This window comes from Polypterus senegalus, chromosome 18 (genome assembly GCF_016835505.1).
Source record: "Polypterus senegalus isolate Bchr_013 chromosome 18, ASM1683550v1, whole genome shotgun sequence".
NCBI lineage: Eukaryota > Metazoa > Chordata > Cladistia > Polypteriformes > Polypteridae > Polypterus > Polypterus senegalus.
In genome coordinates, this window is record NC_053171.1 from 628,425 (window position 1) to 689,372 (window position 60,948).

Genomic DNA, 60,948 nt, shown 5'->3' on the forward strand with positions numbered 1-60,948 from the left:
ATTAGTTTATTTAAAAAAAAACTATGTAATCATTTGTTCAGATTTACCTGTTCTGCTGTTTAATTTTTCAAATATATCTTCTGTTTACAGATTACAATAATAAAACATACCACAAAAAATCTTGAATAATGTCAACATAAAGTCAAATTTAAGAATTTAGTAAGATTATTTATTAATTTTTTTTCAGGATTTGATTCATTTATGCCCTTGCAGTCAGGCCAGTCTAAAACATGAAAATTTGCTGTAATCAGAAATCTGACAAAGGAGCTGGCAGTTTGTGAAGAAAACAGTTGCAGCGAGAGTTGTTCCTGCATTTGCTAAACTTTGATCTGATAAGACATAAATATCTCTTTCACATGAGGCTGCTTTTAGTTCTGATGGACAAACAGTTTTTTAATAAACTGCTGTGGCAGGAACATCGTCTTCTGTCACTTTGTGGTCAGACATTCAGCAAGTGAGCAGCACATCAAAACAACTTTAATGTAAAGGCAGTTTAGGAGGAATTTGAAAATACGGAAAAATCTGTTCTGTGTATTGTATTGTTCTGTGTCTTTTATTGTTCTGTGTATTGTATTGTATTGTTCTGTGTCTTTTATTGTTCTGTGTATTGTATTGTATTTTTCTGAGTATTTTATTGTTCTGTGTATTGTATTGTATTTACTCCTTTTTTGACACCCACTGCACGCCCAATCTACCCTTAATGGGGTCTCTCTTTGAACGGCCTTTCCTGAGGTTTCTTCCATTTTTCCCCCACAAAGGTTTCTTTTGAGAGTTTTTCTTTGTCTTCTAAGAGATTCAAGGCTGGGGGGGGTTTAAAAGGCAGGGTCTGTTAAAGCCCATTGCGGCACTCCTTGTGTGATTTTGGAATATGCAAAAATAAATTGAAATTGAAAAATTATTGTAATGCTAGCCATTTAAACAACGTGAAATTGTTGACTGGGAACTGAAGAACAGATTAGGACTGACAATGTCAAAGTACATAAAATAGAAAGCTGAGTGAGGGTCTGCTGCACCACTGAGGATTTATCAAACGTGAGAAGACACCTGCTGTATCTTAACCTCCTGTGGATTCTCAGTTTTTTGAACTAAATTCTTTTAGTGGTTTCATTCTTCAAATTGTTGAACTCCACCTGATGTGATACTTGGAGAACAAGGCAATTCTCTTCATGTTTCTCTTTATTATCTCACACACGTCTTTCAGAATCTCTTTTTATTTTTTTTCAGGCCTTCCTGTGTTGATGTCCTTAGCCCAGCATGAAGGTACGTGAGAGGAGATTTCTACTCTATAATCACACTGACCCTCTTCCTGTGGTTGTCACACTCATCATTCTTGCTTATTCCCCTCAGATTGGTGTCTTTGTCCTTAACTGACAAGTTAATTTGCTCTTTCATCAGAATCAGAAACTTCATTGTGTTGTCTTTATGGCTCCTTTCACACACAGTTTTTCAAATATTTTAATTATTAGATGATTGTAATGCGTATTTAATAATTTACGTTTCTCTGTGTATATTGTTGTTTATTCTGATTTTGTATTCAGTTTTATTCTGATGTGTTCAGTGTTGTGTTCAGCTCTGCAAGTAATTAAATGTAATTAGACATTTTATGAAGGGGTGTTTCTGGCTGAGAAGGAGATACCATCAGTATGGCACAGAGCAGGACTGAGTGCTGCAGATCACCTTCAGCAGGGCAGAACTGGACAGGCAATAGCAAAGGTCCTGCACATCATAGGTGGGCACCACTAGGGGGCAGCATGACTTAAATGTGTCTGACATTTCCCAGAAGACTAGCAGGCAGTGGTCTCAGTATGAAGATAAGAGTGTGGGAGGCTGTGGCATTGGTGACGTCATGAATAATACAACAGGACACAAGAGAGGAGGTGGGACAGCAGGATTTGGAGAGACCAGGGTCCTCATGCATAACGCTGTGTGTAGAATTTGCACTGTAACATGACGTAAGCACAAAAGCAGAAATTTGCTGACGCACAGAAAATTCCAGATGCATACTCCAACTTCCGTGTTCTTCCGCTCCATAAATCCTGATCAGCGTGAAAACTAACACACATTCACGTGCCTGCTCTCCTGCCCCGTCTCCTCCCAGAATTATGCCTCTTTGACTATGCAAATCAATATAAATAGCCCTAAAGCTCAGTGTTCTGTGAAAAGGCAATGACAAAAGCAAGAGGGAAAATAGAAGAATTTCAGCAAATACCAAGTGGAGGCAAAGGAAAACGTACAATTTGTTGGTTTATACAGTGTTACAATCAACAAAAGGAAGTTGATCGCGTGACATAGTGTTGGAGAAACAAGCTCAAGTTCACAAAGTCGCACAGTGCCCGACATAAAAAAGAAGTTGTCACATATCAAAGTTGCCGTGAAAAGGAGAGACGTAGCCCACCATCTGAGTGTCATATGGAAGCTTATTAGGGTACAGTGAGAAAAAACGGCACAGAGTAGGAAAAAAAGCACGAAATGTTAACTTCAATCTCAAAATATCCACTTTAATCACGTAGTTTATTTTGTCATTAAAGTAGAACATAAACTTCATCTTAACATCGTTTAATTTACTAGTTTCTCAAATCCCATCGTAACTAAAGTAGCATGTTAAATGCTTTGTTTTGTATTTGATCTTCAATGTGCTCTATGTGTGTGAATCACTACGTGCTTCCGTTCTTTCTCTTTCTCCGGCAGGACACAAAATCCATTATATTTGTGATATTACAGCTCTCTGAATAATTAAAATACTGAGATGTATACGTCAGTGGTTCTCAACCTGTGGGGCGGGCCCCCCTAGGGGGGCACGAAGTAACAAAAAGGGGGGCGCGAAGATGTGAAAAAAAGAAAGCAAGAACCAGAAATATGAAAAAAAAAATCTGTTGAAACCAAAACAAATTAACTTAAACTACATTCTGATACAAGAACAATAAATATAGAGTTAGATAAATGTTGATAAAAGTTAAGTAGGTATAATAAAATATGCATCTACATTTCAAAAAAATGTTAGGGGGGCACGATTAAAATTTTTATGAAAACTCGGGTCGCAAATACTTAAAGGTTGAAAAACGCTGGTATACGTGATATCTTTTTCATGATGATAGGAGTTAAAGCATGTTATTAAACAGGGGAACACAGTGCGTGATTGTGTGCAACCTTCGATGAAATTATTGCAGCAGTACTGTCTCTTTCAAACATACTGTCCTCCCATTCCTGTCCTTACTTTTCTTTCTCCAAATACCCAATCGCCACACAATCAGCTCTGTAATAGACGTTAAGCTATCTGTAAGCTTACAACGACGATTCTTCAAAACTTTTAAGGAACATTGAAATGTCTTCATAAAACGTGTTTAATTATTCTATCCATCTATCCTTCCAGTGCTGCGACCAGCCTCAGCAAATATACAGCACAAAGCAGGAACAATCCGTGAACTAGCTAGTGCTGCGGCACCATGTCCTCATATGTTTAATTATTAACAAAATAGATTATTTAAATGAAGTTAAATTTTTATATGTAAAATATAATTAACATATTTTACTGCATTTCATCTTAAAAATGATATCGTCATCATATGTAAATACGTGCTTTATAAAGTGGTGCAGGTTGTGCAATATTATAACTGTAGTGCAAGTTTACAGTGAGGTGATTGTACTTATAAGTACTAACAGTTTTACAAGGAGCAATTGCCTTTATAGTTCTCGGGATAAAACTGTTTCTGAACTGCGAGGTTCGTACAGGAAAGACTCTGAAACGTTTTGCCGTGGCTGAGGCAGCGTGTGCTTGATGCTGTATCCCGATAATTCTTTTTCCGATCAGCTTCTGCTGTGATTCACACTCAGATACAGTGATATAAATACTCCGAGTGGTGCGGTGAGAGTAATATGCAAAAAGATGATCCACTGTGGCATCTCCTAACGGGAGCAGCGGAAAGAAGAAGAAGGTGCAGTGAGAGTAACAACGCTAAAGCAGTTTTGGTATTTGGAATACTATGGCTATTCCCTGGACCATTATATTGTTACAAGTTAATTACAATCAGATGCATTACACTAATAAACAATATGCAGTTTCAGTATATTTATAAAGCCGCGTCAGGAATGTGGTTCTAAGAAATAAAGGGTAACCACATAGGAACAGTAGCACTGCTTTGACGCTGGGTGCCGTCAGTCTGCAAAACCGAGCGGAGAACTTGCATGCGACAAGGTATTCGGTACCGTGGAAAAGTGCATGGCTTTACGCTATGTGTAGGTTTTATACATCGCGATTTGAACGTGGAAACGTTCTTATGCAACATTTCTGTGCATACGCACCGTTTATACATGAGGCCCCTGGCCTTCTAATCAAACCAGGAAGGAGATGTCAGGTGGTAAAAACAACTGCACAATACCAGAAAAGAACATAAAACAATAGGTCATGCTGTCAGTCTTATAGAGCAGCCATAGAAAGAGTAGAAGCTTTGGAGACCTCGTCCTTTAACGGCAAATGAAGACTGAGGTGTGTGAGGACACCAGGAGACATTATATGGAGTTCTGGTTTGGTGTCTGTGAAGCAAATAAAAGTCTAAGTGTTATCCTTAGTTATGGCCCAAGTGCGTCAGTAGCTACTTGAAAGTAAAGTCAAGAGGACAGTGAGAGAAATACTGAAGACACAAAAGAAGAAGGAGACATCAGCGTCTATTGAGAATAAGAGAGAAATGAGAGATGATGGGAGCATTTTCTTACGGTAGTCAAAGGGTTAGAATTAGAATATGTAGTTCTGGAAAGGCACCAGTTTGTTTGATTGCCTTTATAAATTTATTCTTTGCGGTCTCCATATGAACATCCCTCCCTTGATATCTTAATAAATAATTAATAAAAGTGCATCTCTAATTAACGTTTTCCCTCCTTGAAGTTGGTCTGACTGAGGACGGCTGTCACAAGAGCCCACTTTGCTGTCCCAGTACTTTATAATCAGGTCTCCATTAAGCATTTCTCTAAAGTGTTTGTATAAATCACTTTGTCGTTTAGTGTGTTGTTCTTTCCTATTTTTGTCCTCCAAATGTTAGCAGTTATGTGATTGGACTCCTTCACTGAACTTCACAGTACGTTTATTCAAATGGTAAATGGTTTCTAATGTTTTCGTGACAGTACTCATAGTGAAAGGGGCTCAATGATGGAGTGATGGATTGTTCAGTTATCTTTGTCAGTGAAATAGTCGTCTGTGTTTCTGTCTCCTCCAATCTAGTTTGTCATTCTGATCTTTTTTTTCCTCACAGGAAACAGAAATGTGACACTGACACTGAGGAATGAGGGGACACCTGTGTACATCGGAGACAAAGTGACAATTGAGTGCAGTGTTGAGGGCAGCACCACTAACTGGCCATATCGTTTTTATAAAGTTGTTAACAGACCTGATTATCCAATTAAAGAGTCCACTGAAAGCACTTACACCATCGAGTCTGTGAGTCAGTCTGACAGTGGAGAATACGTCTGTTACATCGACAGAGCTGATGACTGTCAAGTCTCAGTACACAGCAATCCTGTGACATTGACTGTTCATGGTGAGTGTGTGACTAAGGTGGGTCAGCAGGGCACGGTGGTCTAACAATGCAGAGCACAGCAGAGGGGCTTTCTCTCCACTTGGCCACTCTGTGCCTTTAGATGAGTGGAGTTTGCTGTGCTGAACGTTTGATAGCTTTTATGAATTCATTCCATTTTTAATAGTACAGTAGATATCCACAGTTCACCTTCTATACTCTCTTCATTCATTGGTATGTCACTAAATTTATTCTAAATGTTTTGGCCTTTAAAAAATACATTTTGAGTTTTGGTGTAAATTATCTTGTTGTTTTTGCATCTTTTTTCTTCTTTTGTTTGGTCCTATTTGGTCAGTTGTGTCATTTAAATCCTGATCTTGCCCCACTGTGATATTAGGACAAAACATGAACATCCTGCAGTAAAACAATCAGAAAGCTTTCATTTTAGATAAAAATCTTTGCTGTCTGACATCTGTCATATCCAGTTAGTTTCTGGTAAAGTCACTTGTGCTGGTCACACTGTCACTGCAGAGATGAAGTGTTTGAGCAGCAGAGAGACCACCGCAGTCATGGAGGTAACAGACTTGAGCAGCTGAATCTCATCTCGTAATAAATCCACTGTGGTGGAAGAACCGATGGGACTGCAAACAGTGATGTCTCCTCTAGTTCACTGTCCACTCTGAGATGACCTCTATAAAATATTGATGAAGTGACTCCTGCTCTAGCAGGTATGGAAAAACATTGACCCAAACACAGTGAAAGGCCATTAAGTTTCACTTCAACTGTTAGTTTTCTGCTCCACCATGCAGGGCTCTCCCAAGTTGAATTTGAACTCAGCTCACTTCTTCTTGGCTCAGTCCAATCTGTGTAATTATCTGTCATCTTGTGTCACCGCTGTGACAAGGAGTGACATGTCTGGTTATTTCTCTCAGTATCTTAATGAGCTGAAATGAACCACTGCCAGCAGAAATGTCAGGATTCAAATCCTGATCTCTGTTGTCACTTATCAGTCCAGGGTGATGTCTCTGTTTTGATGCTCTGGATAACAGCTCCTCAAAATGTGAGCGTTAGAGAAATAAAAGGTTTGATTTTAATGGTGATGAAACATTTTGAACTAAACTGTGGTGAAGGTGGCACATCAACATCAAGACAGGAGACTCTCTGCCACAGCAGGCACAGGCCATTTTCTTGGGTGTCGTCTTTCTTGAATGTTTAGCTGCGTCCAGGTGACTTAGTTTGATGTGAAGCTCCTGAGGCTTCGATGAATTCTAATGTTGAACTGTTTAAGTGTCAACTTCAGATGTGTCTCTTCAGACAGGCGTTAGTGTAGTGCTGCTATCTGTGTGTGTTTTGGTTTTGCATTTAGTTTTGATGTTTCATTTTATTTTGGTTTATTGTTCATCACTTTGTGACATTAGACTGTGAAGGTTTTCTTTCCTTCCTTACTTTACTTTAACTCATGAAGACACATCGCTGCAGTAATAGTGTGTAGTATTGTTCCCTTTCTATCTTCTTATTGAAATACAGTATTATTCACCACATCTGCTCAATAACTGAGATTTTTTATTTTTCTTATCCTGGCAATTTCATAACCTGACTCTGTGATTTTGTTGTCTAATTTCTCTCTGTAATTTACAATTCAAAAGATCCTTAGAAATGTGAAGCAAACATTCATAGACAGTGACGTGTGGCAGATGACAGTTTAACTACTACACAAAGTACATTCACTGAGCAGATTATTAGGAACACCTGAACACCTGCTTATCCATACAATTAACTAATCAGCCAATCATGTGGCAGCAGCACAATGCATAAAATCAGGCAGTTAGAGGTCAGGAGCTTCAGTTAATGATCACATCAAACACCAGAATGTGGTTTCTGTGATTTGGAGACAGAGGCCCTCAGAAGAGACTCCTTTACACTTTAAATAATAAGAGAAACTCCTGCACTTCTGAGGGTGGCAGCAGCTTTCTAGTGACATTAGCTGAGCCGTCACTCAGTGCCCACCCTGCCCAACACTAAGGTGCTGCTGCGCTCCGCCTGCCCACAAATGCTGCAAAGTCAATGCTGGTAGAGTCGTTTTCATTCCAAAGCCTTGATATCGCCTTCTGATGATACTGTTAAGAATTAGTTTGTTTTAAAGAGCAAATGAAAAATCTACTCTTTTGGTGCCTTTTGACTTGATTTGTGTTTCTTTTCTTAAACATGTACAGTACGTTATCACACGGTGAGAGGTCACATGTATGTTACTAATCTGCAATATATATTAAAGATCTTTCCATTACTATTTCAAAAGACATTAAAAATATATTTAAATTAAATTTCTGAACAGAAATCTCATATTTCTCATGTCTCCCATATCCACTTACAAAGTTCTGCTATGAGAATCCTGAACTTTCAACTTTGTCTAAATTCAGTAAAGCCGACCTGTTCTTGTGCTGATCATCAAAGAATCTTCAGTAGTGCGAAGAAAATGAGAAAGGAAAGTCAGACCAAGCGTCCCACTGACAATGCTGAGTGACATCCGGGTCACAAAATGACAATGACAGTGACTGAGGGTTGTTGTTAATTTGAAATAAAGCAAAGACAAGAATTGTTATTAAAAATAGTTAGGTGGCTGCAAAGACTCACTTCAGTCAGAGTAGCTGGAAAAGACAGTTTTTCAAATGTTTTAATTATTAGATGATTTTAATGTGTATTTAATAATTTACATTTCTCTGTATATATTGTTGTTTATTCTGATTTTGTATTCAATTTTATTCTGATGTGTTCAGTGTTGTATTCAGCTCTGTAAGTAATTAAATGTAATTAGACATTTTATGAAGGGGTGTTTCTGGCTGAGAAGGAGATACCATCAGTATGGCACAGAGCAGGACTGAGTGCTGCAGATCAACTTCAGTAGGGCAGAGCTGGTCAGACAATAGAGAGGGTCCTGCACATCATAGGTGGGCACCACTAGGGAGCAGCATGACTTGAATGTGTCTGACATTTCCGAGAAGAGCAGCAGGCAGAGGCCTCAGTATGATAATAAGCGTGTGGGAGACTGTGGCCTCGGTGACGTCATGAAATGCTACCACAGGACACAAGAGGGAGGTGGGCTAGCAGGATATGGAGAGACCTGGTCTTCTAATCAAACCAGGGAAGGAGACGTCAAGTAGTAACAACAACTACACAATACGAGAACAGAACATACAACAATAGGTCATGCTGTCAGTCTTGTAGAGCAGCCATTGAGAGAGTAGAAGCTTTGGAGACCTCGTCCTTTAATGGCAAATGAAGACTGAGGTGTGTGGGACACCAGGAGACATTATACGGAGTTCTGACTTGGTGTCTGTGAAGCAAATGAAAGTCTAAGTGTTATCCTTAGTTATGGCCCAAGTGCCTCAGCAGCTACTTGAAAGTAAAGTCAAGAGGATAGTGAGAGGAATACTGAAGTCACCAAAGAAGAAGGAGACGTCAGCGTCTATGGAGTATAAGAAAGAAATGAGAGAAGATGATGGGAGCATTTTCTTATGTTAGTCACAGGGTTAAAATTGGAATATATAGATCTGGAAAGGCACCAGTTTGTTCGATTGCCTTTATAAATTTGATCTTTGTGGTCTCCATGTGAACATCCCTCCTTGATATCTTAATAAATAATTAATGAAAGTGCAGCTCTGATTATCCTTTTCCCTCCTTGAAGTTGATCTGGCTGTGGACGGCTGTCACAAGAGCCCACTCTGCTGTCCCAGTTCTTCATAATCAGGTCTCTATTAAGCATTTCTCTAAAGTGTTTGTATAAATCACTTTGTCTTTTAGTTTCTTGTTCTTTCCTATTTTTGTCCTCCAAATGTTAGCAGTTATGTGATTGGACTCCTTCACTGAACTTCACAGTACGTTTATTCAAATGGTAAATGCTTTCTAATGTTTTCGTGACAGTACTCACAGTGAAAGGGGCTCAGTGATGGAGTGATGGATTGTTCAGTTATCTCTGTCAGTGAAATAGTCGTCTGTGTTTCTGTCTACTCCAATCCAGTTTGTCATTCTGATCTTTTTTTCCTCACAGGAAACAGAAAGGTGACACTGACACTGAGGACTGAGAGGACACCTGTGTACATCGGAGACAAAGTGACAATGGAGTGCAGTGTTGAGGGCAGCGTCACTGACTGGATATATCGCTTTTACAAAGGTGGTAACGGATATTATGGTGAAATTAAAGAGGCCACTGAACGCACTTACACCATCGAGTCTGTGAGTCAGTCTGACAGTGGAGAATACTGCTGTTATGTCCGCAGAGCTGATTACCGTCAAGTCTTAGGATTCAGCAATTGTGTGACACTGACTGTTCATGGTGAGTGTGTGACTAAGGTGGGTCAGCAGGCCACGGTGGTCTAACAATGCAGAGCACAGCAGAGGGGCTTTCTCTCCACTTGGCCACTCTGTGCCTTTAGATGGGAAGAGTTTGCTGTGCTGAAAGTATGATCACTTTTATGAATTCATTCCATTTTTAAGAGTAGATATCCACGGTTCACCTCCTGAAATGGCTCTTCTCTTGTTTATTAATTTTTTCTGTTAGCTCATTCAGTTAAAGTAAAGCTAGAGACCCTGATATGTCATGTGACACCAGTAGGGGGAGCACTAGCCATGTAACTCGACTCAGACAGACACAAGAGGCACACTTATAAAAGCACACGTGATTTTTAATGTTCTTTTCTCTCTTGTGGGCAATGCCTTTCCCATTCCCACAAGTTAAACAGCCCAAAACCCCAATCACCACACAATACAATAGTTTTTCTCTCTCCTTCTCTTTCTTTTCCTCCTCCACTCTTCCTCAGCAATCTTTGTCTTCCTCCTCCCAACTCTGGCTCCCAAGTAGTATCTGTTGGCTCCTTTTTTTAGGGACCCAGAATTGCTCCTGGTGCTCATTGCCCATCTTCTGGCAGCACTTCAGGGAGTGGCAGATGAGCTGATCTCCATGGCTCAACAGCTACTCCAGCACCACCTGCTGGCACCCACAGGCCCCGATAGGGCTGTATCAAACTCCAGCTCCCATGAAGCCCTTTGGGAGTCCTAGGAATCGCTGCAACCCAGGGGGCTGCCATGTAGCGCTCCAAGGGAGGTAACGATCTGGCCACACTTGCTCCCCCAGTCCTTCTAGCATGGGGGCATCCCGGCTGGGTAAGGGCCCCGGCCATCTGCTACAGTCATTAAATTAATCCTAAATGTATTGCTCTCTAGAAATTCATTCTGACATTTTGTGTAAATTTTCATGTAGTTTTTCAGCTTTGGTCTTCTTTCTTGGAGGCACATTTGATCAGTTGTGGAATTTAAATTCTGACCTTGCACTTCTGTGAAATTTGGACAAAACATGAACATCCTGCAATTAAACAATCAGAAAGCTTTCATTTTACTTAACATCCTTACTGTCTAACAACGTCTGTCATGTCCAGTTAGTTTCTGGTAAAGTCACTTGTGCTGGTCACACTGTCACTGCAGAGATGACGTGTTTGAGCAGCATAGAGACCACCGCAGTCATGGAGGTAACAGACTTGAGCAGCTGAACTTCATGTTGTAATAAATCCACGGTGGTGGAAGAACAGATGGGACTGCAAACAGTGATGTCTCCTCTAATTCACTGTCCACTCTGAGGTGACCTCTATAAAATATTGATGAGGTGACTCCTGCTCTAGCATGTATGGAAAAAAATGGACCCAAAGTCAGTGAAAGTCCATTAAGCTCCATTATTTTCACTTTAACTGTTAATTTTCTGCTGCACCATGCAGGGCTCTCCCAAGGTGCATTTGGACTCGGCCCACTTCTTCTTGGCTCTGTCCAGTCTGCCAATAATCTGTCATCGTGTGCCACATTTGTGACAAGGAGTGGCACATCTTGTCATTTCTCTCAGTATCTCCATGAGCTGAACTGAGCCACTGCTAGCAGAAACGTCAGGATTTAAATCCTGATCCCTGTTGTCACTCATCACTCCAGTGATGTTTTTATGTCCTGGTTAACAGCAAATGTGAGCATTAGAGAAAATAAGGGTTTGATTTTAATTGTGATGAGACATTTTGAACTAAACTGTGGGGAAGATGTCACATCAACATCAAGAAAGGAGACTCTCTGCCACAGCAGGCGCAGGCCATTTTCTTGTCTGTCGTCTTTCTTGAATGTTTAGCTGCGTCCAGGTCACTTAGTTTGGTGTGAAGCTCCTGACCCTTCGATGAATTCCAATGTTGAACTGTTTAAGTGTCAACTTCAGATGTGTCTCTTCAGACAGGCGTTTGGGTGGTGCTACCATCTGTGTGTTTTTTATATTGCCCTTGTTTTCTGTTTAGCTTTGATATTGTATTTTATTTTATGATTTATTGTTCATTGATTTGTGACTTTAGACAGTGAAAGTTTTCTTTACTTGCTTACTTTACTTTAACTCATGAAGACACATCACTGTAGTAATACTGCGTAGTATCATTCCCTTTTTATCATCTTATTGAAATACAGTATTATTCACCACATCTACTCAATAACTGACACTTTTTATTTTTGTTACCCTGGCAATTTCTAGGCCTGCTTCTGTTATTTTGTTGTATAATTTCTCTCTGGAATTTACAACTCAAAAGGATCTAAGAGAAGCGAAGTTGGGACAGATGACTACACAACGACTACACAATGTACACTCACTGAACAGATTATTAGGAACACCTGCTTATCCATACAATTAACTAATCAGCCAATCATGTGGCAGCAGCACAATGCATAAAATCAGGCAGATACAGGTCAGCAGCGTCAGTTAATGATAACATCAAAGTCAAAGAGAACTTTATTGTCATCTCAACCATATACAAGTATACAGATAGGTGAAATTGCGAAGCTCAAGAATTAATTAGAAAAATGCTTACTACTGCCGATGAAACTGAACAACTTTACCACTGATCAGAGCTGTAAGAGCTGTACAGTTGTTTTAAAAAGTAGCTGCGAATATGCACCTGACTTTATACTCGTAAAACAAGGGTCAAATACTCAGTTCAAAATATTAGTTGGAGCTGCTTTGGGCATTCCATGTCAAAGTACCTAAACTAATACAGCCGTTACAGCTTACCGTATATCAAACTGGCTCATTCGCCTTGTGATCGTCTTCTCAGATACTGTACACCATATAGATCTGCAATCTGTCGTACTTTTAAACCACATAACAGAAGGTGTTCTATTGACTCAGCTGGAATGTCAAAGGATGGACGTCCAGAGCAGGGTACTACATCACCTGAACTGGAGTGTAGTAGAGTCCGTTCAACCTGTTCTTCGATAATTTCAAAAATAGTTTTATCTATATCGGAGTCTAAACGGGCCGCCAGCATTGTAATTTCTTCCGATAAATCTTCAATTCTCTCTCTGAAATACGTAATATCTTTGGCAGAATCCATTTCATCGGCAGTAGTAAGCATTTTTCTAATTAATTCTTGTGCTATTGATTCACCAATCAGTAACTAGATAGCGTGTTAGAGCCCACCCTCTCAACTTTGACGAGTGAAAGTGACAGTTTTATTTCAAGCCGTATTTCATGACGGTTTGCAGGAATGTTACGGACAAAATGAAATAAATAAATAAGCAACAAAAAACATATTTCACGACACACAAATATTTATTTATGCTCTCATTTCATGACATATTTATTTATTTAGGCTCTCATTTCATGACACATTTATTTATTTATGCTCACATTTCACAGTACTTTTATTTATTTACGCATTTATTTATTTAATTTTGTCCGAAATATTCCTCCATAAAACCCTCAGCACGCAACTGTATTCCCTGGGCAGGTAGAAAGGCCGGCACCTTACCAATAAAACCTCTGTCAGCGGGGAACAGTGTCACGCGACTGAGGCAGTGTTCGTATACCACTCTCTGTTCACATTAACACACAGTCCCGTACCCCGCGGTTCTTACCAGACAAAGAGCCGTCTCTGTCTGCTCAGAAAATGGTCAGTCCTTCTAGCTGGATGGCCGAGTCTGCAATGTTTTCCTGGAACCATGTCTCAGTAAAAATAAAGATACAACAGTCCCTCATTTCCCACTGCTTGGCCAGCTGCACCTTTAAGTAATCCAGCTTGTTGTCTAGCGATCAGACGTTAGCGAGCAGAATGGTATTGCAGGTCTGGTGGGATTAGTTTTTAGCCTTGTGCTAACAATGCCGCATTTCCCTCGATTTTGCTTCCGATTGCTGCACTTGCGTTTGCTCCAGCTCAGCTTCTCAGGCTGAGTAAGCAAAGTAAGTAAGCAAAGGCTGAGGAGCGTCTCTGTCACCTCACTGGATATTTCAGCGCAGATTCTTCAGAAATCGAGCAGGATTTGCCTCTCGTAAATGTATGATTGCGTAGCACTATCACTCAAATCTACTTCTTTTCTTATACTACTTGACAAAGATGAATAAAGATTAACACGAAACACCATGGACTCGAGAGCTCTGTAAGCCGCAGCCTACACGGAAAAAATGTGATTTCTATGATTTCCACTGTGGTGTGATTGTTGGTGGCAGATGGGCCGGTTTGTGTAATTGTGTGCATGCTGATCTCCTGATATTTTCAAGCATAACAGTCTCTAGAATTTATTTAGAAAGGTGTGAAAAAAACAAAAACCATTCAGTGAGTGTCAGCTCTGTGGACAGAAACATCTCATTGATGAGAAAGATCAGAGGAGAATAGCCAGACAGGTCTGAGCTGGCAGAACAGCTGTAGTAGCTGAGATAACCAGCCTATAAAACAGTGGAGAAGAAGAGCATCACACAAGATGTCGAACCTTCAGGTGGAGGGGCTACAACAGCAGAAGACCACCTTGGGTTCTAATTCTGTCAACCAAGAACACACAGCTGAGGCAGAAGTGGTCACCGGCTGACCTAAACTGGACAGTTGAAGACTCGAACAATGCACTCTGGTCTGATGAATCTCAATTTCTACCGAGGCACATGGCTAGAAGGGTCAGAATTGAACACCAACAGCATGAATCCAAACACCCACCCTGCCTTGTGTTAACGGTCCAGGCTGCTAGTGGTGTTATAATGGTTTGTAGTTCTTTTCTTGGCACATTTTCAGCTTGTTAATTCCAATCAATCACTACTTGTACATCCTTTAAGGCCACAATTAACCCACCTTCTCATGGCTACTCCCACCCTGATAATGCGCCACGTCACAAAGCAAAAGTCATCTCAAACTGCATTCATGAACATGACAATGAGATGAGTGTTCTTCAGTGGTCTTCTCAGTCACCAAATCTTAATCCAGTAGCAAATCTTTGTGATGAGGTGGAACAGGAGATTCACAGCCTGAATGTGCAGCTGACAAATCTGCAGAAACTGCCTGATGCACTCAGGTCAACGTGGACCAGAATCTCAAAGGACTGTTAATGACATCTTGTGGAGTCCAAACTGTGGCTGTTCTGAGAGTCCTGTTGAGTGTTAGGAGAGTGGAGTTTATTCAGTGAGTGTGTGTTGTGGTGATAAAGTGAATTTTGAACTCATCAGTGTGCGTGTATTCATAATAATATCAGGTTTATATTTATTTTATTCTGTTCTTTGACAGTTTTAACTTCCTGCTGCTGACATCACCCTGACATTGAATTTCTGAGCAGTAAAACACACGAGAGCAGTTTATGTCAGGTCTGTCTGTGGTGATATGCATTTCTTAGAATAGCAGGCCACATTCTCTTGTTATCAACTGTTACTTTCAAAGTCAAAGTTAAACATTTGCAGCACATTTATAAAAAAAAGCCAATAGTACAAGAAAACACTCATCAATTCACAACTTTCCTCTTGTCCAACTTGGAGCTGAAAGGAATGAAAACTTGTGGTGGTGCCAGTTGGACAAGACAGAAATCAGCCATTGGTGTGACGTGAGAACATCAGAGAAACACTGAGAGTAACAGACTGAGCAGAAGACACGAATGACGTTCACACAAATTAAATGAACACGTAAACTCAATGCAGAAGGCATGACAGTCAGGAGTTGAACCAGAAACCAAACCTGTAAGGCAATATCTGCACAACAAGGTGTAATTTTTACTTAGTGGAATTCACAATAAACTGAACAAAATATGTTTAACTGTGTAAGAGTGTGCTGAACACAGGGGACAAAGAGCATCTGACATATGAAAGTCACCAACTTCAATTTATAATAAAATCTTTGTTATAACTTGCTCTTTAATTTTACATTACATGTTTTTAAATTGTATTTTTCATTCGCAAGCGTAGTGTGCTGTTGAGCTCAAACACGTACAGCTGTTGATTTTGTCAGATAGTAAGAACCCAGATTTTTGATTTTCTTAGGTATAAACCTGCAGATTCTATGACTGTTTATTCAATCATCCTGTTTATTGTTTTTTTCTTTTTTTTCTTCACAGAACTCTTCAGTAAGCCCACCCTGACAGTCCACCCCAGTACCACATTGTGGGAAGGTGACACTGTGACACTGAAGTGTCAGTCTGAGAGTCAATTGCAGGAGATACAACTGACATACAAATTCTACAAAGACGATGAATCTGTGAGTCAAGGAGCTTCAGAGTCGGAGTTCAGAATTCCATCAGCTCAACCAGAGACGTCCGGCAGTTACTGGTGTGAGGTGGAGGCAGAAGGGAAGAAGACTGAGAAGAAATCAAGTGAGCGAGTGCAGGTGACCGTGAGAGGTGAGTGCAGGTGTCTCCTAACATGTGATGTGTCCGTCATCTCAGAGGTGCTAATAGTCTCAATAAACAAGTGGCACACACTAAATAGTGCAACGACTTGAAGTGATACCTCAGAGGGAAATATTTAGATGGAAGTGTCAGACAAGCCATGCAGGATAGGATGAGAAGCACAGCCATCTGGGAGAGACTCGGAGTAGAGCTGCTGATCCTCTGCATCGAGAGGAGCCAATTGAGGAGGTTTGGTAATCTGATACGGACTCCTCCCTGGGGATGTTTAATGGGCATGACCAGCTGGACAGAGACCATTGGATGACCCAGGGTTCTAGGATTATATCATGAAGAAGAGCTGGGAACGCCTTGTTATCACACATAAGCGTTTCAACAACAAAGATATTCGCGATAAGCCTTTACTGAATTACTGCACCATATCGAGAAGCATTCAGCAACACATAAACATCATAGCAGGTTACAACCCGCTTTTCAAGTTCACAATATGGAGGGCTAACATTAAGATGCTGTACTTGACAACTAGGACAACTCTGAAAGACCTGACTATAGGACTGGTGGCACAATGGCTGGTGCTTCTTTTCCAGAACTCGAGAGGCTCAGGTGTCAGTCCTGATCGGTTCACAGTCTGTGTGGAGTTTTCACCATTAATATCATTTTCATTCCTAGTTTTGCCCTAATCCTCTGATTGTTAACAGTGAGTGTGTGGCTACAGGAAGGTCACAAATGGTCACAGTAATCGTCACACTTTCTAGAGATTTGGTCAGTTTGCTTGTTGAAAGTCAATGTACCCTTTAATTGACTGGCACCCGCCCAGTCCTGAGTACTGAATTAGCCCTGATGGCGCTGAGAGGCTAAAGCTCACCATAACATTAAAACTTGACTAAGAAAATTCAGAGAATCGGTGAATGGAGGAAAGAGAGCCTCTGTGTGTGTGTGTGTGTGTGAGTGAATGTCCTGTGATGCACTGCTGTCTTGAATGATGGTCCGTCCTGCCTGGTGAGTGATGTTGCTGTAATGAGGTCCATACACCTAAATGAATTAAATAAAACAGCTGGAAAAATGGATGAGTGAATGTTAACTGCACATTTAATTGAGAAAACTGAAAAGTAAAAAAAAATGCAACAACATACACAGAATCAGAAATGATAAAATCTGCTTTTGTAGAAAGTGATTAAATGTGGTTTGCACTACAATGGAAATATGAATTGTAAATTAATCAATCTGTGTATTCTTTAGGATATCTGGCTCGTATTTATTTTTATCCTTTTCTTGAATTTAGTCACTTTTTAAATTCCTATTTTTTTCACTCTGACTCTGATTCTCTCAACATAACATCTTACAAGTGGAGCTTATTTAATGGGTCAGTGGCGACATGTGAGGTAGAGAGGAACACGTCATCTTCAGACATTACTAATGTGAGGTTTTCAGTGTTAAAGAAAAATGTTTTCAGCACATTAGCAAAAAAAAGCGAGAGTGCAAACATTTCATTAATTAACTCATTCATTCATTTCTGCTTCTCCAGCCCAGAGCTTCAGGGAGTGAACATTAATATTGGGGGGCAGAACAGAAATCAGCCCTGGAAGGGACGCCTTTTTGTTATAAATTGCACTTTCTTCTGATCAAAGTGTTTTTTTTTCTTTCATTGGTTTTACTCGCCGCAGTGAAGCTCAGACTCGTACAGCAGGCAGTTTTCTTGAGTCAAACATCAACATTAAAGATGATTTTTAATTATTTTTTTTATTGTGTAATTTTCATGATTATTTCAGTTCCTTATCCTGTTTATTGTTTTTCTCCTCTCTTAATCTCCACAGAGCTGTTCACCAAGCCCACCCTGACAGTCCACCCCAGTACCACATTGTGGCAAGAGGACAATGTGACCCTGAGGTGTCAGTCTGAGAGTCGATTTCAGGGGACACCCTTGACATACAAATTCTACAGAGACGAGGAACCTGTGAGTCAAGGACTTTCAGAATCAGAGTTCACAATTCCTTCAGCTCGACCAGAGAAGTCCGGCAGTTACTGGTGTGAGGTGGAGGAAGAAGGGAAGAAGACTGAGAAGAAAACAAGTGAGCGAGTGCAGGTAACCGTGAGAGGTGAGTGCAGGCGTCTTCCCTACTATCTGTGTGTCTGTCTCTGTCTTTCTCACTGTTTGTCCTGACTTCTACCATTTCCTGCTCTTTACAATGACATTCAGATAAGAAAAAGAATAAGCCATTCTGAATATTCTGTAGTTGTGCATGTGATGTGACCTTCATTTAAGGGTATCAGCCTCAGATCCTGGAGAGCTGTAATGGCTACAGGTTTTCATTTTAGCCATTTTCTCCATTGCTATCCAGTTACTGCTGCTAGTCAACCAGATTGTGTTGTCTTGGGTTTAATTGATTTGCATTTTAATTAATTTACCTCAGGAGTTCTGCAACTTCATAATGTGAGGACCTAAAAAAGGAAATCGGTACTCCTACTGCGACCCAAGAACAGGATTATTATCATAATAACACTGGAGCCTTAAATAGACAAATAACAGTAGCGTGTCAAGTGTGTTTATTATATGAATATTATTACAAGGATAAAGTGCAAAGAAATGTATCTATACTAATAAAAGGCAAAGCCCTCATTGACTGACTGACTGACTGACTCACTTATCACTAATTCTCCAACTTCCCATGTAGGTAGAAAGCAGAAACTTGGCAGGCTTATTCCTTACAGCTTACTTACAAAAGTTAAGCAGGTTTCATTTCGAAATTCTACATGTAACGGTCATAACGGTCGATAACGGTCAACAACGTCCACTATGTTGAACTTTCTTATTCATGGCCCCATCTTCACAAAATTTGGTAGGCGGCTTCCCTGCGCTAACCGAAACCAATGTACATAGTTATTTCAGTGGTATGACGCCACTGTCGGCCGCCATATTGAACTTTTAACGGAAACCGATGTACGTACTTATTTCGTTGGTATGACACCACTGTCGGCCGCCATATTGAACTTTCCAACGTCACTAATTATAATTACTACGTATAATGGTCATAACGGTCAACAACGTTCGCCATGTTGAACTTTCTTATTCATGGCCCCATCTTCACGAAATTTGGTAGGCGGCTTCCCTGCGATAACCAAAACCAATGTACATACTTATTTCGGTGGTAAGACGCCACTGTCAGCGGCCATATTGAACTTTCCAACGTCATTAATTCTCCAACTTCCTGTGTAGGTAGAAGGCTGAAATTTGGTACTTATTTCGGCGGTTTGATGCCACTGTCGGCCGCCATATTGAACTTTTAACGGAAACTGATGTACATACTTATTTCGTTGGTATGACACCACTGTCGGCCGCCATATTGAACTTTCCAACGTCACTAATTCTCCAACTTCCCGTGTAGGTAGAAGGCTGAAATTTGGCAGGTTTATTCCTTACAGCTAACTTACAAAAGTTAAGCAGGTTTAATTTCGATATTCTACATATAACGGTCATAACGGTCGACAACGGTCAACAAAGTCCGCCATGTTGAACTTTCTTATTCATGGCCCCATCTTCACGAAATTTGGTTGGCGGCTTCCCTGCACTAACCGAAACCGATGTACTTACTTATTTCGATGGTATGATGCCACTGTCGGCCGCCATATTGAACTTTCCAACGTCACCAATTTTTCAACTTCCCGTGTAGGTAGAAGGCTGACCCTATCTTCACGAAATTTGGTAGGTGGCTTCCCTGCGCTAATCAAAACCGATGTACGTACTTATTTCGGTTGTATGACCCCACTGTCGGCCGCCATATTGAATTTTCCAAACATCACTAATTCTACAACTTCCCGTGTAGGTAGAAGGCTGAAATTTAGCAGGCCCATTCCTTACAGCTTACTTACAAAAGTTAAGCAGGTTTCATTTCGAAATTCTACGTGTAACGGTCATAACGGTAAACAACGTTCGCCATGTTGAACTTTCTTATTCATGGCCCCATCTTCACGGAATATGGTAGGCGGCTTCCCTGCGCTAACCGAAACCAATGTACATACTTTTTTCGGTGGTATGATGCCACTGTCGGCTGCCATATTGAACTTTTCAACAGTCTTTGTTATTTATGGACATATCACCTACAGAGAGCGGATCAGCGAGCGGAAGCAGAGAGCGGATCAGCGAGCGGAAGCAGAGAGCGGAAGCAGAGAGCGGATCAGCGAGCGGAAGCAGAGAGCGGCGGCGTCTCCCACAGGCACGTAGCCCTTCGAAAGCACCCGAGCAAGTTCACCTGAGGTAAAGCCGGCAGCTGACCAGTAGAAATATCCGGCAGTAAGAAATTAAATTCGATCGCTCAGCGGGTGGTGGAAACTTAAAGCGACGGTGATTCAGCTGAACACGGAAAGCACCGAAGCACCTTTAAAAACGGCAAAGATGACTTCAACATTTAATGTAAGTTCTATCTGCTCTCTGCCCATCGAGGGCACGTTTATATGTTGTGTGTCCTGCAGTATGTACAGCTCAGGTTTCCCGGCCGACTGTGCAGATAGCTTCACCTGCCAAAAATGTTTAGTTAATTTAGAGTTGGTCGGGAAAATACGCGAATTGGAGGACCGCGTTAGGAATCTGATAGCGATTAGGCAAACCGAAAATTGGATCGACTCGGTTTGTTTAGACAATTCGGCTACATCTGATTCGCTTCAGTCTCTCCAGGTCCCACTGTAGTCAGTGCGAGGCCGAAATCAGCAGCACCAATTCAGCCACAGGGCGAGTGGGTAACAGTAAGACGGGGGTCTAAGAATCCAAAATTTAGTCCCCCAGCACCCAGGTCACCAATTCGGACCCAGAACAGGTTCTCAGCTCTCCGCAGCGCGCCTGTGGAAACTGAGAATAATAAAGTGCTCATAATTGGCGATTCCATAGTGCGGAATGTTAGAATTCCAAACTATGTTAAACCAGCAGTTAATGTTAAGTGCCTTGCAGGGGCCAAGATTTCTGGCATAAAGGCCGCATTGGACCGTGTTGCCGACGATGAAGTATCTACCTTATTGCTGCATGTCGGCACTAATGATATTTATTTACAGCAATCTGAGGTATTAAAGCGAACTTCATCTCTCTATGCACCAAAGCTAAAACAAAATGTCGGAATTTAATTGTATCTGGTCCCTTACCAAGATTATATAGAGGGATGTGATTTATAGCAGATTGCATTCCTTTCACTGCTGGCTAGAAACCTGGTGTGCAAATAAAAGCTAGCATTTGTGAACAATTGGGATGATTTTTGGGAAAGGCCTGGATTTTTCAGAAGAGATGGTCTTCATCCTAACTGGAGGGATCTTATGTATTATCCCAAAATATGGCAGCAAAACTGCCTGGTTGACTGATTAGAGCACCATCCAGGCCGCAGTCATGTGATCTTAAATCACAGGCTGTTCTTTATCCCACCTGTTATTTTCCTGAAGCTGTTACCCATAATCCCTGTTGTGGGGCATCCAGTAAATTTAGTCTTGATACAAACCATAAATTAATTGATAACCAAAAATAAGGTGTATAATTAGACCAAGGGATAAAACCAGACACTCCACCAGGGGCATCTGTAATAGAAATTTAATTCAAATTAAAACAAAAATATATCAGCAGTTCAGAAAGAACCATGCAGTTTTAAATGCTGTTTATTGAACATTCGCTCTCTTGGCACTAAAGCTGTTTTGGTAAATGATATATATTAAGTACAAAATCTGATCTGTGTCTTCTTACTGAAACCTGGCTTAGTAAATGTGACACTGTTCCCTAGCTGAGGCGTCACCAGATGGATACTCGTTCCTTCATAAGTCTAGAGATTCTGGTCGAGGAGGAGGCCTTGGAATAATTCATTGTAACAAAATGCAAATCACTCCTAAAAATTTAGGCAACTTTACATCCTTTGAGGCATTCATTTTAAATATTAAAACAGATTCCAACACAATTATAGTGCTAGTCTACAGACCACCAGGGCCATATTCATTGTTCATGACTGAATTTAGCAACCTTCTGTCTGATTTGGCTATAAATTATGATCACGTAGTTCTGATGGGGATTTTAATGTACACATTGATGTGGAAACTGACACTTTTAGCAAATGTTTTACTTATTTGTTAAATTCAGTAGGATTTTGTCAGATTGTCAAAGGTCCAACTCATAATCATAACCATACATTAGATTTAATTATAACTTACAAAGTTGAAATTCAAAATTTAAATATTACTCCATTAAATGTAGTTATTTCCGATCACTTCTTAATTACGTTTGATTTAGTTCTGCCCATGCCAGCGCTCAGATTAAAACAAAGACAGTGCGACATCTAGATTGTAATTCTGCTTCAAAATTTATAGATACCTTGAGTAAGTCGAGTGTAATTGTGGAAAACCATTTAGATCAGTTAACATCAAATGTAAACGTGGAAAACAATTTAGATCAGCTAATATCACATTATAATGTGACCTTGAGAGATGCTCTGGACACAGTGGCTCCCCTAAAACAAAAGTGATCAAAGCACATAGAAACTCTCCCTGGTTTAATGAAAATACTCGAGCTCTTAAATTAGAGTGTCGAAAACTGGAGCGCAGATGGAGAACAACAAAGCTACATGTCTTTCAAATTGCATGGACAGAGAGTGTAATAAATATAAAAGGCCCTCTTTAAAGCTCGCTCAGAATACTATTCTACATTAATAGATAGCAATAATAAAAATCCTAGGGTACTTTTTAGAGCAGTGGCTAAATTAACAAATGGGAATTCAGATCAACAGTGCAAAATACCAACAGATATTAGCAGTACAGACTTTATGAACTTCTTCAATGAGAAAATTAAAAATATAAGATCCCAGATCTCAGCATCACAGTACAAACCAAATACTAGCTTAGCAGACCCTGTTACATTGCATTCAGCACTTTAATAATTTTAATCCTGTAACTGAGCAGGAAGTCTTAACTTTAATTACTAAAATGAAGCCCACTACTTGTTCCCTAGATCCAGTGCCAACAAAACTAGTAAAAGTGCAATGGATGTTCTTGCAGCCCTATTCTAACCATTATCAATAGTTCATTACTGCATGGCACAGTACCTGATGCACTAAAAGTGTCAGTCATTAAACCTTTACTTAAAAAGTCAGACCTAGACCCACACATACTAAATAACTATAGGCCTATTTCAAATTTACCATTTCTCTCTAAAATACTAGAGAAAGTAGTCGCCAGTCAGCTTCAGTCACACCTTACGCATTACAATTTATTTGAGAAATTCCAGTCTGGCTTTCGACTGGTCATAGTACAGAAACGGCACTAACACGGGTTGTAAATGACATTCTGATATCCTCTGATGAAGGAAATTCCACTGTAATTATGTTGTTGGACTTAAGTGCAGCATTTGACACCATTGACCATTCTATTTTACTGCACAGGCTAGAAAACGATGTTGGGCTTACAGGCCCGTGCTCGCTTGGTTCAGTTCTTATTTATCAAATCGATTCCAGTATGTACAGAAATGTGCAGACAGTACTCCATCATTATACACAGAAGTTCAATATGGTGTCCGCAGGGCTCAGTACTGGGACCTTTACTGTTTTCACTTTACATGCTTCCACTGGGATCTCTCATTAGGAAACATAATGTTAATTTTCACTCGTATGCAGATGACACCCAGTTATACCTTTCATTTAAATCAAATGAAGTTTCTCCGATGTTGTCTTTAATTAGTTGTGTTAGTGAATTAAAGGAATGGATGAATGAGAACTACTTGTCTTTAAATACAGATAAAACAGAGATGTTAATTGTTGGAGGGAATGACGCTGATCACAGCAATATTTTGTCGTCATTTAACTCAGTTGGAATCCCAATTAATTTTACTGAATCAGCCCGCAATCTAGGAGTTATCTTTGACTCTAGCATGTCATTTAAAGCATATTACAAAGTCGTCCAAAACATGTTTTTCCATCTTAAAAATGTTAGGAAATTAAGGCGCTTTCTAAATAAACAGGATTGTGAGAAATTAATTCATGCATTTATCTCTAGTAGGATTGACTACTGCAATGCGGTGTTCACTGGCTGTTCAAACTGTTCTCTATACAGCCTCCAGTTAATCCAAAATGCGCTGCAAGAATTATTACAAGAACAAGAAAATATGAACACATAACCCCAGTTCTTAAATCTTTACACTGGCTCCCAGTTAAGTTTAGGGCAGATTTCAAAATCCTCCTTTTAACATATAAAGCATTAAATGGCCAAGGTCCGCTTACTTGTCTGAACTTATCATGACTTACAAACCTGAGCACATTAAGATCTCAAGATGCCGGTCTGCTTAGGATTCCAAGGATTAATAAAATAACAGTGGGAGGTCGAGCTTTTAGTTACAGGGCCCCTAAACTGTGGAATGGTCTTCCTGCTTCCATAAGAGATGCCCCTTCAGTCTCAGCCTTTAAATCCCGGCTGAAGACTCACTACTTCAGTTTAGCATATCCTGACTAGAGCTGCTGATTAACTGTACATACTGCATCTCTGTTGTTAGTCATTAGCACTATAACATAAATAACATGATAATTATATTTGAATACTAACCCTCACCTATTCTGTTTCTTTTCTCGGTACCCAAATGTGGCCATTGGTGCCACGCCCACCTGCCAAGTTGTTTGCCTGCCTATGGTAAAGTCATCCCTGATGGAGGATCACAGGAATCATGGGAAAGAGGGTCCTTTCATCGAGCAACGTTTCAGCCGTGGCATGGCCAAATGGGGAGGCAGCTAGATGGATGAGGTCTCCAGGACTCTAAAAATATCCAAACCTAATTATGTCATATCATCTACTGTTAAACCGTACTTCTAAAATTTTATTATTATGCTGTCTTAAGGATTTGTTCTGTTGTGTATATTGTATTGTATTGACCCCCTACTTTTGACACCCACTGCACGCCCAACCTACCTGGAAAGGGGTCTCTCTTTGAACTGCCTTTCCCGAGGTTTCTTCCATTTTCCTACAAGGTTTTATTGGGAGTTTTTCCTTGTCTTCTCAGAGAGTCAAGGCTGGGGGGCTGTCAAAAGGCAGGGCCTGTTAAAGCCCATTGCGGCACTTCCTGTGTGATTTTGGGCTATACAAAAATAAACTGTATTGTATTGTATCTTCAAGAAATTTGGTACATGGGTTCCCAACGCTAACTGAATCCTACTTACGTACATATATACGTCCATCGCCTGCAGCTCGGTCACCGTGTGAGGTGGCGTTGAGTCCCCCATCCCAACGCCTCCCACGTTGTCAGCTGCCTGCCTATATAAGACCGTCCGTCGCTCCGGTCTCTACATTCCCTTCCTTGCTTCGCCACGGGATTCACATCTCCCTACTGATAACTACAGCCTTCTTATTTAATCCACGGCTTATCCGCTGTTTTATTGTTTGCTTATTACAATAATAGTTATTGTATAGGTATTTTAGACTAACTTTACATTGCTCAGGTACCCGTTTCCTTTATCATTCCAACCCCAATTACCATGTCTATCAAGGTGATCACTATCGATCAAAGAACTGTCACTTACCGAGTGGTTTCCATGCCTGGAGATGGCACCTACCTTTTCCATTCTCTTTGTTACATATTGCACGGCCATATCAGGCTCACTCTTGATATCCGGAGGAACATTGTGTCTTATGTATTGAATGACTGGGACAGGTTCAAGGTGTGGACTGATGACGGTACAGGAGATAATTAGACTACACAGGAACACTATAAGAGTGAAATGCTTAAGCCCTTCACCTATGGTTATCCATGTGAATTGATGGCTGCAAACATTTCATTAATTAACTCATTCATTCATTTCTGCTTCTCCAGCCCAGAGCTTCAGGGAGTGAACATTAATATTGGGGGGTAGGACAAAAATCAGCCCTGGAAGGGACGCCAGCCCACCATAACAATGCAGATTGACGTGATACGCTGAAGGAAATTCACACAAACACATAATGGACACATAAACTCAGAACAGAAGACATGACAGTTAAGAGCTGAACCAGAGCCAAGTGGTGGAAGGCGTGTTATTTGATCTGTACAAATGAATGCAGTTTACATATTTTTATTTTATTAACTAAAATCAAATACATGCATTTTTAAATGATACTTGATTAGCACTCTGATGTGGCAAGCATAGGATATCTAAACTATGTGATTAAAATCATTAAATCCACTAAGTATTTGTTATAAATTGCACTTTCTTCTGATCAAAGTTTTTTTTTCTTTCATTGGTTTTACTCGGAGCAGTGAAGCTCAGACTCGTACAGCAGGCAGTTTTGTTGAGTCAAACATCAACATTAACGATTATTTTTAATTATTTTTTTTATTGTGTAATTTTCATGATTATTTCAGTTACTTTTCCTGTTTATTGTTTTCTCCTCTCTTAATCTCCACAGAGCTGTTCACCAAGCCCACCCTGACAGTCCACCCCAGTACCACATTGTGGCAAGAGGACAATGTGACCCTGAGGTGTCAGTCTGAGAGTCGATTTCAGGGACACCCTTGACATACAAATTCTACAGAGACGAGGAACCTGTGAGTCAAGGACTTTCAGAGTCGGAGTTCACAATTCCTTCAGCTCGACCAGAGAAGTCCGGCAGTTACTGGTGTGAGGTGGGGGAAGAAGGGAAGAAGACTGAGAAGAAAACAAGTGAGCGAGTGCAGGTGACCGTGAGAGGTGAGTGCAGGCGTCTTCTCCACTATCTGTGTGTCTGTCTCTGTCTTTCTCACTGTTTGTCCTGACTTCTACCATTTCCTGCTCTTTACAATGACATTAAGATAAGAAAAAGAATAAGCCATTCTGAATATTCTGTAGTTGTGCATGTGATGTGACCTTCATTTAAGGGTATCAGCTTCAGATCCTGGAGAGCTGTAATGGCTACAGGTTTTCATTTTAGCCATTTTCTCCATTGCTATCCAGTTACTGCTGCTAGTCAACCAGATTGTGTTGTCTTGGGTTTAATTGATTTGCATTTTAATTAATTTACCTCAGGAGTTCTGCAACTTCATAATGTGAGGACCTAAAAAAGGAAATCGGTACTCCTACTGGGACCCAAGAACAGGATTATTATCATAATAACACTGGAGCCTTAAATAGACAAATAACAGTAGCGTGTTAAGTGTGTTTATTATATGAATATTATTACAAGGAAAAAGTGCAAAGAAATGTATCTATACTAATAAAAGGCAAAGCACTCACTGACTGACTGACTGACTGACTGACTCACTGACTCATCACTAATTCTCCAACTTCCCATGTAGGTAGAAAGCTGAAACTTGGCAGGTTTGTTCCTTACAACTTACTTACAAAAGTTAAGCAGGTTTTATTTAGAAATTCTACACATAACGTTCATAACGGTCGATAACGGTCGACAACGTCCGCCATGTTGAACTTTCTTATTCATGGCCCCATCTTCACGAAATTTGGTAGGCGCTTCCCTGCGATAACCGAAACCAATGTACATACTTATTTCGGTGGTAAGACGCCACTGTCAGCGGCCATATTGAACTTTCCAACGTCATTAATTCTCCAACTTCCTGTGTAGGTAGAAGGCTGAAATTTGGTACTTATTTCGGCGGTTTGATGCCACTGTCGGCCGCCATATTGAACTTTTAACGGAAACCGATGTACATACTTATTTCGTTGGTATGACACCACTGTCGGCCGCCATATTGAACTTTCCAACGTCACTAATTCTCCAACTTCCCGTGTAGGTAGAAGGCTGAAATTTGGCAGGTTTATTCCTTACAGCTAACTTACAAAAGTTAAGCAGGTTTAATTTCGAAATTCTACATATAGCGGTCATAACGGTCGACAACGGTCAACAAAGTCCGCCATGTTGAACTTTCTTATTCATGGCCCCATCTTCACGAAATTTGGTAGGTGGCTTCCCTGCGCTAACCAAAACCGATGTACATACTAATTTCGGTGGTATGACGCCACTGTCGGCCGCCATATTGAATTTTCCAAACGTCACTAATTCTACAACTTCCCGTGTAGGTAGAAGGCTGAAATTTGGCAGGCTCATTCCTTACAGCTTACTTACAAAAGTTAAGCAGGTTTCATTTCGAAATTCTACGCGTAACGGTCATAACGGTAAACAACGTTCGCCATGTTGAACTTTCTTATTCATGGCCCCATCTTCACAAAATTTGGTAGGCGGCTTACCTGCGGTAACCGAAACCAATGTACATACTTTTTTCGATGGTATGATGCCACTGTCGGCCGCCATATTGAACTTTTCAACAGTCTTTGTTACTTATGGGCCCATCTTCAAGAAATTTGGTACACAGGTTCCCAACGCTAACTGTATCTTACTTACGTACATATATACGTCCATAGCCAGCAGCTCGGTCACCGTGTGAGGTGGCGTTGAGTCCCCCATCCCAACGCCTCCCACGTTGTCGGCTGCCTGCCTATATAAGACCGTCCGTCGCTCTGGTCTCTACATTCCCTTCCTTGCTTCGCCACGGGATTCACGTCTCTCTACTGATAACTACAGCCTTCTTGTTTAATCCACGGCTCCTCTGCTGTTTTATTGTTTGCTTATTACAATTATAGTTATTGTATAGGTATTTTAGACTTACTTTACATTGCTCAGGTACCCATTTCCTTTATCATTCCAACCCCAATTACCATGTCTATCAAGGTGATCACTATCGATCAAAGAACTGTTACTTACCGAGTGGTTTCCATGCCCGGAGATGGCACCTACCTTTTCCATTCTCTTTGTTACATATTGCACGGCCATATCAGGCTCACTCTTGATATCCGGAGGAACATTGTGTCTTATGTATTGAATGACTGGGACAGGTTCAAGGTGTGGACTGATGACGGTACAGGAGATAATAATACTACACAGGAACACTATAAGAGTGAAATGCTTAAGCTCTTCACCTATGGTTATCCATGTGAATTGATGGCTGCAAACATTTCATTAATTAACTCATTCATTCATTTCTGCTTCTCCAGCCCAGAGCGTCAGGGAGTGAACATTCATATTGGGGGGCAGGACAGAAATCAGCTCTGGAAGGGACGCCAGCCCACCATAACAATGCAGATTGACGTGATACACTGAAGGAAATTCACACAAACACATAATGGACACATAAACTCAGAACAGAAGACATGACAGTTAAGAGCTGAACCAGAGCCAAGTGGTGGAAGGCGTGTTATTTGATCTGTACAAATGAATGCAGTTTACATATTTTTATTTTATTAACTAAAATCAAATACATGCATTTTTAAATGATACTTGATTAGCACTCTGATGTGGCAAGCATAGGATATCTAAACTATGTGATTAAAATCATTAAATCCACTAAGTATTTGTTATAAATTGCACTTTCTTCTGATCAAAGTTTTTTTTCTTTCATTGGCTTTACTCGGAGCAGTGAAGCTCAGACTCGTACAGCAGGCAGTTTTGTTGAGTCAAACGTCAACATTAACGATTATTTTTAATTATTTTTTTTATTGTGTAATTTTCATGATTATTTCAGTTCCTTATCCTGTTTATTGTTTTCTCCTCTCTTAATCTCCACAGAGCTGTTCACCAAGCCCACCCTGACAGTCCACCCCAGTACCACATTGTGGCAAGAGGACAATGTGACCCTGAGGTGTCAGTCTGAGAGTCGATTTCAGGGGACACCCTTGACATACAAATTCTACAGAGACGAGGAACCTGTGAGTCAAGGACTTTCAGAGTCGGAGTTCACAATTCCTTCAGCTCGACCAGAGAAGTCCGGCAGTTACTGGTGTGAGGTGGAGGAAGAAGGGAAGAAGACTGAGAAGAAAACAAGTGAGCGAGTGCAGGTGACCGTGAGAGGTAAGTGCAGGCGTCTTCTCCACTATCTGTGTGTCTGTCTCTGTCTTTCTCACTGTTTGTCCTGAGGTCTACCATTTCCTGCTCTTTACAATGACATTAAGATAAGAAAAAGAATAAGCCATTCTGAATATTCTGTAGTTGTGCATGTCATGTGACCTTCATTTAAGGGTATCAGCCTCAGATCCTGGAGAGCTGTAATGGCTACAGGTTTTCATTTTAGCCATTTTCTCCATTGCTATCCAGTTACTGCTGCTAGTCGACCAGATTGTGTTGTCTTTGGTTTAATTGATTTGCATTTTAATTAATTTACCTCAGGAGTTCTGCAACTTCATAATGTGAGGACCTAAAAAAGGAAATCGGTACTCCTACTGGGACCCAAGAACAGGATTATTATCATAATAACACTGGAGCCTTAAATAGACAAATAACAGTAGTGTGTTAAGTGTGTTTATTATATGAATATTATTACAAGGAAAAAGTGCAAAGAAATGTATCTATACTAATAAAAGGCAAAGCACTCACTGACTGACTGACTGACTGACTGACTGACTGACTGACTGACTGACTCATCACTAATTCTCCAACTTCCAAGTAGGTAGAAAGCTGAAACTTGGCAGGTTTATTCCTTACAACTTACTTACAAAAGTTAAGCAGGTTTCATTTCGAAATTCTACACGTAACGGTCATAACGGTTGACAATGTCCGCCATGTTGAACTTTTTTATTTATGGCCCCATCTTCACGAAATTTGGTAGGCGGCTTCCCTGTGGTAACCGAAACCGATGTACTTACTTATTTCGATGGTATGACGCCACTGTCGGCCGCCATATTTAATTTTCCAAACGTCACTAATTCTACAACTTCCCGTGTAGGTAGAAGGCTGAAATTTGGCAGGCTCATTCCTTACAGCTTACTTACAAAAGTTAAGCAGATTTCATTTCAAAATATTTTGAACTGAACAACTTTACCACTGATCAGAGCTGTAAGAGCTGTACAGTTGTTTTAAAAAGTAGCTGCGAATATGCACCTGACTTTATAAAAAGCATATTTCGTGACACATTTATTTATTTATGCTCACATTTCACAGTACTTTTATTTATTTACGCATTTATTTATTTAATTTTGTCTGAAATATTCCTCCATAAAACCATCAGCACACAACTGTATTCCCTGGGCAGGTAGAAAGGCCAGCACCTTACCAATAAAACCTCTGTCAGCGGGGAACAGTGTCACGCGACTGAGGCAGTGTTCGTATACCACTCTCTGTTCACATTAACACACAGTCCTGTACCCCGCGGTTCTTACCAGACAAAGAGCCGTCTCTGTCTGCTCAGAAAATGGTCAGTCCTTCTAGCTGGATGGCCGAGTCTGCAATGTTTTCCTGGAACCATGTCTCAGTAAAAATAAAGATACAACAGTCCCTCATTTCCCACTGCTTGGCCAGCTGCACCTTTAAGTAATCCAGCTTGTTGTCTAGCGATCAGACGTTAGCGAGCAGAATGGTATTGCAGGTCTGGTGGGATTAGTTTTTAGCCTTGTGCTAACAATGCCGCATTTCCCTCGATTTTGCTTCCGATTGCTGCACTTGCGTTTGCTCCAGCTCAGCTTCTCAGGCTGAGTAAGCAAAGTAAGTAAGCAAAGGCTGAGGAGCGTCTCTGTCACCTCACTGGATATTTCAGCGCAGATTCTTCAGAAATCGAGCAGGATTTGCCTCTCGTAAATGTATGATTGCGTAGCCACTATCACTCAAATCTACTTCTTTTCTTATACTACTTGACAAAGATGAATAAAGATTAACACGAAACACCATGGACTCGAGAGCTCTGTAAGCCGCAGCCTACACGGAAAAAATGTGATTTCTATGATTTCCACTGTGGTGTGATTGTTGATGGCAGATGGGCCAGTTTGTGTAATTGTGTGCATGCTGATCTCCTGATATTTTCAAGCATAACAGTCTCTAGAATTTATTTAGAAAGGTGTGAAAAAAACAAAAACCATCCAGTGAGTGTCAGCTCTGTGGACAGAAACATCTCATTGATGAGAGAGATCAGAGGAGAATAGCCAGACAGGTCTGAGCTGGCAGAATAGCTGTAGTAGCTGAGATAACCAGCCTATAAAACAGTGGAGAAGAAGAGCATCACACAAGATGTCGAACCTTCAGGTGGAGGGGCTACAACAGCAGAAGACCACCTTGGGTTCTAATTCTGTCAACCAAGAACACACAGCTGAGGCAGAAGTGGTCACCGGCTGACCTAAACTGGACAGTTGAAGACTGGAACAATGCACTCTGGTCTGATGAATCTCAATTTCTACCGAGGCACATGGCTAGAAGGGTCAGAATTGAACACCAACAGCATGAATCCAAACACCCACCCTGCCTTGTGTTAACAGCTGTCACAGACGGCTGGGGTTCTTACCCGGCCGGGACGCCTAGAAAGACCAGAAGCTGGCATTAAAAGCTTCCGGGTCAGGAGGACACAACCGCCCTGGAGCAGGAGAGGACCACGGGAAAGGAAGAGAGACTTTCCTACTCATTGGGACCCGTGGCCACCGCCAGGGGACACTTTAAGCCTCCTGGGACCCGGGAGAACATTACTTCCGCCACACTTGGCAAGATGGCGGAGGAACCTGCCAGGGGCGCCGGAGTGCTTCCAGGGCAAAGGGCAGCACTTCCGCCACACCAGGAAGTGCTGCCGGATGATCGTCATCAGCCACCTGCAGCACATCCGGGCAGGAATAAAAGGCGCCACCTCCCAGCAATCTGGGAGCTAGAGTCGGGAGAGGGAGCAGGACAAAGCTCCCAGGAGGAGATTGGCGGCCAAGGACTGAGAAAGAGAAGTCTAATACTGGTGATTATTGCTTTGTGCATTGTGTGGTGTTTGGGACTGTGTTTATTTTGTGAATGAATAAACGTGTGATTTTTATAAAGATGTGGTCTCCGACTGGTGGTGTCGGGCAAGTCTCACAATGGCGCCCGAACAGGGACCTTCTGCCTGTTCCAAGGCAGGGGACCCCAAAAATAAATTTTTTGTGAGCTGCCCGGTACCCCAGTCGACCACTCACACGTCCTGCAGGGAGACGTGTCGCACACGCACCGCGGACGTCCCGCGAATCGCCCAGTGGTCGTCGGAGATTCTCCAGAAGGCTGTCTTCCACCCGAGGGGACTGAAGAATGCCAGCCAAGGCAAAGGAGAAGGGGATTCCCCAGCGTTTGTCGTCACCGGAGGGACTGCAGTAGCAACACCCACTGACGGGTCTGGAGGAGATTGCCTGGAATCGCGTCACTGGTTGGGGTGTGCATATCTGGTCTCTGGCGGGACGGCATCGCTAGAGGAAGGAGGATCCGCCACGTCTCCAGCAGCCGAGGCAGAGGGACGGCAGTGAGAGTTGCAGTTCCCTTGGGAGAGGCAAGATGGCTGAAGACCGGAAGTTCCGCCCCGTGACAGGCGAGGGATTGGACGGTGTGTGCCGTGTTCCCGTCAGTGATTGGTTAAAGACGGGACCGGCGAACATCCATCCTGAGCAAGGGGAGGGTCCGGTGGAACCCGGAAGAAAGCTCCAGTGTGTACAGCCGGTGAGTAGGACCGATTTAAAGGTAAGTCCTCCACTGGCTGATACTGTATTTTACCTGCAGCTCCAAAGGAATCGGAGAGGATGCTTGGTTAAGGCAGATGGTGCAGCAGGTGGAACACGACCTCCGTGTCTGTATAGACAAGCTGGAGGGGAAGGTGGTCGCGTCACATCAGACCTTACGTCATGAGGAAGTGAGGCGCGACACTGGAATCTTTGGCCGGAGGATCGTGGCGGTAGAGGCAAGTAAAATCGCTACCGTAAAGGAAAAGGGAGGCGCGAGCGAACCCATCCCAGGATCGCGTGGTTCCGGGGACTTAGTAGCTGCATCTCCAACAGTGGAAACGAAGCAAGGTGCTGATCGCTTGGAAGGGGTGGAGCCAAGACGCCGGCTGACAAGTGCCGTGGGTCTTAGTGCTCAACCGCCAGAGCCAGCATCAGTCTCGCTTCTTTCTACCAGGGCAGATGGCAAGGGTCTTTTTCCTTTTCAGTAGGAAGACCCAGGCTGTCAGAATGCCCCAGAGAAGCAGGAAGAATCGAAAGGGAAAGCCGTTTCTTCCTACAAAGGGAGACATGAGCCCGTGAGCTCACAGAGCGTGATACGTCATCCTCTGCGCGTGCAGAAGGAAGCTCCAAAGTCGGCAAGGGCGAATCCAGTATGTACCCTGATGAAGGGAGTGGATTACACTGGAGCGGGTGCGAGGTTTCGCGACCAGGGTGCTGGTAAAGGGGAGTGTTGGCCCTCTGTCAGAGATAAAACGCCAGACAGTGGCATAAGGGCAACGACTCCGCCCCTGTATTTATTCTTATTTTTATAGGACCAGGACCTGGGAGATGACAACTTATGCCCGCTTCGGCTACAGTGTACACTCGCGGAATGGCCGCTACTGAAGGACTGTTCTTCGCTGGTGGTGGGGCAGTGTCACAGGCGGCTGGGGTTCTTACCCGGGCCCGGGACGCCTAGAAAGACCAGAAGCTGGCATTAAAAGCTTCCGGGTCAGGAGGACACAACCGCCCTGGAGCAGGAGAGGACCACGGGAAAGGAAGAGAGACTTTCCTACTCATTGGGACCCGTGGCCACCGCCAGGCGCTTTAAGCCTCCTGGGACCCGGGAGAACATTACTTCCGCCACACTTGGCAAGATGGCGGAGGAACCTGCCAGGGACGCCCGGAGTGCTTCCAGGGCAAAGGGCAGCACTTCCGCCACACCAGGAAGTGCTGCCGGAAGATCGTCATCAGCCACCTGCAGCACATCCGGGCAGGAATAAAAGGCGCCACCTCCCAGCAATCTGGGAGCTAGAGTCGGGAGAGGGAGCAGGACAAAGCTCCCAGGAGGAGATTGGCGGCCAAGGACTGAGGAAGAGAAGTCTAATACTGGTGATTATTGCTTTGTGCATTGTGTGGTGTTTGGGACTGTGTTTATTTTGTGAATGAATAAACGTGTGATTTTTATAAAGATGTGGTCTCCGACTGGTGGTGTCCGGGCAAGTCTCACACAGTCCAGGCTGCTAGTGGTGTTGTAATGGTTTGTAGTTCTTTTCTTGGCACATTTTCAGCTTGTTAATTCCAATCAATCACTACTTGTACATCCTTTAAGGCCACAATTAAACCACCTTCTCATGGCTACTCCCACCCTGATAATGCGCCACGTCACAAAGCAAAAGTCATCTCAAACTGCAGTCATGAACATGACAATGAGATGAGTGTTCTTCAGTGGTCTTCCCAGTCACCAAATCTTAATCCAATAGCAAATCTTTGTGATGAGGTGGAACAGGAGATTCACAGCCTGAATGTGCAGCTGACAAATCTGCAGAAACTGCCTGATGCACTCAGGTCAACGTGGACCAGAATCTCAAAGGACTGTTAATGACATCTTGTGGAGTCCAAACTGTGGCTGTTCTGAGAGTCCTGCTGAGTGTTAGGAGAGTGGAGTTTATTCAGTGAGTGTGTGTTGTGGTGATAAAGTGAATTTTGAACTCATCAGTGTGCGTGTATTCATAATAATATCAGGTTTATATTTATTTTATTTTGTTCTTTGACAGTTTTAACTTCCTGCTGCTGACATCACCCTGACATTGAATTTCTGAGCAGTAAAACACACGAGAGCAGTTTGTCAGGTCTGTCTGTGGTGATATGCATTTCTTAGAATAGCAAGCCACATTCTCTTGTTATCAACTGTTACTTTCAAAGTCAAAGTTAAACATTTGCAGCACATTTATAAAAAAAAGCCAATAGTACAAGAAAACACTCATCAATTCACAACTTTCCTCTTGTCCAACTTGGAGCTGAAAGGAATGAAAACTTGTGGTGGTGCCAGTTGGACAAGACAGAAATCAGCCATTGGTGTGACGTGAGAACATCAGAGAAACACTGAGAGTAACAGACTGAGCAGAAGACACAGAATGATGTTCACACAAATTAAATGAACACGTAAACTCAATGCAGAAGGCACGACAGTCAGGAGTTGAACCAGAAACCAAACCTGTAAGGCAATATCTGCACAACAAGGTGTAATTTTTACTTAGTGGAATTCACAATAAACTGAACTAAATATGTTTAACTGTGTAAGAGTGTGCTGAACACAGGGGACAAAGAGCATCTGACATATGAAAGTCACCAACTTCAATTCATAATAAAATGTTTGTTATAACTTGCTCTTTTATTTTATATTACATGTTTTTAAATTGTACTTTTCATTCACAAGCCTAGTGTGCTGTTGAGCTCAAACACGTACAGCTGTTGATTTTGTCAGATAGTAAGAACCCAGATTTTTGATTTTCTTAGGTATAAACCTGCAGTTTCTATGACTGTTTATTCAATCATCCTGTTTATTGTTTTTCTTCTTTTTTTTCTTCACAGAACTCTTCAGTAAGCCCACCCTGACAGTCCACCCCAGTACCACATTGTGGGAAGGTGACACTGTGACACTGAAGTGTCAGTCTGAGAGTCAATTGCAGGAGATACAACTGACATACAAATTCTACAAAGACGAGGAATCTGTGAGTCAAGGAGCTTCAGAGTCGGAGTTCAGAATTCCATCAGCTCAACCAGAGACGTCCGGCAGTTACTGGTGTGAGGTGGAGGCAGAAGGGAAGAAGACTGAGAAGAAATCAAGTGAGCGAGTGCAGGTGACCGTGAGAGGTGAGTGCAGGTGTCTCCTAACATGTGATGTGTCCGACATCTCAGAGGTGCTAATAGTCTAATTAAACAAGTGGCACACACTAAATAGTGAAACGACTTGAAGTGATACCTCAGAGGGAAATATTTAGATGGAAGTGTCAGACAAGCCATGCAGGATAGGATGAGAAGCACAGCCACCTGGGAGAGACTCGGAGTAGAGCTGCTGATCCTCTGCATCGAGAGGAGCCAATTGAGGAGGTTTGGTAATCTGATACGGACTCCTGCCTATGGAGGTTTAATGGGCGTGACCAGCTGGACAGAGACCCTGGGATGACCCAGGGTTCTAGGATTATCTCATCAAGAAGAGCTGGGAACGCCTTGTTATCACACATAAACGTTTCAACAACAAAGATATTCGCGATAAGCCTTTACTGAATTACTGCGCCATATCGAGAAGCATTCAGCAACACATAAACATCATAGCAGGTTACAACCCGCTTTTCAAGTTCACGATATGGAGGGCTAACATTAAGATGGCAAGAAACCAACTGTCCTGCTTTCCTGCTGTACTTGACAACTAGGACAACTCTGAAAGACCTGACTAAAGGACTGGTGGCACAATGGCTGGTGCTTCTTTTCCAGAACTCGAGAGGCTCAGGTGTCAGTCCTGATCGGTTCACAGTCTGTGTGGAGTTTTCACCATTAATATCATTTTCATTCCTAGTTTTGCCCTAATCCTCTGATTGTTAACAGTGAGTGTGTGACTACAGGAAGGTCACAAATGGTCACAGTAATCGTCACACTTTCTAGAGATTTGGTCAGTTTGCTTGTTGAAAGTCAGTGTACCCTATAATTGACTGGCACCCGCCCAGTCCTGAGTACTGAATTAGCCCTGATGGCGCTGAGAGGCTAAAGTTCACCATAACATTAAAACTTGACTAAGAAAATTCAGAGAATCGGTGAATGGAGGAAAGAGAGCCTCTGTGTGTGTGTGTGTGTGTGTGTGAATGTCCTGTGATGCACTGCTGTCTTGAATGATGGTCCGTCCTGCCTCATCAGTGATGTTGCTGTAATGAGGTCCGTACACCTAACAGAATGGAATAAAACAGCTGGAAAAATGGATGAGTGAATGTTAACTGCACATTTAATTGAGAAAACTGAAAAGTAAAAAAAAATGCAACAACTTACACAGAATCAGAAATGATAAAATCTGCTTTTGTAGAAAGTAATTAAATGTGGTTTGCACTACAATGGAAATATGAATTGTAAATTAATCAATCTGTGTATTCTTTAGGATATCTGGCTGGTATTTATTTTTATCCTTTTCTTGAATTTAGTCACTCTTTAAATTGTTTTTTTTCACTCTAACTCTGATTCTCTCAACATAACATCTCACAAGTGGAGCTCATTTAATGGGTCAGTGGCGACATGCGAGGTAGAGAGGAACACGTCATCTTCAGACATTACTAATGTGAGGTTTTCAGTGTTAAAGAAAAATGTTTTCAGCACATTAGCAAAGAAAGCGAGAGTGCAAACATTTAATTAATTAACTCATTCATTCATTTCTGCTTCTCCAGCCCAGAGCTTCAGGGAGTGAACATTAATATTGGGGGGCAGGACAGAAATCAGCCCTGGAAGAGACGCCAGCCCACCATAACAATACAGATTGACGTGATACGCTGAAGGAAATTCACACAAACACATAATGGACACGTAAACTCAGAACAGAAGACATGACAGTTAAGAGCTGAACCAGAGCCAAGTGGTGGAAGGCGTGTTATTTGATCTGTACAAATGAATGCAGTTTGCATTTTTTATTTTATTAACTAAAATCAAATACATGCATTTTTAAATGATACTTGATTAGCACACTGATGTGGCAAGCATAGGATATCTAAACTATGTGATTAAAATCATTAAATCAGTAAGTTTTTGTTATGTTGCACTTTCTTCTGATCAAAGTTTTTTTTTCTTTCATTGGTTTTACTCGGAGCAGTGAAGCTCAGACTCGTACAGCAGGCAGTTTTGTTGAGTCAAACATCAACATTAAAGATGATTTTTAATTATTTTTTTTATTGTGTAATTTTCATGATTATTTCAGTTACTTATCCTGTTTATTGTTTTCTCCTCTCTTAATCTCCACAGAGCTGTTCACCAAGCCCACCCTGACAATCCACCCCAGTACCACATTGTGGCAAGAGGACAATGTGACCCTGAGGTGTCAGTCTGAGAGTCGATTTCAGGGGACACCCTTGACATACAAATTCTACAGAGACGAGGAACCTGTGAGTCAAGGACTTTCAGAGTCGGAGTTCACAATTCCTTCAGCTCGACCAGAGATGTCCGGCAGTTACTGGTGTGAGGTGGAGGAAGAAGGGAAGAAGACTGAGAAGAAAACAAGTGAGCGAGTGCAGGTGACCGTGAGAGGTGAGTGCAGGCGTCTTCTCCACTATCTGTGTGTCTGTCTCTGTCTTTCTCACTGTTTGTCCTGACTTCTACCATTTCCTGCTCTTTACAATGACATTAAGATAAGAAAAAGAATAAGCCATTCTGAATATTCTGTAGTTGTGCATGTGATGTGACCTTCATTTAAGGGTATCAGCTTCAGATCCTGGAGAGCTGTAATGGCTACAGGTTTTCATTTTAGCCATTTTCTCCATTGCTATCCAGTTACTGCTGCTAGTCGACCAGATTGTGTTGTCTTTGTTTTAATTGATTTGCATTTTAATTAATTTACCTCAGGAGTTCTGCAACTTCATAATGTGAGGACCTAAAAAAGGAAATCAGTACTCAAGAACAGGATTATTATCATAATAACACTGGAGCCTTAAATAGACAAATAACAGTAGCGTGTCAAGTGTGTTTATTATATGAATATTATTACAAGGAAAAAGTGCAAAGAAATGTATTGTTAATAAAACAAACATTATCATTCAAAACAGGGAAAAGATTCCTGAGGGTCATCACTACCACTGTCAATACTTGGTGTAAGACTTTGTAAAGTTTAGTGAATTGAATTTTTATGGTGCGGTGCTAATATATGATGATTTAGAAAAGAATTGTATGAAACACCAAGTAACTTATTTACTTAATTCATGACAATGGATAAGGATTAAAGTAGTCAAAAAATAATTTATCGATGCAGTTGATTTACTTTGCCTTCAATAACATTATTTAGAAATAAATAACTCTTTTGAAATGAGTTAAAAACAGTAGACCTATTATTCCTACAAATGCACACACTATTTGTATTTCATATTGTGACAGGATAAATCTTAATGAACACCTTGTTGAACTGCTTAATACTAACACTACTGACTGACATCCTGCTGAATGTCTACAGTTTGTCTCAGCCTTTGGATATTTCATGCAATTCTTAAAGTTCTCAATGGTCTAACAAACATGTCCTTTAGCAAGAGACTGAGATTTATCAAACCACTTATAAACAGTGCGACGGGAAGGAATTCTTCATCATTGAAACATGTTAAATTTCATATAAAATGTGCTTTGCAGCTCTTCTAGAGATTTAGATTTAACAGATGCTCTAACAGGGCACATGCGATGAAGCCCTCAACAGTTGTTCATGGCCACTGACACTGCCTTTAGCACACAACATATATGTACACCCCTATTCACTCACCCTTCATAACATCCAACAAATTGTGCCACACCCGTCGATTTTGTTTCAGCTTTTTAAACTAACATCACTAAAAATGTCTGCAACACATAGTTTAAGAAACACTGGTCCACAAAGACACAATGCAGCTCCTTCTGGCCTTCTCTATACTTTTATATTGTCACGCTTGGGTCACAGATTTGCACAGAGACACAGGAGGTCATAGAAACAAGAAGGATTTTTATTCAAACAGTGCAAACACATGAGCTTAAACGTGCTCCATGACAAGTCAGAGATGACAGTTCCGCTAGGAACAGAGAGATAAAAGCAAACAATCAATTCCAAAACTGACAGGCGCTGCGCAAGGCTTATAAGTCGGCGGAGTACCGCGCGAGGCTTGTATTACGCGTTATAGTGCAAGGATAAGGAACAATGTGAGGGTGGTAGTCAGTGTTTCAGGGTTTGTGGTTTTCCCAGGGGCGGCTGTATCTATTTGGGGTGCGATTAACCCTCCAGCTCACAATATCAACACCCTCAGAACAAACATCACATCTGTGGTGCTCTTTCCTGGCATAAAACCATACTGCTGCTCACTAATCATCATCTCACTTCTTAACCGAGCTTCCACAGCTCTTTCCTATTACTTCATGCTGTGGCTCATTAATTTTATTGTTCTGAAGTTACTACAGCTCTACACATATCCCTTATTTTTAAAGTCAGTACCAGTACATTTCTTTTCTACTCCTCAGGCATCTTCTTACTTTTCAAGATTCCATTAAGCAAAACAAAACTCCAGTGCCATCTCTCCTAAACACCTCAATGCTTCTACAGGTATGTCTTTTGGACCAGCGGCCTGTCCATTCTTCATCCTCTTCATAGCTGTCCTTACTTCCTCCTTGCTAATCCATTACACTTCCTTATTCACTATCACCACATCATTTGACCTTCTTTCTCACTCATTCTCTTCATTCATCAGCCTCTCAAAGTACACTTCCTAACTTGTGAGTATGTTTCTGTCTTTATCCTTTATTAACTTAGTCTGCTGAACATCTTTACCTGCTCGGTCCCTCTCTGTACCCAATCAGAGGAAGTCATTTTTCCCCTCCTTAGTAGTGTCCAACTTCTGATGAAACTCATTATAAGCCTTTTCATTAGCCTTCGCCACCTCTCTCTTCACCTTACACCTTATCTCCTTGTCCTCTTGTCTGCTTTATGCATTTCTCTATCCCAGTTCTTCACTCACCTCTTCCTCTGTATACTCTCCTATATTTTCTCATTCCACCATCAGGTTTCCTTTTCCTCCTTCTGCTGTCCAGATGTAATGCCAAACACCCTTCTTGCTCTCACTCTTAATACTTTTGCTGTAGTTTCCCAACTGTCTGGTGACTCTTCACTGCCACCCAGTGCCTGTCTCACCTCCTCCCTAAATTCAACCTTGCAGTCTTCCTTTTTCAATTCCACCATTTGATCCTTGGTTCAGCCCTCACTCTCCTCCTCTTCTTGATCTCCAAACTCATCCAACAGACCACCATCCTATGCTGACTAACTACACTTCCCCCTGGCACTGCTTTGCAGTCTTCAATCTCCTTCAGATTGACCCTTCTGCATAGAATATAATCTACCTGTGTGCATCTTCCATCACTCTTGTACGTCACCCTATGTTCCTCCCTCTTCTTAAAATAAGCACTCACCACAGCTATGTCCATCCCTTTCACAAAATCCACTATCATCTGACTTCCTTCATTCTTCTCCTTGACATCATACCTACCCATAACCAACACATCCCCACTGTTCCCTTCACCAACATGTTTATCGAAATCTGCTTCAATCACCCCGTTTGTCCCTTGCGTACACTGTCCATCACTCCATCCAGCTCACTCCAGATATCTTCATTCTCATCCATCGCACACCCAACTTGCGGTGCAAATGCACTAACAACATTCATCATCACACCTTCAATTTCTGGCTTCATAAATATTCCTCTGTCTGACACTCTTTTCACCTCCAATACACTCTTGACATGCTGTTCCTTCAGAATAACCCCTACCACATTTCTCCTCCCATCCACACCATGAGAGAACAATTTGAATCAACCTCCAATTGACCTGGCCTTACTCCCCTTCCATTTAGTCTCTTGCACGCACAATAAATCAACGTTCCTTCTCTCCATCACATCAGCTAACTCTCTCCCCCTAGCAGTCATTCTGTCAACATTTCCAACTCTCAGTTCCAATCTCTTTCTCTTCCTCCTCTCCTCCTGCCTCCACACAGGTCTCCCCCCTCTTTTTCTCCTTCTTCTGCCAACAGTAGGCCAATTTCTACCAGCATCCCGTTGGCTAACAGTACTAGTGGCGGCCATTGTTAATTCATAACTCGACCGATCCAGTATGGAAATCTGTTGTCCACCGATTCTAACTGGCAAAAGGGTCCACCGGATGCCCTTCCTGACATAACCCTCCCCATCTATCAAGGCTTGGGTACAGAATAAAGAAACACACTGGTTTGTGCATCCCCTGTGGCTGGGTTATATCGGCATATATCAGCAGTTATTCACCACCCTTAAATCAGTATTTTACTATTATTGCTTGTACAGGATGAATGAAAAGTAGATAAAGAGACGAGAAACCTTGAATTTCTCTGTTTATTGTGTATCTGAGAGAATGAAGAGTAGTGTGGCATGAAAGACTTTATCAACATTACCTTTACCAAAGGGGGCAGCCATTGAACGACAATATATCCAGTGAATTGGGTGTTCTTCAATGGTTCTCTTTGTCTCTACTTCTCTCTCCTCTTCTTATATTCTAAGTAATAAAATTAATAATAATACATTTTTATTATCAGCACCTTCTATGACAGTCATGAACACTGTACATACATGTTCAAAGAAAAGCATAAAAAAAAACCAATATTAATAAGACAATCAAGATTATCAGCAGATTTATAAGACAACCAAAATTACTAAATATATTTAGCACATTGTGGCCTGGAGGGGACACACCAGCTCCCCAAACCTGACACAGACCGACTCAGACAGAAGTTCAAGCACAACACAGGCTTTTATTCTGTTGTGGGAAACTCTTCCCAAACGTATGCCACTTGCACATAGTCTAGAAGCACCAAACAGAATGAAATAATACAAACAACAATTATTTTTCTTCTTCTCTCTGTGTCTTCCTTCTCTCTGTCTTTTGTCTATCTTCCAACCTCCACTCCTCCTCCAGCAAGCTTTGTCAACCACTTCCCAGTTCTGGCTCTGAAACAGTGGCAGTGGGCTTCTTTAATCCTGCAGATGGGAGTCCTTCTGGTGGCCCATTAGGGTTGTCCGGTAGCCCGACAAAGTATGACTCCACAATCCCTGCAACACTCACTGACAGCACTCACGTAACCCAACAGGGCTGTGCTGAACTACAACTCCCATGAAGCCCTGTAGTTTCCAACTGTCTGCCACACAAATAAAAGCTTCTTTAAAAAGATACATCTATAGATTTTTTAAAAAAGCAGAAGTTGAGGAGGTCTGTCTAAAATCTGAAGTAAAAATTTGATCACACAGTGACTTGCACTTAGTGAGTGGGACAACAAGAAATTCAACATTGGACGGTCTTAGATTGTGACAGGGTGTAGTAATTTAAAACACTTGAAAAATATAGATAGAACCTTTGTGATGAAAAGCTTTATATGTTAATATAAGAATCTTAAAAGGGATCTGATATTTAAGAGATCTGATATTTAACAGGAAGCCAGAGGAGGGAAATGAATCAACTGGTTAGATGTTCCAATGGTTTAGCGTGAGTTAAAATTCTGGCTGCAGAATTCTCTACATCTTGTAGTTTATTTAGCCCTTAGCTTGAAGCACAAAAGAAAAGAGCATTACAATAATCAAGCGGAGAGTAAGCTGTTCAATAATCTCACCCAAAAGGAGAAGATAAATGGGCCAAGTGCTTCAGTGGGGATGTGTGGCTGCCAAATGACATTAGTTCCAGTCTGCCAGTTGGATAAGTCTGACAGCATTCCAGTGCTACTACATCTGTAAGACCCAAATAAGACTGCAGATGTTGAATGAGCACAGAATGGCTCACAATGTCAAATGCTGCTGAAAGATCAAGTGGTACTAAAAAACAGTTACTTTGATAAGCAGCTTTAAGAAGATCGTTCACATCCTTCACCAATACAGTCTAGGTACTGTGCTTAGCCCTGAAACTGATATGGTTTAAACACTATGGCCTCATGTATACCTGCAGGTGTAGAATTAACACTAAAACATGGTGTACGGACAAAAGTGGAAATGTTCGTATGCACAAAAACTTCAGATGCACAAAACCAAGAGTAAGTCAATTTCCATGCACTTCTGCTCCATAATAATGCATGTGCATGTGCCTGCCGCCCCACCATGACTCGTCCCAGAATTTTGCATATTTTAATATGCAAATCAATATAAATATCACCTTCCGTTTAGTGTTTGGTAAAAGACAATGAGAAAAGCACATGAAAAAAGGAAGAAATTCAGCCAATGCGTAGTGGAGGGAAGGAAAATGTACTATTCGTTGGCTTAAGCAGTGCTATAAGCAACAAAAGCATTGGGGAGACACTCGAAAGGTTAAGTTCTGAAAGTTGGACAATCCACGAAATAAAAAAGAAGTAATCAGATTATCATAGTCGACGTGAAAATGTGAGTTGCAGCCCGCCGTCTGCTTATTACGTTTCAGACAATACTGTATTACAAAAGCTGCTTGCAAAGCAGCAGGTAGAGCACAATTCCTCAAAGTCTGCCTTTGTAAAGCTGGCGTCAGTTCAGCAAACTTCATCTCCAAGATTGTAATTGAAATCAATTTAGAAGCCAGTCTTCATAATCCATAAATACACACCTCTTCTAATTCTTCCATTTGCGATGTCTTCTAACAATGTGCACCATGATATTGTGACAAAATGATTACAATCAGGTGAATTAAATTTGTAAATGATATGCAATTTATTTCTGTATATTTGATAAAAAAGAAAACCACAGAAACAGTAGCCTTGATTTGACACTGGGTGCCGCCACTTTGCTAAACCGAGCAGAAAAGTGCGTACATAAGGTGAGAGGCTGCCGTGAATTGTGTGTGGCTTTACACCAAGTTTAATTTTTTTAATTCTCAAAGTGAGTGTGAAAACGGACATATGCAACATTTTTGTGCCTACGCACCATTTATACATGAGGCCCATGGTGCCTTTCCAAACAAGACATTTAGTCTGACATTCCACCTCCTTATTCAAAAATGTAAGATTGGAGATGTGTCTATAATTACAGGATTCATCTTGGTCAAGTCCTTGCCTTTACAGCACTTTTGTGATAGATAAGCCACTTTGTATTTGGTGGATACAATCCCACATACAAGAGACATGTTAACAATGTCTACTACACAAATAAATAAAACAGGCCTATGAATCTTGACTAAGGCAGCAGGTGTGGAGTCTGGTAAGAAGATGGAGGAGTTTTCTTTCAACAAGCTCACTGACAAAAAAAGAGTCGACCAGAACAAGTGTATCAATATTGTGGTCAGGACTGCTCTCAGCTCCAAATCTTACAGATAATGAAGGTTTAGTTATGGTGATGAATGGTTCAAGCTCTTGATGGATGGATTGACTTTCTAAAGAAAATAATTATTTTTTTTTCACAAATAACAGATGAAGAACATAGTGATGGAATATTTCATGGTTGCAGGAATTTCTAAATGGTGGAAAATAAAACACATGGATTCCCTCACCATTATTAATAATGTTAAAGAAATACACAGTTTTAGCCTCGGAAATGGCTTTTCTCTATGAATCCAGAAGTTCTTTATAAATGGCTGCATGTACAGAAAGAGCTGTCAGTCTTTTTATAGAGACATTCTAATTGTCTGCCATGTGCTTTCATGGCGAGTAGATCAGGGATGAACCAGGGTGACGAGTGTGTAAAAGAAACAAAGTGTGATTTTAATAGAGCGACCTTCTCAACTCCTCTCTGTTTGCAGGTCGTATCTTACTTAGCGTAACCCTTATCATTTACTAAGGCCGAATTTATCTCAGGGCACAACTTACAGGTTGGCCAAGTCCTCAGAGGTTTATGGATCACTGAAGAAAAATCAGACACAGTATAAAAAATTTCAGCCAATCATTAAAATGAAGAGATAGGGATTATTCTGCTTTCCTCTGCATATAAAAGAAAATGAAAACGCTCAAATTATTTTTAAACCTAATTCTAAAATGAGACCAAGTATCTGATTATTGAATATTACGTATCTCAGCACTGTAAATGTTCATTTTAAAGACTGCTGGTTATTGTTTTCTGTACTGTACATTTATCTGCATGTCATGTGTATTTTCAACTTTAATGAATTTAATTTCAAAATCCAAAACATCAAAAGGTGAAATGAGAGTTGTAAATGGAATACTTTTTTAAAGCATTAGAAATTTATAAGATGAGCTAATGAAATCAATGCAGACTATCATTGTGAAATTCTTATTTTAAAAACCATGCCTACCTTATCTTGGAGATTTGATTCTTCACTTAGTGACTTTCTGTCTTTTTCTGTCTCTCCAGAGTCTTCTCCAGTTATGATTTCATTTATTCTCAGAGCCAGTTTGTTTCTTTTGATGCTTCTGCCGGTGCTTGTCATTTATCAGATGACTGAAGGTGAGTGGACAGCACATACCCTCACACCCCACTGGGTGGCACTGTTTGTTTAGTGGTGTCCTCCATTCTCAGTGAAGCAGCTGGACTTGAGTGCTGAAGAGACTGAAACACTGGAGCTCAGGGTCTCAATGACAAACATTTTGTGGGGTGAAACCCAAGGGGGTCTGGAAAGTGGAAGGGTCTTTTAGTCAGCAGCTTACATAAGAGGCCCTTGCAGTAAAAGGTAAAGAACAGATAATTAAAGGAGATACCAAAGAAGAAGTTGACAGGAACTGCTTGTCAAGTGTCCCACTCTGAATTTCTGTAAGTTCAGCTTCAATGTGTTCTTCATCAGTAATTACACACTTACTGTGAGTGCCAGTGTGTCCATTTGGTTGCTCCTTTGCAAGTTGGTTTAAGTTTTCTTAGGTGGCAAAGAATATCTGAAAATTCTCTGGGTTTTAATTTTTTTTTTATCTTTTTAAACTGCAGGTTTTCCGTGCATTGACTGTAAGAAGGCCAGGTGAGTCTTCCAGGATAAACGCATGTCAATTTGAATAATTAAAGTAATCTTAGCTGGCTTTGAATGTTTTGTTTCCTTTATAGTGATAAGCGACCAGTTTTACAAACATGAATACAAGTGTAGTGAACATGTAAGGCTGGGTTAGAAATTAAAATTGAAAAGTTTAAGAACTCATCCATTCACTTTCTATCTATTTTGCCTATTTAGGAAATGAAAGGCACGAGTTGGAAACCAAACCTGGACAGGACTCGAGGGCACCACACGACAGGGTCCTGCACAAACACACACATTCACACTCCCACTTGTAAAATATAAATTTGGCAATTAACGTAACACACACAATTTTGGATTGTGGTATGAAAAACTGGAATATCGCAAAGTAAACCAACAAATACAGAAAAGGACCCTGCAGACTGCTGAGGCTCAAGGGTTCGGATTTATATCCAGGATTTCGGACCTGTGAGGCAGCAACGTTAATCTCGGCACTATACATTTCTTAAAGAATTTTCTTTCTATTTTTTTGATTATATTGATTTTATTAAAATCAAATGACATTCCATACAAATAAGTTAAGTTTTACAAAACTAGGTTTGAAACAAATTAACCTTTACTCATGAGAAAGAGAGCTGGGCCAGCAGAGTAAAACTTTAATAGCAGGAAAAACACTGTAAGTAATTAAATTAAAAAAAATTAATAGTGGAAGAGAATCCACTTCCTCAATTTAAATGCTTATTCTAAAATGTTATTGATTAAATTCAGCCAGGTTTTAAAAAAATTGTTTTGTGCAAATCCTTTAAGTGAGAAATTTATTTTTTCCAATTTCAGATAACATATAAGATCAGTTAGGATTCGATAAGCAGGATGAGTGTACGTGGCAATAGTGTAGTAAAGGCAATCACAGTTTGGTTGTCCTTCTCCACTTTAAGCCGCTCTTCTAGCCCACCAAACACAACTGTTAATGGATTAGGAAGGATTGAGACACCAAGGCTGTCTGAAAGGCATTTAAAGATTTTTGTCCAAAATGTTGTTAATTTGGTGTGGCCCAGTGAGGCTGGAACTTGATTGCAACATTCACAGGTTGGACCGTGCCCTGGAAACATTTTGGACAATAATAAACAAGACAGATGTGCTCGATAGATGATTTTAAGTTGTAATAATTGTATGCTTTGAGCATATGGAGCTTGAATGAATTCTGTGCATTGCTGGCCTTCAACTCCTTTTCTGGGATGTTGAGTGAGAGATCCTTTTCACACTGTACTCTGGGATCTTTGAAAGGGACCAGTTTTAATATGTTTTTATATATTGCAGAAATGCTGTCTGAGTCCTCAAGACTGGTCAATATTTAGAGTAGAGGAATAGAGGCAGGTGGGAGAAGAGAAAAAGTGGGCAGGTTTTGTTTAGCAAAGTTTCTAATTTGAAGATAATGAAAGAAATGTGATTCTGGAAAGTTACTTTTAGAGTGTAATTGTGAAGACATTGTCTATGTACAGATCTCTAAGTGATTTAATCCCGAATGTTTTTCGACATTAAAAACTGTGTACGTTTGAGAGGGTAGATAAAGGTGGTTCTCGTGCAGAGGTATCACAGATTAAAGCTTCTCTGTCTTGAAGTACTTCTTACATTGTTTCCATATTTTGAGTGAGTGAAGCACAATTGGGTTGTTAGTATATTGGTGATAACTTGTATTTACTGAGGTACAAAGCAATTAATATAAAGAAGTACTGCAGGATTTTATTTCTGTTGCGGTCAAAACTGTGCATATTCATCTATTGGTGTTCATGTCCAGGTTTTTATAGTTTGTATATTTGCCACCCAATAATAAAACTGAAAGTCAAGTAGAGCCATGCCACCCTCTACCTTAGGTCTCTGTAGAGTCACCCTTTGGATACGTGGATGTTTTTAATTCCAAATAAATGAGGTTATGATTGAATCTAACTTCTTAAACTGATTTATTAATGTATATTGGAATGCTTTGAAATAGAAAAGAAGCTTAAGAAGGATATTCATCCTGATAGTATTCATTCTTCCAGCTAAAGTGAGAAGGGTAGGCCATCTATGCAAGTCTAGCTTAATTTTTTCCATACTGACATCGATATTTTCTTGAAATAGAGCTTTATGTCTACTTGTGATGTTTACCCCTAGGTATTTAAACTGATCTGTGATGATAAAAGTGAAGATGTCCAATGTAATATTGTGTAATGGAGAGTTCACTGTAAAGAGCACACTTTTGTTCAAATTAATTCTGAACTAGACATCTTTTGAAATCCTGCTAGTGGTGTTAGGACTGCAGGCACAGTATTTTGTGGGTTTCATATATACAGCACTATATCATCTGCATATAGAGAAATTTTCTGTTCAAGTTTTTCTCTGATAATCCCCTTTATCTCATAAGCATTTTTAAAGTGAACTGCCAGTAGCTCAATGGCGATTGCAAAAAGGCAGTAGTGACAAGGGGCACCCTTGTCTAGTACCATGTGGGTAAATATATTACATTAAACAGGCGTCGAAGATTGGAGCTTAACATTAGAATTACCAAAGCTTACGAAAAAACTTGTAAACCAGCCCACCTTAAATCCGCTTGCGTTTCGCCTTGATCTGACAATGCTGTTTTCTAATAAAGATGGGCTATAAGAGAGGTGAACTCAGATCGGAGAAAGAGAATATAAGTCCTCAGCGCAAGAAGGAGCGTGAATGTGACTGAGAGAATTAAACAGAATAAAAAATGCTAACCTTTACAAGTACCACACCAACAGTTATAGACTCAAATCAAATGTATGTTTTAATTGTATAATAGTAACAACAAGAGGAGCTCACTACTGAAAACTATTATTCTAGGACACATGAAGACTCTAACTGGCGACTTTTTGAATAGGAGTAAGCCGTTCTTACTGCTATACTACCAAAGAAGTCACGACAACAAGCCACACTAACCCGATTTCTTTTTCTTCAGTTATAGTCTTATAAAGCACACTTGTTCTGTTATACTTGCACCTTTTTTGAAAGTGCTTATTTGATATTTGGATTTCAGTCTTCACACATTATACACTTCATGTCAAAATGTTGTTGTTAGTACTAAAACATGAATAACGTTTGTCGTTTAGGTATGTGTTCAACATTTCTTGCATTTCCTGTCATCCTACACTTACATAGATCTTTGTAGACACGGAACACACATGAAATGCATGTGTTCTAAATAACAATATATTTTTTAGCCTGCACAGCTCCAGGTACTTCACTCCCTGATAAACAGACTTGAGCTGGAAGAGGGTTTTGCAGTTTCAGCGGTGGTGGGAGGATGGGATAGCAGGCTGCTTGCTGCTTGGGCTTACCGACACATTTACATGACAAAAGACGCTGAATAGAGAGGTGCAAACGGATTTAAGGTGGGCCAGATTTACAAGTTTTTTTTCGTAAGATTTGGTCATTCTAGTGTTAAATGTAATGTTTAAAATGACATTCTCAGTTGTAATAGAAATTGGTCACTTGTCTTTCAGTGATTGAGGTCCACAGTAGGACAGATCCCTAGCACAGGAATAAGAATTAAAAAAAAAAAAAAATCATTTTCATAATCATTGACCTTGAAATAATCTAAAACAATAACTCACTTGGTGATTATTAAAATCTGTTATTTTTAACCTTCTGGGAGTGTCCCTTAGGGGGCAAGGTCCACTGTCAAAGATTCAAATATAAAAAAATAGGTTCATATTAATGATCAATAAAGCCATAATATACTATGAAAAAAGCTATGAAAAAAACATCATTTTGCACCAATCAAGCTACACATAAATGGTGTGACCCTTAACACACCCCACATCTTTACAGATGGAAAATGTCTTGAGATATGTAGATAGATTTAAAATCTTTGGTCCCACATCTTATTGTTATGTAGCAACTTCTTATATGTAAATTCTACAGTTGATAAGTTTTATTGATTTCATCATCTCCAAGGTAAAGGCGCTGGCACCTCTTTTAACCACACAGAACATTCCCCTTACTTAACTCCCTAATAATATCTCACGTTTCTCATTTACCTGCAGTCACAGGACACTATCTGCTGACTCCTGTTTGTCTACAGTTTGTCTTGTTTTATATTCATTTGCACTTTTGCGGCTCAGCCAAACACAACACCTCAAGGTTGCAAGTATCAACTCTAAATGGTGGCCACTGACTGGTCAATATAGCATTCCACCAAATAAACACTCTGATGGTAAAAATAAGATAAATGTGTCATGCCCAGCTTCAGCTCATTGAGCAGATGGAGAGTTTAACCCTTCTCTGTCCTCCTATATGCTGTAAAGGCAATTTGACTCCAATACTTTTTTAAATTTATGTTTCTTGTAGAAAAGAACAGAAGGGAATGTATGTGAATGCCCCCAGCGGTGGGACTGTCCAGATGGAAGCTTCCAATGAAGGAGGTAGAAAAAATTTAATATAATTTATTCTTAATGAATATCAAATGTCGCCTGGTTTTTAAGCTCACAGATCAAGCTGATCAAGTCAATTTAAGGAAGAATAAGTTGGAAACTGAATACTGCATCACTTGTGATGCACGTACAATATGGAAGAACATAGATGCTTCTAAATTACAAATGAAAGCCTAATCGTATTGCATTCACATTTCTTCTCCATGATGAGATTAAGGCTTTTTCACTTGTGTTTTAAACAAAGCAACGTACTCGTTGGCCAAGAGGAGGACAGTTTCAAGTGTTAATGGTGTTAACCTGAGAAACTGCTGGTTCACTCTGGACTGTGAGTCTGAGCAAATCTCAGTAGAGTCCTGGTGTTGATAACCCAGAAGTCTTTTAGGCCACACATGTCAAAGGAAATACCAGTTGAGCCGCAAAAAAAAATGGGAAAGGCACGTCAACTGAATGAAGCGGTCAGTCAGGTTCTGTGTGCTTCCATTATATGTTTGGACACTCAACACCTGGATTATCATAGCATCTTTTATTATACACTCTGTGAAATATTAAAGTATGAGATAAGGATTCTTAGCATGCATGCGTACGCTCTTTGGTGCTCTTAACTTTTGTCCTTTTATTCCCCAGAATATTGTACAACATCTGACAATGATGGTCGCTACAACAATATCTGAAAATGAACATTAAATAAGCAGGGTAAGTCTACTGCAGCCTTACAGCCTAATCAGGCTGACTCACCCAATTTCAAAAGTTTTATATTTCTGGAATTGTAATCTTTTTTCCTGTAATCATTATTACTTTTTAAACATTTTACTACAAAGCCAAAACACTGTTTTCATTCCTTCAAAAACAGCAGGAGAGACCACCGTGTCCCAAAAGTCTTTTTATGACTGAGACTCAAGTAAACCACATGAATCTCAGTAGGCACTCCTGGTTTATATGTTGTGGACGAGAGTGGAAATGACAGACAGCTTAATGAATATATTGGGGCGCCAACTGGTCCGTCCCGTTTACCACATACGGAAAATAAATTAAAGTTATTCCCATCTTTGTATCGTTTCCCAGACTACTGGACCAAATGAAAAAGGGAAAATCATAATAAGTTTCCAGGAGTTAATGTTTTCGGGAGCTCCGTATCACAGGTAGTTCGTCATCGAATTGAGTACCCAGGGTCCTGATAGTCGCCGAACCGGAAGGGGCGAAACCTGGTGACCTCACTTGGTGGCTTCTGGTTGCTGCTGAGAGAATAGGAGGGAACAGTTAGTGACAGCACCCCCCTCGTCTCGATGGGTCATTACATACCTCAATGGAGCCTTGGAGGAGGTCCTCAGATGACATATGCATTGTAGTGTGAAGAACCCCAATGATTAAAAGTATGGATAACCCAGATCTTTACAATTCAAATCAAATTCCACTTCCTCAGAAAATGTAACAGCGGACAGTTAAAGTTCATTTTTCAGTCCACTGCCATGTCCCTTTCTCTACACTTTCTTCTCTCGGTCACAACTACTGACTCTGTCTTTTTCTGTTTTGTTTGACAGAAGTAACGCATTGTGCTTTCTGACATCACAACTGTGGACTGAAGCCATCTCAGTGTCTTCTGCTTGTGAAGCCATTCCTTTATTTTTAAATTGTCCCTTCTGATCTGCATGGAGGAGCAAATTGGATGTGTGGTGTCTCAATTCTGGTGAACAGAAGAGATCAGTAAATGAAAGGACGAATTCCAGGAAAGAATTTTGTTAAAAAAACATCTGGTGCCATACAAGTGATAAAGTCTTTCTGTCCAATGGCAGTAATTTGAGATCTGGAGGTTTCCAGTCTTCTACTTTTAAGCAAACTGCTAGAGGAGCCATTACACTGGCACAATTGTCATAGTCAAAAGTGTTTCAGTTCCTTTTAATACTAAAGAGGCTCAGTTCTCTTCACCTTATATTAAACACTTTTTTACAAATGTTATTTATTTGACGCGAGACCCTCCTTATTTCATTGACGATTCTGCCCCACTTTGTCTATGAAAAGCTAAACAATTCAAGTCAGAGCAGCCTCCCCATTTTCTCTTTTCTTTCTCTCATTACTTTATATGGCTGTTTAAACAGTTCAGTTCCATATTCTGTGTCACATTCATCTGCTTATCTATAAACCACCTTTACTTGTGTATGACCAACGTAATCAATGAATGTTCTGATTCCTGTGTTTGCCGCATTTCTCCTTCTGTGAATACTAAAATATACTGTAAACATTAAAATGAATAACTAAACAAATAAATCAATCAACACAAAACTGGATGCTGCCCATGTCCGTTTATTTGATATTTTTCAACAAATCTGTCGTCTGCTAGTCCAGGTCTGGCCCAACAAGCAGGCGGCAGTAGAAGTGAAGGTCTGAGCTCTCAGGTCCTCTCACCTTCTCTTTAAGGAGCCTTTGTTTACTTTTTTGTAGGTAATCAAATGATGTGATTGGTCCCTGGAGGTGTGGCTAGGGGCTGATGTGGGTTGGGTTTCTTCTTCACATTGGAGAGAGTTTGGTGTGAGGAACAGGACTGTGCGCCTCTCCTTCTGTTGCCCCCTTATCTGTACATCAGTGCTGGTACTACTGGTGCTTTCAGATTTTGGCAGTTGTGTGTTTTCTTTAGCTTTTTTCCTATGGATAACTTTTATGTAGAATAACATTCCTGTTTAAAATCCATCTTTAAGTCACAGAGTGACCTTGGCTAGTTTTAAAAGTTTAATTTAATTGGCGTATTTAATTTGCACAATGACTAGAGTTGCTGCCTTAGACTTCAGAACCCTGGGTTAATTTTAAGTTTAGTCACCTTGGACCGTGTGAGTTTTTCATTGTAGTACAATATTCCCCCAACTTTACAAATATTTTCTGCTAGCAGCTGTAAATTGTCCAGTATGATCACTGATGTGTGTGTAAAATGTGCCTTCTAATGCACTTGCTTTCTGTCCAAGATTGGTTTCTGTGTTGTGCCCAGTGCTGCTCACGTAGACTTCAACTCTACAAGACCATAATGTACAATGGGAGAAGTGGGCTGCAAATGCACAGATGGATTTCAGCTCTGAGTTTGGTTCTGAATCATTTCTCTTAGTTATTCGGTTAACCCTGATGCCTCACAAATCTACTAAGTTAGGTTCGGCTCCTGCCTGCTGTCTGGATAATTTTATTTTTTCGTCCTTTTCTGGTTTTCCTTCTGTCTGTGTCAGTGAGTCCTGTCATGAACTACAACGACTTCCAGGGTTTGTTCTCCCCTTTTAGCCATTGTTGGTGTTGTAGATTCAGGCTTACTGCTGATCCAGTGTTGGACATGGAAGACTTCAAACATATATGAATTCATTTTCTTGCTTGTTTTCTGTACTGCACAATTACCCTTGAAATGTTCTAACACATAAACTGTATAATTACTATCGTTTCAAGTGTTACTTATCAAAATGCATTTAAATTTAAAATAGGAATTGTATTTTTTAGATTTTATTGTTAAGAATAACTTATGCTTTTATGTAACTTAGCAAATGGCATAAAACTTTGAATATATACAAACATCACCAAACTCCTTGGCTCATGTGCATCTGCACTGTATCTACATGAATATTGTACTTAGGCTTTCATATTGTATATTTTTGAATTATTTTATAATAAAATTTAATCATTTAATTAGTTAGAAATTTAGTTTATGGAGGAGCATCTCATTGTACCATAAAATGACAATTAAACAAATTCAATTCAATTCACTTCAGTTCAATGGTCATTTTTCCAATCTGTGTTTTGCACATCGCCTGTGATTTCAAGTGTAACATTATTACATTTTACTCCCTTGACATTTAAAGCATCATTCCTTTTCCTATTACTGTCATTTAAAGTTTGTTCATTACATTGTACATTTTAGGGCAGTGATTCTTTTTTTACTAAGTCAATTATTTTTAAGAAAAACAAATTATTCCCATATTTAATTAAAGAAAGTGCATCCTTTAAAATCCAGCTAAGCAAATACTTACTGTAAGTCAGAATGTCTAATGTGCCATCTTAAATTGTAAACGTGATTATAAATTAATCTTTCACAATGTGCTGCAGCAACTTACATTTGTACAAGTGAAACTTAAATAAGTGTAACTCAATTTTACCGTCTATTTTCTAACCTAATTATCGAATTCATGGTTGTGGGACAATGACAACTGTCACATTTTAAAAGATCATAATATTCTAATGCCCACTTTACCCAATTAAGGGCGCATACTGAGGCAGCTGGAACCAATGCCACCCTCCAGCCTGGACAGGGTGTTTGCCTATCGTAGAGCCCACTGACACAAACACACGCAGTCCTACAATGTAGAATGTATGATGTGAGAGGCTGTTAGACACGCAGGTTAGAAAATGGATGGATTGTCTTCTGTTCATTTAGCCTTTTCTTCTACAAATGTAAGTTTTTCTATTAGGCTGTGAGGTGTGTGTCTCATGCTCTTTTAAACTGTGGCACTTGTCACTCTCTCGTTTTTCTGTCTAGGGTCTTAGATAGGAGGCAATAGAGAGGGTAGTGAATGGAGGTGAGAGGATGCTGAGGTGTAGGGATAGGACAGGCAAGGGAGGAAATTTGAGTGGACCCTGAAGTGGCTTGGGGCCCCCAAGGGAGTCCGCTAACATGCAATGAGAAATCTACAGTAATTCCCTTTGAAGCATAGCATCTGCACACTACAACAACATGGTTGGAGACCACCCTAATGGTGGTCTTTGAGGCTGTAAGTTTCACTTAGCGCTGACGCAATGTGAGGAGCAGCCGGTTTATTCTCTGCACTCTATGTGCTCACCCACTGTCTTGTATTCACAGCGACCCTTACAGAAAACTGCACAAGTATTTCAAGTAATTAATAAAATAGAGGAGGTAAGGACTTCCCATCACATGTTGGTTATCGTTCTCCATCTTGTTCTCTGGCTGCTGTCTTCAAGTTGTTTTTGCACACATTAGATCACCTCGTACATTTGAATAAGGTGCACCAGGTTGACGCACATGTCTTCATTCAGAAACGTGGAATGTCACATTCTGGTGGGTTGCTAACTTACTTCTGTTTATTTTTCCCACAAGGTAGGCAGTAGTGAAGACAATCCTGTCGATTTTAATGTTTCTTTTTGTTAAACATGATGTCCTATTTCTAACTCCCCCTGTGAACCAGTTATTGGTGTTGCTCTATTTATTAGACTGCAAGAGCTGGAAAACTCTCCTCTATTTAAACTCATAGATGATGGGAGGAAGATCTCGATTGACCGCAGTCTGGAGTGGCGGACGAGAGTTTGGCAAGAGGCTGAGACCTCGGGTATTAGAGTAGCTCTGTGGCTCAGTGGTAGGCTGCCAGTAGGAGCAACTTTACGTCCAATAAATCAGTTTTGGCTCCTGGTTTTCATTTTCTTGGAGAAGAATAATTTATAAATATTGTTCAAGGCATTTAAACCTCGGGGTTTACAAGAAGTGCAGCCTTGTTATTTTGTTGGATTTTTCTACCCATATTTCTGTTTGAGTATTGGATTTATATTTATTAGAGACGTGGGTTTAGTGTTTTTTGAACTCTTTTCTTTAATTATTTTTTTTTTCACTGTATATATTTTCCACCTAAACCAAGAACTGCACAGGATTGTGTCAGATAAAGTCATTTTCTTTATAACTCCTTGACATCGCTGTCTCTCTTCTGTCTTCATCTATAGTCCCGGTCGGTCCAAACTACTACCAGCACAATTTCTTTCTACAGGGTCCTGATGTTCTTTGGAATAGTGTCCGTGTTTGTGATGAACGTTACTTATTTAGTAACATTAAATGTAATAAGAGCTGATTTCTTAAGTCAAGAAGATCACATGTCTACAGAGAGTGAGGTTGGGAGCTTGTGCTGATAGCGCGGTGTCACACGATGAACCACCTGGATTGGCACCCGAGGGCAGCAGGTGACACCTCAGCACCACAGTAAGACAGTGTGAGGGTTTTTATGGTGGCTGAAGTGCCAATCCTGCCACCAACCCCCAAGTTTTCTCTGTAAGTTGGAGGACCCGTTTACTGAACTGGACGCAGATTAACATCACAGCCAGGATGAAGCAATTTCAGGTTGAGCCTTGTTCAGGGTCCCAATGGAGTCGAGTCACTTCTGGGGTTTATGGGATTCAAATTGGCAACCTTCTGATTGCTGGTGCAGAGCCCTAACTTTAGAGCCACCACTCGGCCCACAAGTCTAGAAGCAAAAAAATGAATTTGGCTCAGTTGGATCGGACAATTTGCTTATTTCTGATTCAGCTTTAGTTTCTGCTGGCCCCACTGTAGTACACATAGGGCCAAAATCAGCAGCACCAGTCCAGCCACAGGGTGAGTGGGTAACAGTGAGACGGGTGGTCTAAGAAGTCCTGAGTATTGCTTTTATACTGTTTCCTCTGGTGAGAGACGTGTCCATCTTTAAAGCTGTTTAAATGTTACTTGAGATCCATCACGTGCCAGGAGAGACTTTCAGCACAAACTCGAACTTCAATAGCATGAAGTCACTGAGTGGCTTTTGTCCTTTTAAAGGAAGATGGAGTTTTGTCAGAGGGAGGAGGATGTCCTAAAATGGAGAAAATGATTTTAATTATTTAAAAAGTAAAAACTTCAACTATTTAATCATTTGTTCAGATTTAGCCACTCTGCTGTTTTATGTTGTCCAAAGACACAGGTTGATTTGTTATAAATGTATGTTGTTTATATCTGATGTTAACCAAAATTTTATGTTAGAATTATGAGTAAGATCAACATACAGTCAAATTTTAATAATTCAGTAAAATATACTTTATTTATAAAAGATTTTATTTATTCTCTTTCTTACAGTCAGGCCAATGTAAAACATGAACATTTGTTATAATTAGAAGTCTAAGAAAAGAGCTGGTAGTAAGTGAGAAAAACTGTTGCACCAAGCGTTGCTCCTACAGTAGCTGAACTTTTATTTTATAAATAATAAGTATATTTTTACCATGAGGCCAATTTTAGAACTTAACAAACATCCGCAGTAGGAACGTCTTCATCTGTCACTTCTGTGGTCAGACATTCAGCGAGTGAGCAGCACGTCAGACAAAATGTAATGCAAGACTGATAACCCACTAAAACACACAGAGCTGACTCTTCTGATTTACTGGTCAGCAGTCCTCACTTCAGGAATGTGCAGATTATCTTCAGCCATTAATGTGACGCAGCAGAATGAATGTCAGATCAGCTGTCTCAGTCCACAGGAGAGCCACAGACTCTGAGAAGGTCTCAGCCAACGTCTTGCTTTCTTGTTGCTGTTCAGAGATTCAGTGCTGGGCTGATTACTTCTAACAACATCTCTGATGGTCCATGGAGATGTGGAGAGCAGTAAAAAAAACAAATGTCTCTTATTCTGATTTAAATATCAAAAATATTCTCACCTATAATTATACATAATTGTGTAAACCAGATTATGAGGAATTTGAAAATCTAAAAAAATAGCTGTAATGCTTCCCATAAGAAAATGTCAGTTTGTTGAGTGTAAATTTAACTGAGGATTTGGACTCAATAATATAGAATCAGTTCATCCACTCATCTCAATGTCTATGACTGACTTTAATTTATTTTACAACCTCTATACAGTTATATTAGTGTTAAAATGTCTTTACAGGCATCTCAGTGTCTTCATACATGTTGTAAGCACTTCATCAATTAGCACATTCTGTTCAGATATGTACTTTGTTATAATGTATTGTCGTAGTCCTGGCTGTAGATTATAACTGTCACCTTCACATGATGAATGCTCCAGACACGTTTTTCAGTGAGTTCAGACATCGACTGCCCACAGACTTCTGCTTTCTTGTCTGCTACTCCAACTTTCTTCCACCATTCTTCTTACTAACTACTAACCTATTTCTAACACCTCATGTATTTCTTATGTTAGACTCTCTTCCCTTCCACTTACTGTCATCTAGCTATTGGGTAAGGTTTTTACAGTTTTTCTTGTTTTAAGTCTTTTCATAAGTTACTTCTGGGTAGCCTTTGACAATGCGGTTTCTTACCCCATGTTTCTATCTCCATTTTGGGAGCTCTTGAACCCAACACCATTGGTAATGTCACTGAATGAGCTGATCAATGAAGACATCACGATGCAAGGGGATGGTGCAAAAAAGTGCAAGAATGCTTTAATTTAAAAACAGTCAAAACAAAGTGTTCAAATAAATAGTGCAGTACTCTTAATGTTATTGAAGAAATAATCCATTAAAACGGTAAAAATCCCAGGCGTTAAAACAAGGCTAAAACGAGATTAAAATCCTTCTAATGACATTGGGGTCACACCAGACAAGCTCAGCTTTTTCCCAGTCTCTCCAGCTCTTTCAAGGTATGCTCACTGGGACAGACTTCAGCCACAGCGCTTCTTATACTACCGACCTCCATCCTGGCTGCCTCCATTGGTGTCTGCCTGACCGCTTGTGGTCGGCTATCCTCCTGTCTTCCTTCTCGCATTTGAAATCGTCTCTCGGATCTCTACAGTGGACTTGTCCCTGATCGTACCCACTCTTCTATTAACTCAGTGGGCACAATCCTGTCCCAAGAGGGCCAATCTCTCGCTCCATTTGGGATCCCTGACTGCACTGACCTTACTCTTTCTCAGCTTACTGGCTCATCCACTCTCTTTTACCCAATGCTCGCTCTCTGCCTCTTCCTTTCTTTTACTGTTCTCTTTTATTTCTTCTGCCTCTCGCTTCTCCTATTTATTACGGGGATGTGGCTCAGGTGTGGTGATTAGCAGCTCCCAGCTTCAATTACAGATGTGGACAATTCCTCACCTGTGCACATAAGCAAGGAAATGTCCGCCACATGCAGCATTGAGAAACTGCTCCAGCCACACCACCACACCACAAATGCGGCAATTATTTATTTAAAAACTAAGCTTTAATTCTAAGTCGGGGACACACTATATCCCATAGCCCTGATGGAGGAGCAGCTCTGGATATAAGTGTAGAGATCATGAAGTCTTAGCAAGCATTGCAGATCATAAAGAAGCTCTGGTGCACCTTCAACAAAAACTAAACTAACAAACTTTAACTGAAGTCTAAACACAATAGCACTTTATGGAGCTGAAACTTGGCTTGTAAATA

General features: G+C 40.6%; 2 protein-coding genes across 2 annotated transcripts; both read left to right on the forward strand.

Annotated features, from left to right (window-relative positions):
- The first annotated feature begins 9,687 nt into the window (after window positions 1-9,687).
- Window positions 9,688-30,342, forward strand: LOC120519042 (leukocyte immunoglobulin-like receptor subfamily A member 2). Its single transcript, XM_039742120.1, has 8 exons — window positions 9,688-9,704; window positions 9,752-9,834; window positions 15,870-16,151; window positions 17,972-18,253; window positions 26,535-26,607; window positions 26,661-26,815; window positions 29,682-29,963; window positions 30,279-30,342. Exons 1-8 carry the CDS (start codon window positions 9,688-9,690, stop codon window positions 30,308-30,310), a joined length of 1,206 nt encoding a protein of 401 aa, XP_039598054.1. The 3' UTR covers window positions 30,311-30,342.
- A 3,291-nt stretch (window positions 30,343-33,633) lies between these two features.
- Window positions 33,634-53,545, forward strand: LOC120519043 (Fc receptor-like protein 3). Its single transcript, XM_039742121.1, has 9 exons — window positions 33,634-33,936; window positions 34,027-34,255; window positions 36,392-36,673; window positions 38,798-39,079; window positions 46,828-46,920; window positions 47,392-47,422; window positions 51,764-51,837; window positions 52,471-52,539; window positions 53,385-53,545. Exons 1-8 carry the CDS (start codon window positions 33,634-33,636, stop codon window positions 52,515-52,517), a joined length of 1,341 nt encoding a protein of 446 aa, XP_039598055.1. The 3' UTR covers window positions 52,518-52,539; window positions 53,385-53,545.
- The last annotated feature ends 7,403 nt before the right edge of the window (window positions 53,546-60,948 follow it).

Excerpts from the sequence above, each read along its gene's own strand:
- LOC120519042 (XM_039742120.1), top strand. Across the intron at positions 16,152-17,971 it reads AGTGCAGGTGACCGTGAGAG|AGCTGTTCACCAAGCCCACC; the intron begins GTGAGTGCAGGT and ends TAATCTCCACAG. Across the intron at positions 18,254-26,534 it reads AGTGCAGGTAACCGTGAGAG|AGCTGTTCACCAAGCCCACC; the intron begins GTGAGTGCAGGC and ends TAATCTCCACAG.
- LOC120519043 (XM_039742121.1), top strand. The coding sequence starts at position 33,634 with ATGGTGCAGCAGGTGGAACACGACCTCCGTGTCTGTATAGACAAGCTG. Across the intron at positions 39,080-46,827 it reads AGTGCAGGTGACCGTGAGAG|AGTCTTCTCCAGTTATGATT; the intron begins GTGAGTGCAGGC and ends CTGTCTCTCCAG. Across the intron at positions 51,838-52,470 it reads GGAAGCTTCCAATGAAGGAG|AATATTGTACAACATCTGAC; the intron begins GTAGAAAAAATT and ends TTTATTCCCCAG.